This window comes from Triturus cristatus, chromosome 9 (genome assembly GCF_964204655.1).
Source record: "Triturus cristatus chromosome 9, aTriCri1.1, whole genome shotgun sequence".
In the NCBI taxonomy this organism is placed as follows: Eukaryota; Metazoa; Chordata; class Amphibia; order Caudata; family Salamandridae; genus Triturus; species Triturus cristatus.
Genome location: NC_140592.1, coordinates 1,269,331,089 through 1,269,402,168, shown reverse-complemented (window position 1 = coordinate 1,269,402,168; position 71,080 = coordinate 1,269,331,089).

Sequence of the window (71,080 nt, the reverse complement as noted above, 5' to 3'; positions counted from 1 at the left end):
GACCTCTCTGTGACACAGGCTGAGGTATGACTCTGAGGAAAGAAATGGGGCTGGCTTTAGTGCTGCGGCCGCCTCGTGCCACAATCTTTTTTGGTGCCCCCATTATCCTCTTTCTCTACAAATTCCCTAACTACCACTCTCCAACAGTGCCCCTCATCTCTCCATGACCCCTCTCTCAAATGCATTTCATTTCTTTTATAGCGCTACTCATACTAGTGTAGGGTGTCAGAGCACTTTACATCACACACACACATTATATAGAGACAGTGAATCATACATGTATAAATCAGTCTTAGAAAATGTTACATAAGACAGTGAGGGTTACAAGGTGCAGGAGTCACACGTCATCCATCCTAGGAGGCGGTATAGTTTAAGAGCTTTTGGCTAGAGAAGCGCAGACTCAGGATTTAAAACAGTGGTTGGGGTTGGCTTTACTAATAAGAATGTATTTCTCCTCAAACAAACCCTTGTTAGCAATGTTAGGAATAAATAATGAAAGACTGGCGGAAAACATAACTTTCTTACCTATACCATGCAGTTTGAAAGCACCTCTTTGATGACAGTTCATAGCTCACCGTGCTATATTAGGATTGTAACTTATGAACTGCAAGTAACTAAAGGATCTCTGTGACAAAAGCAGTAACCCACTGAGCTATCCACACAAAATACAGCTCTGTGAGCTGCATGGTACAACTTCTTTGCAGCAGGCATATTAACCCTCCGCGCTACTTTATGATGATTTGAAACTGCCACTAGACAAACTCTGATCTCTCTCCAGCAGGAACATTAATCACCAGAGTTATTTTTACATTGTTACTGTTGTCTGAATACTTGTGGACACAGAAGAAACTCTGCAGCAGGTGCTTTTAAAACCATGTTATTTGTAAACACAGCAGCCCACTCCCCTTCCCCCCCCCCCTTCCCCCCGCCCCATTGCTAGCAGGCAGAACAGTTCTCCAACTGCTGAGTCGACTTTTCCATTAATAATTATGACAAGCTGTAGGCCTTCCTTTTCAAAATATACAAGTCACTCCTAAGGCAGGCCTACCGAGCCCTAAGGGAGGGTGCTATATAGTAAAATGTGGAACGTGTTTTACGTGTTCTTACAGTAAAAGCCCCAAATTATCGTTTTTGCTGAAGAAAAGTTAGAAGCCCTATTGGTGAATACAGGGTTAGATGCTGACCACTCTGCTATGCTAACTTCTGAACGGGACTACTAAAGTTAGTACTTCAAGGTATCAAAAGAATCATTGCATTAAACCCGACCAGATACTCAAGTCACCTTCAATGTAACATTTGAGTAAAGGGCTGCTTTAGAAAGTTGTCTCTTTGTTGCCCATCCTTCCCAGTGACTGTCTACGGTTGCTAGCCACAAGACAGGCTTCTGCCCTCCTGGTGGGAGGTGTGAACAGCTCTCAGGAAGGCACACAAAGGGCCTGCCATTGGAAGAGGTGTTACCCCTCCCTGGCAGGAAGGCAGGGCGGGTTTAGCGCAGGTGGCGCCCAGTGCGACAATGTTGGGTGGCGCCCCCTCATCCATTGTGGAGGTGGTGACCACCTCAACCACAGATTCTCTCACCACCACCTGTCAACAGTGCCCCTCAAGGCTCCATAACCACTTCAGAATCATTTAATTAGATATATAGCGCCACTCATACCAGTGTTGGGTGTCATAGCACTTTGCACCACACACACATTACACAAAGACAATCAATCGTACGTGTTTAAATCAGCATATAGGAAATGTTACATAAGCCAAAGGACTACAAGGTGTAGGAGTGACGTGCCGTCCATACTTGTAGGCAGGATAGTTTAAGAGTGCTTGGTCTGGAGAAACACAAACTCAGAATTGAAAATGTAACGCCATAATGGGGATTCTCTCTCATGATAAGAATCGATTTCTACTCAAATGAACCCTTTTTGCAACATTAATCTATGCTCTATTCTATACTTTGCAGTGTGTACGCAGTTCTTTGATGACAGTTAATAATTCACTGTTCTATATTAGGATTTTAACTTATAAACTGCAAATAAAAGTATTAAAAGGATCTTTCTGGCAAAAGCAGTAACCCACTGACCTATTTACATTACATGAACCTTGTGATCTGCATGGTACGCGGTCTTTGCAGCAGGCATATCAATCCTTTGTGCTATTTGATGATCAGTCAAAACCTCAACTAAACAAAACTCTACTATCTTTCCAGGAAGAACATTAATCACCGGAGTTATCTTGACATTTTTATTATTGCCTGGAAATTGCTGGCGGCAAGGAACCCAGCAGTAGGTGCTTTTAAAACCAAAATAAACTTGCAAACATGGGGCCACCTGAAGTCAGCACCCAATGCAGTGGCACCGGTCGAACCGCCCTAGAGCCCGCCCGGCAGAAAGGCCAAACGCGGTGTGAGTCCAAAAGGCGAGCTTCAAAGGGGTAGCCATCTTTGATGGGCAAATGGTGGACTCACATGAGAGGGGCTGCTCTTTTCTTCTGGTAGACAGGTTAGTGACAGGGACAGAGAGGGGAAACAGTTGCCAAACCAGTTTTCCCGAGAGAGTTGTCCTACCCTCTTGGAAGTGGGCAGAATATTGCATTCTGGGATAGCTAGATGCCACACTTTACAGGAAGTCATCATCAGGCGGGGGGGGGGGGACCTACTAGCTCATTGGCCAGGAGTCACGCATTCCTCAATCACATGTTCTGGGCATAAAAGTGGTACCCCTGGCACCCAGACCTCAGGACATGTCTGTACTGCAGAGGGGACCAAAGAAACACTGCCTGCTCTTCCCTGGACCCAGCAAAGAGAGGCTGCAGCAAGTCTGGACTGCACCTGCTGCTCCTTGGACTAGTGAAGAGAGGACTGTGCCCGTGGTGCTCTGCTTGAGGTCAAGTTGTCCCCAAGCCTAAGACAGGAAAAATGACTCCAAGAGATTTGCTCTTTTGTGCATTGAGCAAGGATCAGTAAAAAAGAGGGATTGAGGCCTGAACGGGGTTCTGATTTTGGAGTCTTTCCTACAATGTAAATTGTTTTCTGTCCAAAGGCCTCTTGGAGACCTTCAAAACATATTTTTTTTGTGTTGTATTAAGACTAGGAGGCATATTTACAAGGCGCTTGCGCCGCTGCTGCGCCACTTCTTTTGACGCAGTGGCGGTGCAGAGTGCAGACCCATATCTACGAGGCCATATAAAGCCACTTTGCCTGGCTTTTCATGTCCACGTAGATATGGAGCGAGGCAACGCAGTGCCAGTCTCTGCTGTGCCCTACTCTGTGTCAAGGAGGTGTTCCATGGGCGTTGTGGTGGGTATTCCCACACAACACCCATAGATTTTGATGCATTCTTAGATTTAAAAGAACTTGTAAACTTGGGAATGTTTCAAAAGCCTACACCTCCCTGTGGGAGGCGTAATGAGGAGAAATATCTTTATTTCTCCTCGTTTTTTCCTCTTTATTTTTGTGCTGCAGTTTGCAGCAGACATAGAAGGAGGAAAACACCTCCACTGATTTTTTTTGTGCAGGAATGGGTCCTTTCCTTCAAGAAAACAATCATTTCTACAACGCAGACACCCTTGCACCATGGAGCAAGGGTGCCTGCATAGCCACTAGCAGCCAATTGTGCGCCAGCGCAAAGGAAAGAGCAGGGATGTGTTGTATTGCCGTAAATACGGCACACCCCTGCATTTTCCTTATGGTGCATTGCGGCGCAGCAAGCTGGCTTGCGGTACCACATTGCGTCTGTTTCTTGTAAATAACAGAGTAGTTAGGGCTTGAGAGTTGGAAGTCATGGTTCACTGTTCGAGACATACCAGTCTGGATCAGAGAGAGCCCATGGGGCAGGAGGCTGCCTCCTGGCCTCTCCTCCGCGGGACCTCTCATGCAGCCTAAGAGCAGAGAACGTGAAACTGAAATCTAAGCTGAGCATCTCCGGGTCCTCTGGGATGACCTTGTACAAAGAAGGGGTTTTTGCTTTTCGAGATGATAGTTTGTCTTTTGCTGAATTTTAAGGGAAGTCAATCAAATGTTGAAACTGATATAAAACACGGGAATAAAAAACCCAGGCGCATATTCACAAGGAACTATCGCAGAGTCAATGGCACTTTATCGCAGCCAAAGTTGTGATAAACTTATTGCCCCAATCACAAGCTGGTGTTAACAGCCCACAACACCAGTTTACCCGCGATAGCAGCCGCAAAAAACATCGCCACGGATGACCCCCGCAACTATCGCTAATGAGATGTGTTCCCGTACCAAAAGCCACGACGACACCACTCCACAACATTCACAACGGGCAGCCAGAACTGCGATAAGAACACAAAACAGGCGATAAGGCGCGTTAGCAGCAGGAAAATAACACCTGCTCTGACCTGGTGCTAAGTCGGACCACAGCCTGCACCACAAAAGAGAGCCCAGCCCACAGCCATATCAGAAGTGTAGCAGATGCCATGGAGCCACTGGTCATGCGGCCCGGACACCCAAAAGGGCCACAACACCCACCGCCACCACCTCAGGACCCCATACAGCACCCGGAACACCCCCTCCCCGGACCACCACCCAGGCAGCGCTGACAAAGACAGTGGACACCCAGGAAACACACCATCCTCACAGACCCAACACCTGACAATGTCATTGCCCAATACAGGCCCAAACGGACAACCATTGCACGCATCATGACCAACAACGCCCAACAGGCCAACGGCACCAACACAGCGGACAACCAACATCCCACCCCACACAAATCTGCTGGCTGTGCTGCACCTGTTGGCCCCTGGTACCCCCAACCAACACCCACCAGAGTCAGAGGAGTCACACAGCCAGCCACATCCAAGTTCCTCACACCTGTCCTGGACATCACCACAGCCTGGTACCCCAGTCCCTATACATCCAACACAATGCGCAGGATCCGCTGGACACCAAGCAGGGACCATATGCCATAGCTGGATGCACACACGTGTTGGGGGCAATCCACAGCACACAAGTCATACCTGTGCCCCCTGCCAACACAGCACACAATCACCGCAACAGAAAGCACACGTCTCACATCAATGTGCAGGCAACAACCGAACACCGTGGAACCACCAATCCCGCCTCCAAATACCCAGCCACTGTGCACGATTCCTCCATCCTACGACAGTCCATCAGCAACCAGCGTCCCCAGGATGGCACCAAGGGAAATGCACAGCCCCTTGGCAAGTTCCAAATAAATACCCCACTCACCTCAACTACACAACCAAGCAACTCACAACTCTGGCAATGCACACGTCACAAAAACAAAACCAACATGCAAAACAACATGCCGACCCACCAGACACGACGGGATAACTCACAATGGTAACCTGGGCAAGCAGTGAACATGAGCTATCAACGGCATACCACCTCAGCCACACAATAGCCGAATGTGGGGAGAGGTGGGAACCAGGCATGTGTGAAGGATGCAGGAGAACCATGATTGGGAAACTACACAATGCCTAGAGTGGCAGAGATGTGCTGGACAGACCGCAGTATGCAGAACACACCCATATCCATGGCAACATACACCTCTGGTGTATGAAGTGTAGTGGACAGTGGACGCAACCATGTCACCCTGGCCAGTGGGGGATTTTGTGGAAATGTTGCCTGTTACGTCCCCACCCGTAATCGTGAGCGGAGTGGGATGGCCCGGTGTACGCCAGGCCAGCGTAGGGGTGTGAAAAAAAAGCACGTGGCCCTGGGCGTAGTCCTCTTCCGGAAAGCCCAACGTCTCTGCTAGGGTGGCTCCGCTCACCACGCCACGAGCCCGACACCGTCCTCGTGAGCGGAGTTGCCTGCGATCCTGTGTGCATGCCGTGCCCCGGCCCACTGGACCCCAAACCCGTCAGGCCCGCCCCTGCGCAGCCAGGCCACACTGATCACCTGCCGACACCGGCGTGTGTCACGGAGGGCCCACCACGTGCAGGCGCAAGCTCCAAGCCCGAGGACCGCGACCTTGGCAGCCTCCTCAGACCATCACCGGCTCCATGACTGAGGCCCGCTTTAGTCCTTTCTCGTTGAAGTACTCTACTGCCGCCTCCGGCCTACACCACGGTCAAGGAGGTCACACATTTGGAACTGAGTCTTGATTACACCATGGCAGTGAACATTATTTAAGGAAGAGTTCATGCCACTATACTCCCTTCGATGTGGTGCCACCAAATCTGTGCAAAGCATTACAACCACATGAGTCTGTGGGCCTACGCGGACTACTGCCCTCGGCTTACACTGCGCACGAGAAGGTCACAGAACTGGAACTGAACATCGATTGTTCAACAGCAGATTACATATCTACGCACGCAAGGAGAGGCGTGAGAGGATGACGCGTTGCAGCCCGGAGGGAATAGGATCATCGTCACGCAGGTGATCGAACACTACCGACAACAGCCCCGTTGCCACTAACTCTGTGCATCGCGAGCCAACGACAGCTGGCCGTGGGCCCTTGCTGACCGCTGCCCCCGGCCTACACTGCGTTCGAATAGGTAACACACACTTTCGAATTCAGCCTCGATTTGTTTATGGGAGACTTCCAGTCACTGTACAGGCCTCATCGCAGACTGCATCCACTTTCAGCCCAGGTGCCAAGATGTCTATTCCCCAAGACCCATGGTCACTTTCTGGTTGGACTTTGGGGGCAACTGAGTCCTTGGGATTTGGGGTTATTGTCACCATAATGGTGGTGATACTGACTTTGTTGCGAAAACGAGGCTGTGGCATTCCACCCCACCATTTGCTGCTTCCGGATAACATCAGACCTTTCACCTCATGCCCTGGAGGACACCTTCCATTGTCCTTCCCAACACTCCGCAACATACACCTCGGACATTGATGAGGACCCGCTCAAGTCGCATGGCCCATCTGACTGCACCGTAAGACACCGTCCCGTGGCAGGGTGCCTGTGCCAGCCGCTGTGCATCCGGGGCCACTGACTCTGTGCAGTTCACGTCAGGGACCCTGTCTGAATGAATATTGGATGACCTCTGTGACGGTGGTCCTGGGGTCATCAACGCCATTGGCATGTGGCACTGCGCTGTCCGCTGCCTCTGGCCTCAACTGCGGACCACCAGGGCTCACACATCAAATAGAGTCCTGACCGGCCCGGACGTCGCATCACCGCAGGAGGCACATACCACCTCCACCAGGACAACCTACAACCACCATCTGCCAGAGTCGAAACGGTGGTCCTGACAAACCTACGGAGTTTCAAAACACCTGTCGTGGATGCCATCATCAGACTGATACCATGCTCAGCACTCCAGGAGCCACTGACTCAGTGCCCCGCAATCCATCGTCTGTTACAGATTGTGTTTTGTGCTGTGGAGAGGCTGCGCAGCAATCTCATCTCAAGCAGTGTGAGAGACCTGGGACGTTGTTGAGGAAGCTGTTGCAGATCTCACACACCCCACTGCATCTGCATCCGGAATATCTCGAAGGGACACAATCCGAGACTTTTTCTTCACATGAGCGCGCTCATCTCTAGTGCCCCAACCACAGTGCACTGCAACTCACGGACACTTCTGTTTGCATGTTGTGTGTCCTCTGGACTTTCTCCGTCTCCCTCCATGTTGCTCAGCAGTTGACTCTGTTATGCAGGTGTTTTCAGTTCCCGTTGCACTGGTGTCCACTGTTCAAGTGGTTGCCAGCACCAAGCACTCGGTGCGGGCTGGCTTACACTCACCCCACACACATCCAGCACAGGCGTCACTGTACATTTGGCCCTGCCAATAAAGGGGCCGGGTGCACGTGCCCGTAGCCAGTTCAACATATCATCTGCGTGTGTCCCTGTGGTCTTGTTGTATGCATGAGGGCCCTGGCCCTACAACATTACATTGTGCTGTGTACAGCAGATGCAGTCATGTCACCGCAGGCAGCGGGTTGGAGCTTGGCCATGTAGTTTTGTCATCATCCACTCAAATCGTAAGGGGAGTCGGCTGGGTCGTCGTAGGCAGAACCGACATCGGTGTGTGACTGCTATTTGCGTGCCCCTGGGCGTGGTTCTGTACTGTGAATGTGCATCTGCATGTGTCTCTATGGCTGTGTGGGTCTCCTTTGTGGGGTGTGGGTGGTCCCTGAAGTGTAATGGACACCAAAGTATGTGATCTAGTTCGCCATCCATGGGTTCAGACCCCAACCACGCCTGTTTGGCAACCTACTTTTGGCGTGCTGACACATGGCAACGAGGTGCCATGCGTGGGTGGGTGAAGTGTTGTGAGCCAGCTGTGCTTGCGGGTGCTTCCTGCTGTGTGGTCTGCTGTAGGCTCTGTGTCCTCCTCTGAGTAGCTTGTCTGCCCGGGCCCTGGTGGTGGGTTGCGTGGGATGTCCATGGGCTGTTGTAGGGTGTCGGTGTCGAAGGTGTGGTGGTCCTCTCCTGCATCACAGATGTGTTGTCTTGTGTGCTCTGCTGGAGGTGTTGTGTGCCCCTCTGCAATGTGAAGGGGAGATGCATGTTGACATTGTGTTGACATGTATGTTTGCGCATTGTTCTGGTCTTCATGCAGACTGTATGACAATGTACATTGTGACTGTTCGTGAGGTGCTGAATCCTGCTGCGGGACAGTGTACATTTGGACTACATGACGGATGTGAGGTCGTACGCGTACATTTCCATTTCACAGTTTCCTTCTCTGTCAGATGTAGTAGGCATGTTTCTGTGCATGTGCGGACCAGTTGTGTCCTCTGTTCTGCAGTGTCGGCTATGCGCATTGTACCACGTTGTCGTCAATGTGGGTGTGCTGTTCTTGCTATGTGTGTGTACTGCAGTGTGCCAAGGGGATAAGGTACATGATCCTGGGTAATTGTGGGTGTGCAGTGTGCTACGCATCATTGTGCATGTGTGCCATTGTGCCCATCTCCCCCCGTCCCCCCAGTCCCTGTTTGTTACTCTCCCTGTTGATGTTGTCAGGTCCTCCCCAGCTGTGTCTGTACTCCCTACTCCTTGCATCGTCTCCGCACTGATGACTGTGGCCTCGGTTTCCTCCAGCTCCTCCTGTGGCGCAGGACTGCCACCTCCTGTCGCCATTGCTGCCTTCCTGGTGGCAGCGGGTTTGTGCCTGGTTTTGTATGTCACGTCATGCAGGCACCTCTTGGCCTCCTCGATTGGCCTCCTCTGCTTAACAGGTGGTCTGCTTGTGTGTCAGTTGCTGGTAGTGTTCTGTCACCTCCGTGATGCTGGTCTTGTTTTCCTGCGGTCTGCACCCCATCTTCCTCTCCCTCTTCTCCTTGGCCTTGCTGGTGGTCTGTGGGGGTTGTGGGGTTTGTGTTGGCCTCTGCACTGGGTCAGTTTGCATCCATGTTGCTACGTGCTTTGGCTTGTTTCTGGTGTGTTGTTTCTGTGGTTTTTGTGGTGCCTTTGCCCACCAGACACGTGGTATTTGCAGGCCTGTTGCTGGTTTTTGCGACTTTTTGTACTGCGATTGGCCTCGTTGCATGTTTTTTTGCGTTTTGCATTTTTGTGGCGTGGCGTTAGATTTTGCGTGGCCATTTGACGCGTTTTCTGGTGACTATCACATGCTACCGCAGCGTTGTGAATACTTGGTTGGCACGGCATAATTTTCCCGCATTGGGCTGCGATGTTGGAAGTTGCGTTAGGCTACTCTTGTGGTAACTATCACACGTTCTTGGGAATGTACCCCCCCAGTGTTGATGGTGTTGTTAAGGTGTTGCCAGATTTTCGTAACCCCTCCGGCCTGGGGATGAAGGGTGCGGGTGTGTTGGTGTTCCTTTAGCTCATGTGCGCTGGGATTAGGAGGGGCTGTCACAGAGGGGCACACCTTGCGTGGTGGCACCGGATGAGTCTGCCAGGGGTGTGAAGGAAGCTGGAGATGGTGAGGAACAAGCGTAAGGGGGTGAATGGATCCTGTGTGCCCCTATTAGTTCTTGTGTAATTTGTTTGCCAGTCGATTTCTATGATTTTGTTGTGAGGAATATGTTGTTTGATTCCTGTTGAGAAGGTGTGCTTTTTTTCTGTTGTGTATCTGTTTTTTGACTCGTGGTGTTGTTTTCAGGTGGTTTTCTGCATGAGTGGAAGATGCAGGTGTCCTCGATGTGCCTATGAAGTGCTTGTCCATATGGAATGAGTACATACCAGTGAGTAACTGCTTTCACTTGTGTTAGTGGGGTTGCAGTAGGGGATGGGGAGAATCTGTGACTTGCACTGGAATGACCTCTCGCCTTACATCCTGTGTGGGCCTGTGTCTTGTCCCTGTTGGTTGGGACTCTCTTCCTGATAGACTCATGTACCTGTGTGCCCACACCTGAAGCGGGAGGTGGGGTAGAGATGGAGCCACACACTCCTTGTGGGGAGGACATGGGCATCTGAGAAGACGTGGGCATCAGGGTTTGAAGAGGTCCGGTGCTACCTACTGTGACCTGCATGAGGCTTTCAGTGGTAAGGACCTTGCTCTAGGCTGCTACACTGGCAGCTCCGGCAGCTCCGGGAGGGCGCCTATGCTTATAGGGCGGCCAGGGCTCACCTTTGAGACATGCTTGGGATACAAGACACAGAACCCTGCCCGTTTCACACCAGGACTTCTGGGGCAGTGCTAAGAAGACAGGTTTGCAGGACCCAAGCCTTATGGCTGGCGGCTTCTGGCACAACAACGGCAGAGCCTGGCGTTTCAGTACAGGGCCGTCCAATGAAGAACTGTCAGCGGGAAGGATCCTCAGGTCAGGACCCCTCTGAGGCCCACCTTCTGGCAGCTCTGTCTCTGACAATAATATGAGCAGAGGAGAAGCGTGGTCCCATGGGGGGGAAGGGAATTAGGGTGGGTACCCCAGGGAAGGAGACCTGAAAAAGAAACACAGAATCTGATTCTAAGCAGAACCTTCTCTGTGGTCACGTACTGTCACCCAGTTATGCTGTATGCACAGTTTGATGAATTCCGCCTGCATATGGAACTCTGCGGAATTCCACTGAGTTTTTTTGCAACTCCACGGATACCGCGGAGTGAAACTCCGTGAGCTCTGCCCACCCCTAGACAGAGAGGGAGGAGTTAAAAGACTGTTATATGCTGTCTGTGAACATTTAAGAAATACAAACCGCCAGGAAAAGCAGCTAAATCACTTATGTAATTATCATACATTCTTGTACTCACCCTGGATATCGAGCCCTCACGTACTTCAGGTGATACGATCCGTAGGTTGATTCCACATCTAGCACTGATAAGAGCACCGCTGTTCACGTGTTCTACAATATCCGAGTCATGGGTTCCATAGTTTGATTCCCTTTTCTTGTTATTAATAGTCTCACTTTGTCAGACCTTTATTAAAACTGTGCGTGAATGAGTAAAAAATGTTTTTTACTGGTGTCTCCCTACCACAAGATTAAAAACAGGAGGCTCGAACAATGGACCCTGCTTCTCTTTTCTGTCAGCATGTTTCGGCACTCAAAAATTACCCCTATGGGATCAGGTGCCCTCCACAGTACATCACATTTTGTAAAACAGTCCCTGGTCCACAAGGCATGTTATTCAGTTATACGCAGTATCCCCTTTGTATTCTCATAAGATGGGTCGACAGTAGTAAAAACAACTGTTCTTCCTAAACAGGCACCCCTTCCTGCAGAAGAAGTGCAAGCTTCCCTTCTGTGCAAGCTTCCCTTCCTCAGAGGACAGGTACAGCTTGGGCAGTAGCAGCACAACCATTCCCCATCACACGACATATAGTGATCAGAAAAACCTCACTGCAATACTTGCTTCTTCGTAGAGCAGATGCAGCTCGGCAGTAGCGATGCTGAATGAAGCCAGCTTCCCACTGTCCGCGAAGGCAGCGCGTGCAGTCTTCCATTCCGCACAGAACGGATCCAGGAGGGAAGGCTGGTGCACGCTGTCATCGCTCGTGGAATGTGTGCAGCAGAGCAACAAGAGACATGCGGGTAATGACAGATCTCTGGCGCTGGTGCTTAACTCACTGAGAAGGATCCGTCGGTGGATGAATGAGTGAATGTGTGAGTTCTGACACCATTCTAACTTAGGTTATAATTAAGGCTCCCAGTTTTCCATTTTTACAGATTTTTATAGATAGCTACAGACAAAAACATGTATTTTCCTGTCTGTGTTTATCTGCAAATGTGAATAAAAACGGAAATGAGGTTGTTTTTTGAGTGCTTGTAAATGCTGTCAGTCATGACTGCCGAGCCAATAGCCGTGCGGAAAGACAGGCAAGCAGTTTAAAAACAAAGAAATGTTATTAATGAGGCTTGGAAAGCATTAGATAGGCACAAGGATGATATTAAAATGTGTATATTTGCATATAAGTGCATTGATGTGTCATCTGTGGGTGTTCAGATCATTAAAACCTTCAGGAATACAAACAAGTGTGCATTTATCGGTTCAATAAATGTGGAAACACTCTGTGTTAGCGTCATTATTTCATGAAACATAAAGTAAATAAATACACAAACAGAAATGTCAGAAAGTGGGAGCCCTTTTTATATTCCAATCCAGGGTCCTGAGAGCCAGTGCTTTAAATACCAGAAGGGCCTCTGGGCGGTCGATGACAGATGTTTACTGTTACTCATTTTATCGACCTCAAAAGGATTAAAGGCCAGGAGTGGACCTGCCTGGATTTGAACCTGTGACCATGAGGTCAAACACAGGTCCCTTCAATGGACGCGTTACTCCACTGAGCCACTAGGCCAGCGGTTTGAGCTGCTGCTTCGGTTTCCCACATGTTGAGCAGGACTCGTTATGTGGCAGGTGTGACACACTGTGACTCCCCCACTGGCAGGCACTAGGGCAGTGTTTGTGAGTCGCTGCACGTGCACCAGGCGCTGTGCAGTGCTGCGCTCGGTGCTGCACTTGTTCACATTGTGACTCCCCCACTGGCAGGCACTAGGGCCTGAAGGGCCGGGGTTGCTGCTTGACCTGCTCTCGCGCACCCGTGCAAAGTGTTTGTGAGGTGCTGCACGTGCACCAGGCGCTGTGCAGTGCTGCCTTCGCAGCTGCACCTATTCACACTGTGACTCCCACACTGGCAGACACGGTGGAATGAAGAGCTGTGTTTGCTGCTTGCCCTGCTCTCGTGCACCCGTGCACGCGTGCAAAGTGCTTGCGAGGCGCTGCACTTGCACCAGGCGCTGTGCAGTGCTGCCCTCGGAGCTGCACCCCTTCACACTGTGACTCGCACACTGGCAGGCACGGTGGAATGAAGAGCTGGGTTTGCTGCTTGCCCTGCTGTCGTGCACCCGTGCAAAGTGCTTGCGAGGCGCTGCATGTGCACCTGGGCTGCGCAGTGCTGCACTCGGTGCTGCACCCGTTCACACTGTGACTCGCACACTGGCAGGCACTAGGACCTGAAGGGCCAAGTTTACTTCTTGCCCTGCTCTCGTGCACCCGTGCAAAATGCTTGTGAGGCGCTGCACGTGCACCAGGCCCTGTGCAGCGCTGCCCTCGGTGCTGCACCTGTTCACACTGTAACTCCCACACTGGCAGGCACTAGGACCTGAAGGGCCAAGTTTACTACTTGCCCTGCTCTCGTGCACCCGTGCAAAATGCTTGTGAGGCGCTGCACGTGCACCAGGCCCTGTGCAGCGCTGCCCTCGGTGCTGCACCTGTTCACACTGTTGAGGCCCCCTCTGGCGGGCACTAGGGCCTGAAGGGCCGGGGGTGCTGCTTGCCCTGCTCTCGTGCACTCGTGCAAAGGCACTGTACAGTGCCGTCCCTGTTCTCTCTGTGACTCCCCTTCTGGCGGGCACTAGGGCCTGAAGGGCCGGGTTTTCTGCTTGCCCTGCTCTCGTGCACTCGTGCAAAGGCACTGTACAGTGCCGTCCTTGTTCACTCTGTGACTCCCCTTCTGGCAGACACTAGGGCCTGAAGGGCCGGGGCTGCCGCTTGCCCTGCTCTGCTTGTGAGGCGGCCCCAGGTGGCCCTTTGTTCCGCCCGGGCGGTGCTGTAATCCGGTCACACCCAGGCACGGAGGCCGCAGGTGCACACGTCTCCCAGGCTGTCAATGTGACAGGGCGCTCGGTGTACGTGCCGCCGAGGCACGCACGCACGCACACACGGCTGCGGCCTTGGCACGGCCTCTGGTACTGCGTCTGAGTCACCTTCAGGTAACTTCCGCACCTACTCTGTTTAAAGAGGCCATTCATAGGAGGGGCCTCTGTGCTCGCATTCCTGGAGAGCCACAAAAGAGGGGATGGGGGGACACTAGTCCATGGACTCCAGATCCGAGCCGGGCCCATGGAATCCTACAGGGGTGTGAGGGGTCAAGCCCCCCACGACCAGGCCAAGGCCCAGGTCTGGCCTCTCACTCCCAGCTAGAGGTGCTGTCAGGATGTTTACCTAGGTGCTGGTGGGGGAGGGGTGGGGGTACTGGGGAGGGCTCTCATGGCCCACTGGCAGGCATGTTCTCCTGCTGCTATCTCCATGCCACCAGGGCACACAGTCTAGTCCACAGTCTTTCCATTTACCAATGATTGTGTTCAGGAGGGTTAGTCCTATTTCTTCAGTGTAACTGAAGCAAGACTACAAATCCCATAATGCAGGTTTTGTTATTTGAATGGACAAGAAACAAGGGGGCAATTAGCAACAACCGGCGATAATTATCGCTAAGCGCACTTAGCGCTAGGATAATTATCGCCGGCTAGCGTGGATTTTTATAGCTAAGATAGCGTGCTATTAGCAACACTTATCTCAAAAGCGATAAAAATCCTAGCGCTAACTACCTAACGTGAGATTATCGCTGGAAAACCAACGATAATCCCACGAAATGTGGTGTTAGCTTGATGATAGGGACTCACAAACTGAGCCATGATATCCACCTTCCATAGGATATCATGGCTAAGTCAGTCCTGAAGCAGGCGTAAGGAAAGTAGCGATAACAGGGGTTATCGCTACTTTTCCTGACGCTATGCTTCATAGCGTGGGGCTTGATGATAGGAGAAATGTCGCTTAGCGACATTTCTCCTGTCATGTCAGGTCGGGAACGCCCACTTTGCAACTCATTAGAGATGCAAAGCTGGGCGGTAAGAATTCGTACGCTAAAGCAAGGTTTCACGCTTGCTAATTAGGCTATAAAATTATCTCAGCTTTTTGCCCGAAAATGGCCGCAAAAGCAGCGATAATTTTCTATCGCCGTGTTGTAGATATGCCCATTGGTGTTCTAGTAATATGACGTCAGCCCGGGTACCCAGGCCTGGCTCCAGGAATTTTTGTTTGGGTGTGCCAAGGGTACATTCGGGTGGGCCACTGCTGGCCCGATTTATCGCTTATATATCTAGCCTGGCCCTCCTTTAGCTCTTCTTAGTCTTACAAGGCTCAGTAAAACACACACTTTTCCAAGTCTCTTTCTAAATGTTATCACTCGCAAAAAGTGCTTTTCTTGCATGTAATGTCCCTTTGATGGGAAGAGGAGGTTTCTAAGGTGGGAGTAGCTAGCAAGTGACTCTACTCGGGCTCCCTATGTGCGAGCCTTCAGGGAGAATCCCTCTTCATTACTACCCTCACCTGACCCCGGACTCTGCAGCGCGCTCCCATACAGGCTCCCTCTGTGCGAGCCTTCAGGGAGAATCCCTCTTCATTACTACCCTCACCTGACCCCGGACTCTGCAGCGCACTCCCTTACAGGCTCCCTCTGTGCAAGCCTTCAGGGAGAATCCCTCTTCATTACTACCCTCACCTGACCCCGGACTCTGCAGTGCGCTCCCTTACAGGCTCCCTCTGTGCGAGCCTTCAGGGAGAATCCCTCTTCATTACTACCCTCACCTGACCCCAGACTCTGCAGCGCGCTCCCATACAGGCTCCCTCAGTGCGAGCCTTCAGGGAGAATCCCTCTTCATTACTACCCTCACCTGACCCCGGACTCTGCAGCGCGCTCCCTTACAGGCTTGATTATCCACTTTTCTACCAGCCCTCCCCATTGCACCTTATCTCACAGCTGACCTTGTGCCCCAGCCCCATATCAGCCGCCACCCGGCTCCACTTTCATTAGTCCCAGTAGAAAACAATAGTAAAATCACCTTCAAACTTGAACATTGAATATAGCAGTAAGTGTAATTAGCAGGCACTTTAAAGTATGCTCCACAGTTGTCTTAATCACCTGACTGTTAATTAAATAGACGAAAACAGAAAGGCCATGACAGGGCCGGCTCTAGTGCTGGTGTGAAAGTCTTTTTTGACTGCTTTCTCTGTAGATAACTTAACAACCACCCTCCAACAGTGCCCTTCATCTCACTGTAGTCAGTCCCCCTCATGGCCTCCTCCTCAGACTCCCTCACTGCCACCCTCCACCAGCGCCACTCATCTCTCCATAGCTCCCTTACACCCCATGACCTCCTCCTCGGATTCCCTCAGTGCCAACCTCCACCAGCGCCACTCATCTCTCCATAGTTTCCCCCCACCCATGACCTCCTCCTCGGATTCCCTCACTGCCACCCTCCACCAGTGCCCCTCATCTCTCTGTAGTTTCCCCCAACCTGTGACCCCCTCATCCGATTCCCTCAATTCCACCCTCTACTAGTGCCACTCATATCTATGTAGTTCCCCCCCACCCCATGACCTCCTCCTCAGCTTCCCTCACTGCCATCCTCCACTAGTGCCCCTCATTTTTCTGTTGCCCCCCCACCCCATGACCTCCTCCTCAGAATTCCTCACTGCCACCCTCCACCAGTGCCTCTCTCTCTGTAGTTCCCCCCCACCTCATGACCTCCTTCTCAGATTCCCTCAGTGCCAACCTCCACCAGCGCCCCTCATCTCTCCATAGTTTCCCCCCTCCCATGACCTCTTCCTCGGATTCCCTCACTGCCACCCTCCACCAGTGCCCCTCATCTCTCTGTAGTTTCCCCCACCCCGTGACCCCCTCATCTGATTCCCTCACTTCCACCCTCCACCAGTGCCCCTCATCTCTCTGTAGTTCCCCCCCACCCCATGACCTCCTCCTCGGATTCCCTCACTGTCACCCTCCACTAGTGCCCAACATTTCTAGATAGCCCCCACCCCATGACCTCCTCCTCAGCTTCTCTCACTGCCATCCTCCACTAGTGCCCCTCATCTCTCTTTAGTTTCCCCCACCCCGTGACCCCCTCATCCGATTCCCTCACTTCCACCCTCTACTAGTGCCACTCATATCTATGTAGTTCCCCCCTACCCCATGACCTCCTCCTCAGCTTCCCTCACTGCCATCCTCCACTAGTGCCCCTCATTTTTCTGTAGCCCCCCACCCCATGACCTCCTCCTCAGAATTCCTCACTGCCACCCTCCACCAGTGCCCCTCTCTCTGTAGTTCCCCCACCTCATGACCTCCTCCTCAGATTCCCTCAGTGCCAACCTCCACCAGCGCCCCTCATCTCTCCATAGTTTCCCCCAACCCATGACCTCCTCCTCGTATTCCCTCACTGCCACCCTCCACCAGTGCCCCTCATCTCTCTGTAGTTTCCCCCACCCCGTGACCCCCTCATCCGATTCCCTCACTTCCACCCTCTACTAATGCCACTCATATCTATGTAGTTCCCCCCCATCCCTGACCTCCTCCTCTGCTTCCCTCACTGCCATCCTCCACTAGTGCCCCTCATTTTTCTGTAGCCCCCCCACCCCATGATCTCCTCCTCAGAATTCTTCACTGCCACCCTCCACCAGTGCCCCTCTCTCTGTAGTTCCCCCCACCCCATGACCACCTCCTCAGATTCCCTCACTGCCAACCTCCACCAGCGCCCCTCATCTCTCTGTAGTTCCCCCCACCCATGACCTCCTCCTCGGATTCCCTCACTGCCACCCTCCACTAGTGCCCCTCATCTCTCTTTAGTTTCCCCCACCCCATGACCTCCTCCTCGGCTTCCCTCACTGCCACCCTCCACTAGTGCCCCACATTTCTAGATAGCCCCCACCCCATGACCTCCTCCTCAGCTTCTCTCACTGCCATCCTCCACTAGTGCCCCTCATTTTTCTGTAGCCCACCCACCCATGACCTCCTCCTCAGAATTCCTCACTGCCACCCTCCACCAGTGCCCCTCTCTCTGTAGTTCCCCCCACCCCATGACCTCCTCCTCAGATTCCCTCACAGCCAACCTCCACCAGCTCCCCTCATCTCTCCATAGTTCCCCCCACCCCATGACCTCCTCCTCGGCTTCCCTCACTGCCACCCTCCACTAGTGCCCCTCATTTCTCCATAGCCCCCCACCCCATGACCTCCTCCTCAGATTCCCTCACTGCCACCCTCCACCAGCGCCCCTCATCTCTCCGTAGTTCCCCTCACCCCGTGGCCTCCTCCTTGGACTCCCTCACTGCCACCTTCCACTAGTGCCCCTCATTTCTCTATAGTTCCCCCACACATGACCTCCTCCTCAGATTTCCTCACTGCCACCCTCCACCAGTGCCTCTCTCTCTGTAGTTCCCCCCACCCCATGACCTCCTCCTCAGATTCCCTCACTGCCAACCTCCACCAGCTCCCCTCATCTCTCCATAGTTACCCCCAACCCATGACCTCCTCCTCGAATTCCCTCACTGCCACCCTCCACTAGTGCTCCTCATCTCTCTGTAGTGTCCCCCACCCCATGACCTCCTCCTCGGCTTCCCTCACTGCCACCCTCCACTAGTGCCCCTCATTTCTCCATAGCCCCCCACCCCATGACCTCCTGCTCAGATTCCCTCACTGCCACCCTCCACCAGCGCCCCTCATCTCTCCGTAGTTCCCCTCACCCCGTGACCTCCTCCTTGGACTCCCTCACTCCCTCACTCCCTCACTGCCACCCTCCACTAGTGCCCCTCATTTCTCTGTAGTTCCCCCAGACATGACCTCCTCCTCAGATTTCCTCACTGCCACCTTCCACCAGTGGCCCTCATCTCTCTGTAGTTTCCCCCCACCCCGTGACCTCTTCCTCGGATTCCATCACTGCTACCCTCAACCAGCACCCCTCAACTCTCTGTAATTCCCCCCACCCCATGACCACCTCCTCAGAGTCCCTCACTGCCACCCTCCACTAGCGCCCCTCATCTCTCTGTAGTTTCCCCCACCCCATGACCTCCTCCTCGGCTTCCCTCACTGCCACCCTCCACTAGTGCCCCACATTTCTAGATAGCCCCCACCCCATGACCTCCTCCTCAGCGTCTCTCACTGCCATCCTCCACTAGTGCCCCTCATTTTTCTGTAGCCCACCCACCCCATGACCTCCTCCTCAGAATTCCTCACTGCCACCCTCCACCAGTGCCCCTCTCTCTGTAGTTCCCCCCACCCCATGACCTCCTCCTCAGATTCCCTCACTGCCAACCTCCACCAGCTCCCCTCATCTCTCCATAGTTCCCCCCAACCCATGACCTCCTCCTCGGATTCCCTCACTGCCACCCTCCACTAGTGCTCCTCATCTCTCTGTAGTTTCCCCCACCCCATGACCTCCTCCTCGGCTTCCCTCACTGCCACCCTCCACTAGTGCCCCTCATTTCTCCATAGCCCCCCACCCCATGACCTCCTCTTCAGATTCCCTCACTGCCACCCTCCACCAGCGCCCCTCATCTCTCCGTAGTTCCCCTCACCCCGTGGCCTCCTCCTTGGACTCCCTCACTGCCACCTTCCACTAGTGCCCCTCATTTCTCTATAGTTCCCCCACACATGACCTCCTCCTCAGATTTCCTCACTGCCACCTTCCACCAGTGCCCCTCATCTCTCTGTAGTTTCCCCCACCCCGTGACCCCCTCATCCGATTCCCTCACTTCCACCCTCTACTAGTGCCACTCATATCTATGTAGTCCCCCCCCCATCCCATGACCTCCTCCTCGGCTTCCCTCACTGCCATCCTCCACTAGTGCCCCTCATTTTTCTGTAGCCCCCCCACCCCATGATCTCCTCCTCAGAATTCTTCACTGCCACCCTCCACCAGTGCCCCTCTCTCTGTAGTTCCCCCCACCCCATGACCACCTCCTCAGATTCCCTCATTGCCAACCTCCACCAGCGCCCCTCATCTCTCTGTAGTTCCCCCCCACCCATGACCTCCTACTCGGATTCCCTCACTGCCACCCTCCACTAGTGCCCCTCCTCTCGCTGTAGTTTCCCCCACCCCATGACCTCCTCATCGGCTTCCCTCACTGCCACCCTCCACTAGTGCCCCACATTTCTAGATAGCCCCCACCCCATGACCTCCTCCTCAGCTTCTCTCGCTGCCATCCTCCACTAGTGCCCCTCATTTTTCTGTAGCCCACCCACCCCATGACCTCCTCCTCAGAATTCCTCACTGCCACCCTCCACCAGTGCCTCTCTCTCTGTAGTTCCCCCCACCCCATGACCTCCTCCTCAGATTCCCTCACTGCCAACCTCCACCAGCTCCCCTCATCTCTCCATAGTTCCCCCCAACCCATGACCTCCTCCTCGAATTCCCTCACTGCCACCCTCCACTAGTGCTCCTCATCTCTCTGTAGTGTCCCCCACACCATGACCTCCTCCTCGGCTTCCCTCACTGCCACCCTCCACTAGGGCCCCTCATTTCTCCATAGCCCCCCACCCCATGACCTCCTGCTCAGATTCCCTCACTGCCACCCTCCACCAGCGCCCCTCATCTCTCCATAGTTCCCCTCACCCCGTGACCTCCTCCTTGGACTCCCTCACTCCCTCACTGCCACCCTCCACTAGTGCCCCTCATTTCTCTATAGTTCCCCCAGACATGACCTCCTCCTCAGATTTCCTCACTGCCACCTTCCAGCAGTGCCCCGCATCTCTCTGTAGTTTCCCCCCACCCCGTGACCTCCTCCTCGGATTCCATCACTGCTACCCTCAACCAGCACCCCTCAACTCTCTGTAATTCCCCCCACCCCATGACCACCTCCTCAGAGTCCCTCACTGCCACCCTCCACCAGTGCCCCTCATCTCTCTGTAGTTCCCCCCACCCCGTGACCTTGTCTTCTGACTCCCTCACTGCCACCCGCACCCTTCATCTCTCCATAGCTCCCCCCACCCCATGACCTCTTCCTGGGATTCCCTCGCTGCCACCCTCCACTAGTGCCCCTCATCTCTCCGTTGCCCCTCTCTCATATCCATTCCATTCGTTGTATAGCGCTACTCATATGAGTGTAGTGTGTCACAGTACTTTACAGGACAGCACACATTATACAGAGACAATAAGTCAGTCTACCGGGTATGTCACATAAACCAATGAGGATTACAAGGTGTAGAAATCACGTCATCCATACTGGTGGGCAGTATAATTTACGGGGGTTTGGTCTGGAGAAGCACAAACTCAGAATTTAAAGAGTACTCTAGTGGGTGGGGTTTGGCTTTACTGATAAAAATGTATAACTGCTCAAACTCTTTTTAGTAACATTAGAATATTGAAAGACTGGGGAAGTTCTAACTATATCACAGCACAAACAAGCGAAGTTTGTCTGCAGCTCTTTGATGTCAGTGTGTAGGTCACTGTCCTATGTTAGGATAGTAACTTCTGAACTGCAAGTAACACAAGGTCTAACCCTGGCCGTAGTGGGCGTAGTGGGGCTATGTGGAGCAGCGCGTAGTGTGGCAAAATCTACGCACACTTGCGCGCTCCGCGTAGCCCCACTACGCGCCGACCCGCCTTCCGCTCGCCCTCATTTTAAACTACTTGAAAGAATATAAAAAGTAAATAAAATGACCTTACCTGTAGTGCGGCGTCCCGGGGCTCCCTCTTCCTGCTTGCCGGTAACTTCTTAGACGCCGCACTACAGGTAAGGACATTTTATTTACTTTTCATATTCTTTCAAGTAGTTTAAAATGAGGGCGGGTGGGGGCGGCGGGCGGTGGGTGGCGGGCAGCTCCGCTTCGCAGCGGCGTACGCGTAGCGCTGCCTGCTATGCCTACTTCGTAAACGGCGAAGCAGGCAGCGCTACGTGCACTCCGTGGGCGAAGCGGAGCACGACGCTCTGTGACCAAGGCAGTAACCCACTGAGCTATTCCCTTAAAATGCAATTTATCTGCATTTAAAAACTACCAGCAGACAAATGATTGCTCTGCAGCAGGATCGTAAATCACAAGTTTATCCGAACAGTTTTTATTGTTGTTGTACATCGGTGGCAGAGTCACTGCGAGGGCCAAGGCTCATGTTTGGGTGGGCCACACTCATCTTTGGGTGGGCCCGGCCCACCCGGCCCACCCTCTAGAACCGGGCCGTACCTACTACCAGGTCAGTTGGGGAATTCGGGGCCGGGTGGAAGTCGCCCTGCTTCTCTCCTTTGTACCCCACAGATATGCTCTCCGGGTCGTGGTGCAAAACACGAGGCACTGCCAGTGTTTGGTGCTCTCGTCTTTGCACTGTCAGTGTTTTTGCACTGCCAGTGTTTGGTGCTCTCGTCTTTGCACTGCCAGTGTTTGGTGCTCTCGTCTTTGCACTGCCAGTGTTTGGTGCTCTCGTCTTTGCACTGTCAGTGTTTGGTGCTCTTGTCTTTGCACTGCCAGTGTTTGGTGCTCTCGTCTTTGCACTGTCAGTGTTTTTGCACTGCCAGTGTTTGGTGCTCTCGTCTTTGCACTGTCAGTGTTTGGTGCTCTCGTCTTTGCACTGCCAGTGTTTGGTGCTCTCGTCTTTGCACTGTCAGTGTTTGGTGCTCTTGTCTTTGCACTGCCAGTGTTTGGTGCTCTCGTCTTTGCACTGTCAGTGTTTGGTGCTCTTGTCTTTGCACTGCCAGTGTTTGGTGCTCTCGTCTTTTCACTGTCAGTGTTTTTGCACTGCCAGTGTTTGGTGCTCTCGTCTTTGCACTGTCAGTGTTTTTGCACTGCCAGTGTTTGGTGCTCTCGTCTTTGCACTGCCAGTGTTTGGTGCTCTCGTCTTTGCACTGTCAGTGTTTGGTGCTCTTGTCTTTGCACTGCCAGTGTTTGGTGCTCTCGTCTTTGCACTGCCAGTGTTTGGTGCTCTCGTCTTTGCACTGTCAGTGTTTGGTGCTCTTGTCTTTGCACTGCCAGTGTTTGGTGCTCTCGTCTTTGCACTGCCAGTGTTTGGTGCTCTCGTCTTTGCACTGTCAGTGTTTGGTGCTCTCGTCTTTGCACTGCCAGTGTTTGGTGCTCTCGTCTTTGCACTGTCAGTGTTTTTGCACTGCCAGTGTTTGGTGCTCTCGTCTTTGCACTGCCAGTGTTTGGTGCTCTCGTCTTTGCACTGCCAGTGTTTGGTGCTCTCGTCTTTGCACTGTCAGTGTTTTTGCACTGCCAGTGTTTGGTGCTCTCGTCTTTGCACTGCCAGTGTTTGGTGCTCTCGTCTTTGCACTGTCAGTGTTTGGTGCTCTTGTCTTTGCACTGCCAGTGTTTGGTGCTCTCGTCTTTGCACTGTCAGTGTTTTTGCACTGCCAGTGTTTGGTGCTCTCGTCTTTGCACTGCCAGTGTTTGGTGCTCTCGTCTTTGCACTGCCCTCTTGTCAGCTTCTTTTCCTGGTCCTTGGGGAGTGCCTTATTTGGCTCTTTCAGTGTGGGACGGGTACCGCATTTTATCTTCACTGTACCAGGCTCACACCTTTTCTCCAGCGCTTGGCTCAGGTTGGGAGTACTGTTAATGTGACTACGGCCTTTACCTCTCACTTTCCCAGTCTAAGTATTCACCCTGCCCTTTCTTCTCACTGTCCTAATCATGTCTCTTGCCTCCGTGTATTTGGGCAGGCTGGACTGGGCAGGGCACCACCAGGGGCTCTCTTCCCTTCTCATAATCCCAGTGTTAGGCCTTTACCCCGGGTCTTGGGACTGGTGGGCAGTACTGGGCAGAATCACGTTTTCCTTCTCTCTGTCCAATTGGCAGTCCGTGTCTGTCGATTAGGAGTTGATGGGTGTAATGTCCCATTACCGTGTTAGCTCTGCCTTTTGTCTTCACAGCCCCACTGCCCCCACATTTCTGCCGAGGAGCAGGCGGGGCTCACAGGGCAGTGCCAAAGGCGGTACTCTTTTCTCCTCTCTGTCCCAAAGACAGGCCTTTCCAGCAGGCCCTGGAGCTGGTGAGGGGCAGTGGGCTGTGCCAGTGATGGCAGCTATTCTCCTCCACTGCCCCGGGCCCAGGATACTCCTTCTTACAAGACTCCCCCACTGCCTAGACCCCCCAGGGGAGTGCCCCTGTTTCAGAAAAGGTGGTGTGGAGGTGGCTTGAGATCCGATGCAATCCATAATAACCCACATTTGTAAAGCGCAAACAATCACCCGTAAGGGTCTCTAGGCGCTGGGGGCCGTCGGGAAGATTCAGCAAGCTGTTGCCCAGAGTCACATGGTGTTGGGCTAATCTGCCACCGGCGCCGGGGATCGAACCGTGATCCCCAGATTCCAGAGTCAGTCACCCTGGCCGCGGCGCCACACCTCTTCCAGAAATGATCCCACCTATGGATTTCCTTTAATATAAAGCTAGCACGTGTGAGTCACAGCAGGGAAACCCAGAAGTGCCCAGAAGTTACGGATGCTGCGCTATGACTCCACACAGGTTTCATAGGCCTGAGCATAGTTCGCAGAATTCTGTTCCACAATTTCATTTCATTTCATTTATTCCATTTGTAACGCGCTCGGCTACTCAAGAGTGTCCCGGCGCGAACCAAAGGGGGGGAAAGAGACAATCATACAAAAAGGAATGTTTTAAGCTTTTTCTTAAAAGATGCGAGCTCCTGAGTGAGGCGAAGATCAAGAGGAAGGGCATTCCAGGCCCTACTAGCTCTGACCACCAAAGAGCTACCTCCCATCCTCTGAAGCTTGAATCGCGGGACGACAGCCAGGCGGAGGGCCGACGAGCGCCATGAAGTGACGCAAAAAATCAGCACGAATAGCTGAGCTGTGAGCGGTAGCATCCTCAATGCGAGCAGCAGATTTCTCAACGCGAGCGATCACGACCTATCGGTCGCAACCTGCCATGCCACCACCGCCCACATTGAGAAATCTTGCCGGGAGGAGGTCTAGCGTATCATTTTTTTTAGGTCTCGCGCCTAGCGTTGCAGTGCGCAACACTGCTCGCGCAGCGCGAGACTTTATGTGAACAGAAAAAGGGCTTTGGAAAGCTGACCACATGTCCGTTCTCTCAGATCCTCTTCTCAGGGCAACTTTCTTATCCCCCATTTTAGGCTGTCCAGAATGGGCGGCCGCTCATTCTCGTGCATGGCACCTAAACTCTGGAATTCACTACCTCTGTCATTAAAACTGGAACCTTGCTTCCATAACTTCCGAAAGAACTTGAAGACCTGGCTCTTCCCTCGCCAATAAATCTTAACCACAGTGATCCCTTTTTCGCCATTGTGGGTAGCTGTGCGCCTTAGAAATTAATATAATAATAATAAATAATATGTGAACAGAAAAAGGGCTTTGGAAAGCTGACCACACGCTTGTGCGTGTGGTTTTGTTTTCCTTGCAGGCTATTGGGCGTTGCATGCATCTTTCTAACAAAGACAGCACGCAATTGGGCAAATGCGGGCGCATGTCCCGCATTTGCCCCGACCATGGCCTATTGGTGTCTGTTACCCGTACGGCCGAAATCTGTTTTGCATTATCGTGCCCGATAATGCAAAACAGATGTCTCGCTGTGGCGCGCACGCGTGCACCACTTGTTAGCCTTGCAGGCTCACAGAATTCACTCCCGGCACAAGGGACGTTCCCTCTTGCACAAGGTTACACCTTTTGCATGGAAGAAGTTGTGGGCACCGCTGAGAAGAGGTCAGGGGGGTCGGGCCTTTGGCATGGTTTACAGAGAGAGCCCGGGTGCAAGTAACTTAACTCATTGTACTCCGTGCTAAGAGCGCACATTCTGGCAGGGGAAAGACCTCGGAGCGCACTGACATACGGCAAGATCACCTTTCAAAGCAGAAAGGCCTTGTAGGGGACTTGGCAGGGGCCCTGCCCTCTGGAGAGGGTCGTAGGGTTCCCTCGAGGTCACAGGCAGGTCGTTTACTGGGCACATTCTCTCTACAGTACACAAAGTTATTTCAATCTTTGTGAAATGCAAATCCAAGCTGATTACCCAGCCTTCCCGGTGCAGTCTGGGTGTGGCTTCTCAATTAACAAATACTGCTATACATAGTAAGAAAATCGAAGAGCACATGGCGCTATCAATGATCGCGGAGAGCTGCGCCAAGAATCACGACTGCGTCACTCGCCCAGAGATGCCCCATTTCCTGAATTCTCCTTCAGAGTTCATCTCGCTGAGACACCAGGGCACTGTTCTGGACCTTAAGCATCAGTGGCTGCCCTCTAAAGTCGGAGGCTGACACACTGGCACCATCAGTATCTTATTCTGTCATTTGGTCGAGGAATCCTACAATAGGTCACCCTGGTCTCAACACCTTTACCGAGAGAACAGCACTTGGAAACGAAAGCAACTCTAGAGGGTGAGATGGGGGAGGAGGGAGGGAGAACACAGTTGAATAGTTAATAACGGACTACCAGTAATGCACTAAGGAGCTATGTAAGACACTTTAACAATGATGCATGTATTGACTTGTCTTGAAAATCAATAAAATGTGGTTTAAAAAACAAAAAAACCGAGGGCCTCATTTATGAAAAGTGACGCAGCGATGCGTCACTTTTCACTGCGCCCTCCCTGCGACACCAATTATGCGTCATATTTACAGTATGACGCATCATGTCGCAAGGAGTTATGGATACGTCAGTATTTCTGACGTATCTGTAGGCGCAAAAGTGACGCATTGCTGAAGTGTGTCACAAAAGTGACGCAACTCCAGCAATGCGTCCTTTCACATGGGCAAGTCCCATGTTGATAGTGCCTGCGTCACTTTTACGCCTGCCATGAGGCAGGCGTAAGATATTGACGCATTAGTGTCCAAAAAATGGCGCAGTGAAATCTTGTAGATTTCACTGCGTCACTTCTACGACCCTTTGTTGCGTCAAAACGCCCCCCTTGCATACATTATACCTGGCGCAGGTATAATGTGGCGCAGGGGTTTACAAAGTGACGCATCTACCTAGATGCGTCACTTTGTAAATATGGCGCAACATGGTGCATGTTTTATGCCACTGGTGCGTCACAAAAAGTGACGCACGGGCGGCGCAAAAGTGACGCAGGGGCTCATAAATGAGCCCCCCAGTATCTAATACTGTCCACTTGCGGTCGGTCGAGCAGTCAGTGCTTACTCCGTGACTTTAAAGGTTACGTTTTGCTTCGGTAAGATCACATTCACTGGAAAAGTCTTCAATAACGTTCTTCCAGGCAGGCCGCTCCCCCATTTGGAAGCCCAGAAGCTATAATAGTTTTGCAGTATTTTATGTTACCAATTTCTGCAAAAACTTCACTGTTTCGAAAAAGAAAACACACATTCATGTATTTTTTTTTTAAAGCACTCTGGGCAGCGAAAGACCCAACATCGTAAAAACATCTAGAGTCATAAAGCGCTTTGAGACCATACAAATGGTGTGAATGAGCTATTCAAAAGCAAATAAAATGGCCAATCATAAAAAAAAATGCACACAATGCATGTATTGTGATGGTTCAATAATGCCCTTTCCAGTGTCTGGTGATAGTTAAACCCACTTGGAGTGGGTTATTATCACGTCGGTCGAAACACAACATGACGTCATTGGGCCAAAATACGCATCTGCTTGCTACGAACCAATTACATACTGAATGGCTGGATATTTCAGTTCCACGAAGGTCCGTAGTTTAAACAAGCATTTGCAATGCAATAGGTCTCGCAGTTACGCGAGTTTAAGCTATTGACATTGCAAATAACAATGCCTTTTATTTTTGTTTTCTTTTTAAAAACCTAAATAAAAGGCATTGTTATTTGCAATGTCAATAGCTTAAACTCACATAACTGCAAGACCTATTGCATTGCAAATGCTTGTTTTTCTTGCAAGTGCTCCCCAACTTCGCCGGCAGAGCGGAACTCTTTGCCCACCCCTAAATATTATGACAATGACAGCTGCTGCCGCCTGTCCTTCGAAGGAGGCACTTTTCTTCTCAGGGCTAATTTCACCTGCACTTGGGAGTTCTTGGGCCTTCGGAGATTACTCATGCTCACTACTAGACGTGTCAAAGAAGGGTTATAGAGGATCGTTCAGTGCCAGAGAGACAGTCAACAGAGGGTTACAGAGTATCTTTCAGTGCCAGAGAGACAGTCAAGGTTACAGAGTATCGTTCAGTGCCAGAGAGACAGTCAACAGAGGGTTATAGAGGCTCTTTCAGTGCCAGAGAGACAGTCAACAGAGGGTTACAGAGTATCTTTCAGTGCCAGAGAGACAGTCAACAGAGGGTTACAGAGTATCTTTCAGTGTCAGAGAGACAGTCAACAGAGGGTTACAGAGTATCGTTCAGTGCCAGAGAGACAGTCAAGGTTACAGAGTATCTTCCAGTGGATGAGGGACAGTCAACAGAGGGTTACAGAGTATCTTTCAGTGCCAGAGAGACAGTCAACAGAGGGTTACAGAGTATCTTTCAGTGGATGAGGGACAGTCAACAGAGGGTTACAGAGTATCTTTCAGTGCCAGAGAGACAGTCAACAGAGGGTTACAGAGTATCTTTCAGTGGATGAGGGACAGTCAACAGAGGGTTACAGACTATCTTTCAATGGATGAGAGACAGTCAACAGAGGGTTACAGAGTATCTTTCAGTGGATGAGGGACAGTCAACAGAGGGTTACAGAGTATCTTTCAGTGCCAGAGAGACAGTCAACAGAGGGTTACAGAGTATCTTTCAGTGCCAGAGAGACTGTCAAGGTTACAGAGTATCTTCCAGTACCCGAGAGACAATCAACAGAGGGTCACAGGGTATTATTTTTCAGTGGGCGAGAGACAGTCAACAAGGGTTATAGAGGATCTTTGAGTGCCCGAGAGACAGTCAATAGAGGATTACAGAGTATCTTTCAGTGGATGAGAGACAGACAATGAACATTACAGAGTATCTTTCAGTGCTAGGTAGGCAGCTAATGAAAGGTCACAGAGTATTTGTCGGTGCCTGAGAGACAGTTGTAAAGATTAGGTTGTGTCTTACAGTGCCAGAGAGACAGGCAACAGAGGGTTACAGAGTATCTTTAAGTGCCAGAGAGACAGTCAACAGAAGGTTACAGAGTATCTTTCAGTGGATGAGAGACAGTCAACAGAGGGTTACAGAGTATCTTTCAGTGGATGAGAGACAGTCAACAGAGGGTTACAGAGTATCTTTCAGTGGATGAGAGACAGTCAACAATGGGTTACAGAGTATCTTTCAGTGGATGAGAGACAGTCAACAGAGGGTTACAGAGTATCTTTCAGTGGATGAGAGACAGTCAACAATGGGTTACAGAGTATCTTTCAGTGGATGAGAGACAGTCAACAGAGGGTTACAGAGTATCTTTCAGTGGATGAGAGACAGTCAACAATGGGTTACAGAGTATCCTTTAGTGCCTGATAGATATTCAACAGAAGGTTACAAAATATCTTTCAGTGCCAGAGAGAGAGAGAGTAAAACATAGGATCACAAAGGGTTGTATGACACAACTATATTGACACATCTATAATGGCGACAAACATTTAACCCACAAAATCTGATGATCTAAATATTGACTGTACATTCTTTAAATGTCAAGTCAAAATAGCTTGTGATAGACCTGGTTAGGGGGTGCGTCAGGAAGACAGTCAACTCCCTGCCTCAGTGACATTCTTGTGCTGAGGAAGCCGCCCCAGCACTCCTTTCTGGAAGGTTAGTGCTACCACCCTCGTTCCACCCTCCTTGCTGAACAGAGTACTGAAGATGATGCGCTTTGGATAGGGGGCGGTTGCTGCAACGCTGCAGGGTGCAGCCCCTCTGTCTTGTGAAGCAGAGTCCATCGAACTGTGCCAAGGGTGGGATAAATGCAGTGCCTTGGCAGTGGCTCCTCCGTCACCTTTTCATGACAAGCAGAAGCTCTGGGTAGCAACTGACTCCTGGATAGAGGGAGATGCCCAGTGGCAGTGTTGTTGCACGGACATCTAGGCAGTGGTTCTCAGCTGCTGTGAGCAATGAGTATGGATTTCTCTGATGCTGAGAGGACCGGACCTGGGACCCAGCTGATGTGAGCATGGACTGCCGTGCTGCTGAGAAAACCAGACCTGAAACCCAGCTGCTATGAGCATGGACTGTCCTGCTGCTGACAGAACCATACCTGTGACCCAGCTGCTGTGAGCATGGACGGCCGTGCTGCTGAGAAAACCAGACCTGAAACCCAGCTGCTATGAGCATGGACTGTCCTGCTGCTGACAGAACCATACCTGTGACCCAGCTGCTGTGAGCATGGACGGCCGTGCTGCTGAGAAAACCAGACCTGAAACCCAGCTGCTATGAGCATGGACTGTCCTGCTGCTGACAGACCCACACCTGTGACCCAGCTGCTGTGAGCATGGACTGCCGTGCTGCTGAGGGGACCAGACCTGGAACCCAGCTGCTGTGAGCATGGACTGTCCTGCTGCTGACAGAACCACACCTGTGACCCAGCTGCTGTGAGCATGGACTGCCGTGCTGCTGAGGGGACCAGACCTGGAACCCAGCTGCTGTGAGCATACACCATTCTGCTGCTGAGAGAACCAGACCTGAAGCACAACTGCTGTGTTTATTGACTACCCTGCTGCTGAGAGGAGCAGGACCTCGCTCCCTTGCCACATCTGAGGCCCAGTTGCGGAGAGGACAAGACCTGAGGTCCAGCTGCCGTGAGAGGAAGCCCAGGAGAAGAGAGGCCATCACTAGGCCAGAGAGTGGCCACAAGCCCCCGGACCGGTCATAAAGCCTAGCCTGAGGTACCAGGACAAAGAGAACTTTAATCACTAGTGATTCGCCCGCTGCCCTTTTCGTGGTGGGATACAGACGTGGAGAATTAGTCTCCTTGTCTCTCCCTCTTTACCCTGTTTGAAATACCGGAGCCCACTTGGGGATAGTCCAGAAGCCCCCCAGGGGAACCCCACTTTTGAGCTATCGAGGGAGCCTTCCCTTGTCAAGGCCCAATGGCAACAATTCCAGCCCATGTGCCCCATCGTTTTGCTGTCAGCATTCCTCAGATGCCCCAGAAAAGTCAGGAGTGACTGATCGCCCACTCTCCCGGAGGGCCCCATGTTCAGTTAGAGACTCCTGTGGTCACCCTGGAGGGGCCAGCATCCACAAACCGGAAGTGGCCAGTACTGAGGTCTGGGTCTTTGAAGATGGAAACCACCCGCCAGCCGTGCTGGTGAAGTGACCTGAACCTCTAACCAGATGCGCCCCATTGACAAAGATTGAGCTGGGACGCCAGTGTGTCCTACGGGTAGTCGGTTTGACTAGGGGAGAGTGTTTGCAAAAGCACGTAGTAAGCAATAGTACACCTAGGGTCAATTCAGGACAGAGGGGGAGGGGGCAAGCGGGCAGTCGCAATGTGTTGGCATTCTGTCCTTTGAACTGTTGACTGTATCCGGGAAAGCTGACATCTCTAATCAATATTTATGGCTCATATTGAAAGGGAGAGATGTACAAACGCCCTGTGTTATCATATCCCCTGATCGCGATAGCCTGACATTGACTTGTGGTGCACTTTAGTTTGGCTACCAGAGCTCCTTATCATGCCAACGTGGATTTGTTTCGCACTACGGGAGCTGCAACGCATAAGAGGCAGTTAGCATTTGTGATTGTATCTTTGGCTTCGAAGGGCTGCCACTCCAGATGTGCTGTGTACATGCCTGATTTTGTTTTTATATTGAATTAATTTACAAACCCATTGCTTTATTTACAGTTTGGTCGATGTGTAGCTTCCTCCAAAATAGGGCCGATGCACATCAACCAACTGGCTGTTCACCCGCCCCATTTAGAGGTGGGTGAGGCGCTAGGTTTACGCTGGTGAAGCCTCAACTGGCTCCGCCATAAGAAACCTTGGACCCGCAGCCCATCTACCACAGGGCGGGCAGTGGTTGTATGCCAGACGTCCATCCTATGTAGGGCGGTTTATCTGGCACTGCCAGGATAGTCTCAGACAGGAAGCAGAATGAATGACCCCCACATGCTGGAGAACACTCCCCCTGGTCAGCTGAAATGACCATCTTTGATTCTCCTGCCGTGCTGTCTGCTACTTTACATTAAAAGCTAGTTGGAGTTTAGGCTTCCTGACTTGTCGTGTTTTATTTTTCAGCTGGTACTTCTCTGGTCACATCAGTACTAGGGGTGGGTGGATATTTTAATTCCACCAGCAGAATTGGAGTAATTTATTAAGTCTGTGTTAGTCTTGTAATGCGGAATTGCTAATAAATTCTACCTCTCGGCTCCACCGGTGGAATGAATTAGCAGCAGTACACATCTCCTGCTGCCTTCCATCTCCCTGGAAAATAACCTACAGCGGCTGGCTGGCCTCAATCGCCAGCATGAGGGGACTACTTACTACATGACACGTCTGGTAAAATGGCAAGGATGCATGATTGGCCTCCTCAATCAACTCCGATTACTGTGCAGGGGCTGCTTACAGTGGAATATAAAATAATTGGCTAAATAAATAATAATACGGCAAGACCCCACATGGCTAAACCACGAAGGAGGCGTGGTTGAAAAGTGGGAGGGGTGAAGAACTCAACTGAAACGATTAAAAGGGATCTCCTGTAAAATAATATATGACGTCGCTCGCAAGAGGAGATGGGTCAGAGACATCTATTTTTAATAATTCTACTATGCAAGTCTGAGAACAATCCACGTTAAACATCCAAACTGAAGGACGCACTATCCAATTACCGAACAAATAGGGAACTGAATCATTTTCCTATGTAGAAAATGGATTGGTCTGTTAATAACCCTGCACTCGCAGGGGCAGCCCTCTGCACCTATATTCCCTCCCCTTTTCTTTGCCTGCCATTTCCCTCCCGCCTCCTACAACCCAGTTAGCTGCAATCGAAACAGATGGATAAAAACTATTGAAAAGGACAAGGAAGCTTTCTAGATGGATGAGGGGATTGAAGTTACAGACAACATCAGAATGTCCCTGGACAACGGACAAGCGGTGCTTCCGGTGTGGCTCGACTTATCGGCAGCCTTCGACACGATTTCCCATCAGACTCCGCTCAGGAGGCTTGGGGAAATTGGCCTCCAAGGGAGCGCTCTGACATGGATGACGAGTTTTCGGTCTGACAGAACACAAACTATAAATCTCGGCCCTTTCCGTTCAAAAACCACTAAACTGACTACAGGAGAACCGCAGGGTACCTGCTTGAGCCCCACCTTATTTAACATATATGTTGCCCGCCTAGCGGGATTACTAAGGAATCTAGGATTTGTTCCTATGTCTTATGCGGATGATGCTCCTACTTTCCTTTGATAAGAAGAATCCTAATGCTTGGTCTACCTTCTCGGAGGGAATGTGTACCATTGCAGGCTGGATGCGAAACAACTTTCTCCAGCTTAATGCAGGGAAAACTGAGATTATGCAGTTTGGCGAGGCACTGTTAAGGTGGTCCCCTGGGTGGTGGCCTGAGGAAATGGGCACTGCACCGACTCCCAAATTAGTGGTAAAGAGTCTGGGTGTCCGTCTGGACCAGAAGTTGACAATGAAAGAGCACGCTACGTCTACCTTTGGGTCATGCTTTCATGTGCTTGGTATCCTAAGGATGGTGTTCCTCTTTTTGCCTCTAAACACGCCGAAAACACTTATCCAGGCACTGGTGATGATGAGCCGCCGGGACTATTGCAATTCCCTGCTGATCTCAGCAAACGAAGCGTCTTTAAACAGGCTGCAAGTGGTCCAGAACACTGCAGCCCGCCTGGCAGCTAATCTTCCCCCTCGAACAGCCTCCCTCCCTCGTCTGCGACAGCTGCATTGGCTCCCGGTGCGGATGCGGATTAGGTTTACGGTCTGTTGCACCGTGCTCAAATCTCTGAATGGCAAAGGCCCCAGTTATTTAGCGGAGAAACGTGCCAACCAGGTCTCTCCGATCAGGGTCCAGATCTCTTCTGGTTGCTCCTCGCTATAAAAGAGAGCGCTTGGGGGTAAGGCTTTTTCCCACGGGCTCCAGCTTTCTGGAACGCAGTTTCTTTTTGCGGCTGGCAGTAGCATTCCGACAGCGTGGAGATACTCCTTGAGGGGTGATTCAGGCGCTTTACAAATAAATAAATCTAATCAAATCAAGGTGCAGCGCCGACTTTGCATGTAAGTAAAAGTGTAATAACGCTCCAGATGCTCTGCTTACAGTAGACCCAGGTCCAATGGGCCACATATAAAACAAACAAAAACTTTGGGGGCATATCAGCAACCACCGTCGATAATTATCGCTAAGCGCACTTAGCGCTAGGATAATTATCGCCAGCTAGCGTGGATTTTTATCGCTGAGATAGCGTGCTATTAGCAACGCTTATCTCAAAAGCGATAAAAATCCTCACGCTAACTGCCTAACATGAGATTATCGCTGGAAACACAGCGATAATCTCTCAAAATGTGGCGTTAGCTTGTTGATAGGGACACACAAACTTAGCCATGATAGCCACACTCCATAGGATATCATGGCTAAGTAAGACCAGAAGCAGGCGTAAGGAAAGTAGCGATAACAGGGGTTATCGCTACTTTTCCTGCCGCTATGCTTCATAGCGTGGGGCTTGATGATCGGAGAAATGTCGCTGCGACATTTCTCCTGTCATGTCAGGTCAGGAACGCCCACTTTGCATCTCATTAGAGATGCAAAGCTGGGCGTTAGGAATTCCTACGCGAACGCAAGTTTTCACGCGATAGCGTGACCTTGCTAATTAGGCGATAAAATTATCGCCGCTTTTCAGCCGAAAACGGCCGCAAAAGCGGCGATAATTCTCTCGCCTCGCCTTGCTGATATGCCCCTAAATTCTTTACCTAACTGAGCACAGGCCACCTGTACTCCTCTTCAGAAACCAATGCTGGGTGTTGTGCTGATACAACAAACAAATGATGGACGGAATGCTGACAATGCAGACATTCTCCCCCAGTCAAGAGATCTGGGTTAAATCCATCGTTCTTTTGCCCACTACGCCACCCCAGTTTAGACATGGCCATATGCAAATCAGTCTTGACCCTGTGCCTCATGGGAACAGTCCAGCCCGAACTGCCAAGCCATGTCTTCCCTGGACCAGAATCAAGCATCCTAGGACCGGTTTCTGGCTATCAGCCGTCATCAGCCAGGATAGCTTGACTCCAGTGGCGTAGTGAGCACGGGTCCCACGTCTGGGAATACCCATCCCACTTAGGGCGAAAAGCGTTACAACAAACAAATGATGGACGGAATGCTGACAATGCAGACATTCTCCCCCAGTCAAGAGATCTGGGTTAAATCCATCGTTCTTTTGCCCACTACGCCACCCCAGTTTAGACATGGCCATATGCAAATCAGTCTTGACCCTGTGCCTCATGGGAACAGTCCAGCCCGAACTGCCAAGCCAGTGTTGTGCTGAGCCACTAAATGCCATGTTAGCTGTTTTGAGTTTTGAGTATGTTGTTTCCTCTACAATAAGATGTGATCACAAATGTGTGGGAAGATATTTACTTCGAAGTAAACACAAGGAAATGATGGACGGAGCGCTGAAAATTTTCAAACACTCAGCCCCAGTCAAATAATCCGGGTTTAATCCAACATCATTCTTTCGCTCACTCCACCACCCCAGTTCAGACATGGTCATATGCAAATTAGTCTGACCCTGTGCCTCATGGGAACAGTCCAGCCCGACCTGCCAAGCCATGTCTTCCCTGGACCGGAATCAAGCATCCTGGGACTGGTTTCGGGTTCATAACCCTCATCAGCCAGGCTATCTTGAATCCAGTGGCAAAGTGAGCAAGGGACCCACGTCTGGGCATACCCTGCCAACTTAGGGCGAACAAAGCGATGCCAAAGGGGATGATGGACGGAGCGTTTCAGCAAATCAAACACTCACCCCAGTCACAGATTTGGGTTGAATCCATCATCGTTCTTTAGCTCACTTTGCCACCCCAGTTCAGATCATACCCTGCCAACTTAGGGCGTTTGCTTTGCCAAGATATTTTGTCCACCTGTTTTTGTCCCATCATTTTAAGGCTGTGGAATATTCGCCGCTTGTTGTATTTGATGCACTGATCTTTGTGAGCTCGTTTACCCAGGGAGCTCCACACGGAGGACGCCATTGGCTCTCCTGTACATGCGCTGCTGATCCCGCCTCTTAAAAAAAAGGAAGGGACCATCTGAGGCACACTCTGCTATAATTAGGGTAACTGGGCGGAATTCCACAGAGTGCAACTCTGCAAGCTCCGCCCACCCCTATCCAGTGCACGGTTATCGCCATGCACTGACTGATTCTTTACAGCCGGAAGTTCAGCCTTCTGAGACCGTACATTATCAAGTCCCTTCAGTACATGGCTATGGCAGTATAGCTGGCCGTGGAATATAGATTGTTCCTGCAAGCCGCCAGCGCAACCTTCTGTACATTCCTTTATTGTAAATTTGTGGCACTCTTTGGCTCTGGTCATGATAGTAAAAGACCCAATTTTGCCATTCACTTTGTGCCCGCCTGAAGACAAAAGCCAGAGAACCAGCCCTTGCTCTGCAAGAACCCTAAATGACCTCCAGATACCCTTCCCCTGCAGCCTCCACCGCCTGCTGAGAGGGTGTAGGGGCCCAGCAGAGAAAGCATGGATCGAATACGGCCTGTGGTTGCTGGAATTTCGAAGTTTTCCCTCTATTCTCAATCATAACAAGCGTGGACCCCGGGCCCAGTCCTCCTGGGCATGGGACATTTTCAAGCACAAATGATCATGTCGTAGATTTGAGCTATAAAGTCTGATCCTGAGCACCCCTGCTGATCGGCAAGGGCAACTTTGGGCTGCTGCCTGCCAGCAACTGCTGAACTTGGCTAACCATGCAATCGGCAAACAAAGCCTTTCTTTCTTTCAATTTGTCTTTTATTTATTTCAATTTGTCTCTTAAATTTGGTGCACCACTTACATTGGCATCCTCGTCTGTCACCTGGTTCTCCTATATGAACATGTCGCCCCTGCCAACAAGGCCCAACTACTCAGCCGACACCCACAATTGTCAACGTCAGCAGTCTTGTTTGGTGTTACTAGCCATCTCTGGCACTCTGATAGTCATTGTGTGACCAGTAATTGCGGCATCCCCCAAAACTCCTATGTGCTAAGCCAACTTTGTTGTCGTCCGGTCAGTGGACTATGCTGGGTTATTATTGCAAGGGTCCGCGGAGGTGCATAAGCCCCAGGCAGCATCCCAATTCTCCAGCAAACTTCGAGAGACTGTTGGAATCAAACATACGTTGTACTCCTTCATTGACTGTCTCTCGGGCACTGAAGGTATTCTATAACCCTTCATTGACTGTCTCTCGGACAATGAAAGATACTTTGGAACCTTTTGCTAAATGTGTGTGACTGAAATACAATCTGCATTCGTCTTTGACTGTCTCTCTGGCACTGAATGATACTCAGTAGCACTTCACTGACTGTCTCTCGGTTACTGGAAGATACTCTGTAACCCTCTGATAACTGTCTCACTGACACTAAAAGGTACTCTGTAGCCATTCATCGACTGCCTCTAGAGCAGTGAGTGATAATCTGTAACACTTCAGTGACTGTCTCTTTGTTACTGGAAGATTCTCTGTATCCCTGCATAAACCTCCTCGCTGGCTCTAAAAGGTACTCTGCAACCCTTCATTTACTGTCTCTCTTGCACTGAAGGTATTCTATAACCCTTCATTTACTGTCTCTCTTGCACTGAAGGTATTCTATAACCCTTCATTTACTGTCTGTCTTGCACTGAAGGTATTCTATAACCCTTCATTTACTGTCTCTCTTGCACTTAAGGTATTCTATAACCCTTCATTTACTGTCTCTCTTGCTCTGAAGGTATTATATAACCCTTCATTTACTGTCTCTCTTGCTCTGAAGGTATTCTATAACCCTTCATTGACTGTCTCTCTGGCACTGAATGATAATCTGTAACACTTCCCTGACTGTCTCTCAGTTACTGGAAAATATTCTGTAACCCTTTGATAGCTGTCTCTCGGGTACTGGAGTATATTCTGTAACCCTCTGATAACCGTCTCACTGGCATTGAAAGGTACTCTGTAGCCGTTCGTTGCCTGTCTCTCAAGCACTGAAAGATGCTCTGTAACACTTCACTGACTATTTCTCGGGTACTAGAAGATACTCTGTAACCCTCTGATAACCGTCTCACTGGCACTAATCGGTACTCTGTAGCCATTCAGTGACTGCCTCTCCGGCACTGAATGATTCTCTGTAACACTTCCCGGACCGTCTCTCAGTTTCTGGAAAGGACTTGGTAACTCTTTGATAAATGTCTTACTGGCACTTAAAGGTACTCTGTAGCCATTCTTTGACTGTCTCTCGAGCACTGATTGATACTCTGTGACACTTCACTGACTGTCTCTCAGGTACTGGAGCATACTCTGTAACACTTTGATTACTGTCTCACTGGCACTAAACGGTACTCCGTGGCCATTCATTGACTGTCTCTCGAGCACTGAAAAATGCTCTGTAATCCTTCATTAACAGCCTCTTGGTGTCAGGTTTTGGATTACATTGAAGCCTCTCTTGACACAACATCTTGGTCCAGGACTGCCAGAGGTATAGTTGACCCTTACTAGTAGCTGTAATGCTGCTGGCGTTGGGAACATCCGGCAGCAAGTGCCTACAGGAATGAGCACCAGGGTGAAAAACCAAGCTGGTAAAAAAAACTCCCAGTTGAATATATACATCAGGAACGTGTAGGGTAAATGTTTTAGCTGTGTTGCCCATGTATTGTTCTATGGTAAATTAGCAGTCGTTGCACTATTTTATGTTTGGCCGCCATTTTGAGTCATGATCGAAACTAGTTTCTTTCACTGCATCTGCGAAAGCGGCTTTGGTAAGTGTCACGTCTCCAAGGTTGCGCCTTGCTGTACTAATGAATACACTGATCTTATTAGAGCATTCCTTTCCCTTGAGATAGAGGCCTGCTCCCACTGGTCTCGCGGTGGGTACGGCCCGAACGACCTTGGTTCAGCGATAGTGCGTGCCCGTCCTCAGAATCAAAACTTCTCCTTCTGTACTCCTTTGTGTAGCTGCCTCTGTCTGGAAATTTCCAGTCTGGGTGTGTCTTCATTGGTTCTGAAGTGTACATAATGTATCTCCATGTTTGCTGATGTCAGTCCCTCTGCAGCAATCCCATGAGGCTGGGCAGACTGGGCTCCGCTTGAGTGTATCTGAATAAATATACTTGGTTTGTATTCTCTACTGTCTGCCCGACTCTTCATTGTATGGAAGGCTGAGAGGTGGTCGCGAGTGACCTGGGTGGCGCTAATCGGGTCACTTCCTTCAGTTGGCGCCCAAACAGGGACTCCATCGGGCGAGTGGCCCTACCCCTCCTGAGGACGGGGGGGAGGTTGAGGCTATCATCCGGTCAGATGGGCGGACCTGGGATCCCTGCATGAGAGAGTTCCTGAACTCGCAGCTGTCCCATCTGTCTGACCGGTTGGTGCCTTGCCCAGCGGTCATCCTGACTGGAGTCCTGAACGGCGAAACATTCGGATCTGACCGTTTGGTCCGAAGAGTCGGCAGTGGAGAATACATTTGTTTGACCTGCGTGCATCAGGTGAGTTTATTTTGATTCTTTGTGGATATGGCACCATTTTGCTTTGTATTTGGTACGGTCTGAGGACCGATTTTGGTTTGCATTTGAACATGTCTTCTTTTGAGAATGCCTGGTATAAGTAAACCGGTTTCTTTGTGCTGTCGTTGTTGTTCTACTGATGCTCAACTAGAGGTAAGACAGCCAGCACCTCCAGTAGGCACTCTGAACTTTGATATGTATGTGAAGCATGGCCTTAGCCCTATCATGTTTAGTACGTTATGGCACAAATATACGAGGGACAATGCCGAGTTGCTGTGGCCTTTGACGGACACTTTTGATAAACAAAAAATTGGGTTTTTACAGGAAAAATTGTTTACAAAGCAGAGTAGGCAGTCTATGTTTGATTCCCTTAGAACGTGGCAAAAAAAAGTAGCTAAACAGAGGTGAATGAAAGTAGAGGAAAAGGCCCAGAAAGGGAGAATGCAGACTTTGACTCAGAAGGCCGTAGCATGTGACAAGGAAAAGCTAGAGAAGGGTATTGACTGTGAAGATAGAAGGTTTCGATTAAAGATTGATTAATGGCTTGTGGCCGTATAAGAAAATTATACTTTTGTTAGACACCCCACCCCTACATCCATATGCCCCACAGAAGATATATCCCTTTCTCTTCCCTCCCAGTCCCAACAATTCCTTTCCTTCTGTCTCTGCTGTTTCTGCTTCTATTACTGTCGATCGGCCTGCTTTGGCCACAGCACCTCCTGTCCTTTCTTTGTCCACGCTGTCTGTGGCGACTATGACTGTTGGTACTCCTGCCACACGCAGTGCTTCAGCTTCTCTTTCGCCAGCTCTTACACATGCGATGCAGCCAATGGTGACATTAGTGTCTGTTTCTTCCGTTGCTACACCCGCTGTGTTTTTCATCCCCGGACAGTATTGAGTAGTGGGACGCCAGCACGTGGATTTGAGGATAGAGACTGGATGAAGTTAGGGAACGTATGGGGCCGTTCCCTCAAAATAAAATAAGGCAGGCAGGAGAGCGAGCCTTATTGCAAATCGTGCTTGATGGCTATGAAGATGTTTATCGTTTTGTGATTGACTTGCATGATAATGAGGGAGATATTACCCAGTTTACAGCGGTGACTGACATTACAGCTCTTTTCACTATGATTCCCTCTTCTGCTACATTCTGTTTTGTCCCTGACTAGAAGAGTACGTTCTTCAGTATTCCTATTCATCCTGATAGCAGATATCTGTTTGGGTTCACCTGGATTTTTGGGTTCATCTGGGTTCACCCCAGCTGTTAGAAGTTTTCGGTTCCGTCGTGCTCCTTACTGCTATCCTGATATCTATAGATCTACAGTGAAAAGTCAGTTGGATTTCTTGTCGCTCCCCACAGGTAACATATTGTTTAAGTATGTCGACATTTAGCTCAGCAAGGCCATATTAACCGTGGGCAGAGAACTCCGCTCTGCCCGCGGAGTGTGCGGAGTTTTGCCTACTCCATGTTCCGCGGAGAGCGCAAAGTAGGCAAAACTCTGCACACTCTGTGGCGGAGCGGAGTTGGCCCACTGCCCGCCTCCACCCCCCTATTAAAAATTAATTAAAAGCACATTAAGGAGTAAATAAAAAAGACTTACCTTCACTGCGGTGTCCCCGGGCTGCCGTTCTCCTCTTCCTTGTGTCTGAGGGTGATCTGCCCATGCGTGCGCGCCCGTGCATGTGCATTCCTTGTGAGAAATGTGTATGCGCGGGAGCGCATGCATGCACAGATCATCCTGAAACGTGAGGAAGAGGAGGACGGCAGCCCGGGGACGCCACAGTGAAGGTAAGTCTTTTTTATTTACTCCTTATTTTAATACATTTTTTATGTGTGGGGTGGAGGAGGCGGGTGGCGGAGTGGAGTGGAGCGGGCCTCCACGTAGTGCCGCTCCGCCAGCTCCGCCCAGCCTTAGGCCATATAGTATCCCTTTCCAAATGTCAGTATTGTTGACAGGAGGTTACATACTCAGGTCACCTACTGTCGAAGGAGGGTAGGAGACTGACTCTGCTGTGCACGAACCCATGCTGTGCATGAATGCCTGCTTTGGACGCCTGAAGGTCAGCAGTCTTTTGAGCAATTACAAATTGCGCTTTGCTCGGCTCCAGTGCTTGGTACCGCTAACTATGCTAAATGCTTTGTATTGTAAGTCCATGAGATGGGTGGTTGCATGCTTTCTGTTTTAACACAAAAATATGGAGATAAGCAACGACTGTGTGCTTATTTCTCCGCTTTGCTTAACACTGTCACACAAGCCCTCCCGAGCTGTCTAAGAGCGGTCACGACAGTGGCTGTCTCGATAAGGCCATTGGCTGTACTCAAACTTGATACTGACCTCACCGTCGTTGTACCTCACACTGTGGATACACTTTTGAATAAGAAAAAGACACAGCACCTCACCAGTGCACGTCTGACATGTTATGACAATGGTTTAAGTATGTAATGTTTAGCGTGAAGTGTGTTTTCTCCCACCAACCCCTTTCATCTGGGTTGAGTGAGCGCCATGATACTCTTTCGAGTGATAATGGCGCTATAGAAATACATTTTACATTACATTACATTACATTACATGAGCTAATGCTCTTTGCCAAACATATTACGATTAAACGATGTGCCACCCTGAATTTAGCCACATTACTACCCCTCCCTTCTGAGAAGAGATGATAGGACGGGTAGACTTGACTGATGTTCCCTTATCTGACCCTCAAGGGGAACAATATGTTCTAGTTTGAATTACCAGAGAGGGCATTACAACTGCTGCGCATGCTAGTACTTCGCTGCGTACGGTAGTTGGGACATCACAAGTTTCCTATCAATAGGCCTAAGGTGCAGAGCTCGTTCCCTTAACACGAGCTCAGTACGCCTTTGGGGTCGCAGGCACCTTAGATGGAGGCTTTTGTCTGCTTTAACATGCCCACAGAAATTGGAACTAGTACAGTGTAGCACCTATTGGAAAGTTTCTGATGATGTAGGTAAAGGGAATGTTTTTGCAGATCAGACAGCTAAGGAAAAACCCGGATGAAAATGAAAAGAATGTTTGTGGGTCCCTGAAGTCACCATGTTTGAAGAAATGTTAAAAAATGTGGAGGAGATACAAAGTGAGGCCACAGTAGAGGAATTGGGAATGTGGTAAGAAAGTACAGCACAATTGAACAATGAGGGATGTTGGATTGATAAGTCAGGGAAGCAGAAAATATCACCAGATGCATATGTTCTCCCTGTAGTCACAATGGCTCATGGCCCCGCCCATATTAGCACTAAGGGTATTTGTTTATTGATTACCTGTGCAGTTAACTGAAAATGTGTGTTCTATTCACCAACAGGTCCTGCGAGTCCCTGCGGCTACACCAGAGGAAGGCAGACACAACATTCGGCCTGGAGAATATGGATGCACACGGATGCGGAGAATGATGGAGTGCTAAATGCAGCCAAATTAGCTGAATGCAGCCGTCCCACCGGAGATACGAGATACTCAGGAGCCCCCTCCTCTGTTGACCCCTCTATGCCTGGAGTCACCAGGTACAATTTGCCCCCTAGGTTGAGGAATAGTGCACCAAGGGAGAAGCTAGATTAGTCAGGGATGGACTGTGTAAGTTGGGGTGTACTTTGCTATAGTACCAACGGTGTTAGTTTAGGGTGAGGTATGACTGGTGCATTGTTCTGACATTGGACAGGATAGATCAAACGTGCTCCCTCGGAGGGGGGTAAATTATCCTGATCAGTGTGGGATACATCAGGAGCTTAGGCCAGAGCAAGCTCCGCCGCCGGTGCTCAAGAGCGCCAACGTATTGATGAACAATAGGAGCCTGTACCAGAGAGGCTCAGATGGACACTGAGAACAATTGCCCTTACTAGCAGTCTTATTGCATTCTTTTCCTTGCAGCATAATGCATCCGTTTGGTTGGCCTTTTGATGAGGAGGAACAGCCGTTTGCATCACCATGTTTGCCACAGGGTTGGTCAACAAACAGTAAAATAGTTTTCATATTAATTGTTGTGATTGCATTGATAACAATACTTGGAATATCCTGGTTTTTAGAGGAGAAATTTCTTGTACGTTCCTTGGTTGGTAAAACTCCTGCTTCCTCTGAGCACATCTTTGTTACCTTAGCTCCACTCAAAGAGGAGCATAGGTTGTCACATACAGATAATGTATTTATACAAATGTTGTGTCAAGCTCATAATGTCTCCAATACCACTAATTGTTGGGTTTGTGGGTCACTCCCTTCAGTTACTCATAGGAGGAACAATTTGTTGTCCTTGCCATGGTCATATATCGGCAGCTGCGAGGGTTGGTTTCAATTGTTTCAACTGGTGTATCTTCAATCCCAGCTTTCTGCTTTAGATTTGACGTCTACTGATTTCATGACAGGACCGGAGGCTAGCATTATACATCAACTTTTATTGCCAAGCTCCTTGCAGCACTTCAAAGTATTACATCACAAACAATAAAATTCCAGAACAAAGAATGTCCAATATATATAGAAACTCCATCACAGCAACCATCTTCCTTTTTTGATTACTGCTCCTTGGCAGATAAGTACTTCTTTATTTGTTTATATTTAATTTAATATTGTTTTGAAGTGTTGCATCAACATAATCTAATGTTTATATTATGAGATGTAGTTTATGAATAGTTTGTGTAGTATAGAAAACGATATGTTTGATGATTTAGTTATTTAGTTACAACACCCAAATTATGGGTGTTTTAGAGGTAGGGAATGGTGGGTGAAGATTTAGGATGTTATTATTTTCATGTCAGGATCGTGAAGTTGTAGGAAGAAATTTATGTTAAGTTTAAAATAAGGAAGGTTTTTACCGTTGCGGCGCGAGCGTTGTATAATTTTGAGTCGCTTGCTGCGGGGTGCGCATAAGTGCGAGGGTATGAAGGAGAAGAAGTTCCATACCGTGAGGTCATGATATGCTGCATCGCGTCTTGTGTTGTGCCGCGTCATTATGCACGTTGCGTGGTGACTCTTGGGGGCCATTTTAGGAATTGTTTGGTTGCGCAGATATAATTATCGTAGCGCTGCTGGCAATTTTTTGACAATCAGCTGTTCTTCGTTAGTCAACTGATTCGAAACTTTGGCGAGTAACAATAATAAATAATAAATATAAAAGGAAGGACATTTAGGTATTAGAAGGGTTAGTAGAAGGAAGATTATGTGGATTTTGACCTATAGTGTTTAGGAAGTTTGAAGTTTGTTTTAAAAAAATAAAAAAAAGGGAAAAGTACCATTTTATTTTTAGGAAGTTGAATTTATGAAAGATGATATAGTGGTTCGGATGGAGAACTCAGAGTTTGCACAGTCTTCTCAGACTGCAGATGCAAATTTGAGGAAGGTTGTTCAAGAGGAGATGAGATCCTCAATGAAAGAGGTTTTGGAAAGCGCGATCAAAAAGAAAAAAGAGCAGTGGATTGCTCAGAAGATGAATATTGGTCAATGGAGGAGATGAGAAAAGATATGGAGAAAGGGCTAGAAAAGAAAAGAATATTGAGGTAGGAATAAGATTTTTAAAAAGAAATAAAGGTGAGCCTAGCACCACAAATGAGGAGTGTAGGAGGGTAGGATCTGCTTCACATGGGTACTCCCACTTTTTGCTGGTGTTTCACTGTTTTTCGGCCTAAGTCTGGCTGTGGCCCTGCTAATCAGGACCCCAGCCTAGCTGCTTCCTCTCTAAAATGGTTTCCATGTATAATAGCTGCATTTCTAATTGGATTCTGGAGTGCCTTATAAGCCTCTAGTATATGGTATACTATGTGCCTAGGGCATAGGTACCTCAGAGGCCTACCAGGGGCTGAAGCATGTGTTATGCCACCCCTGGGAAGCACTCCAAAATGACACCACAGGTCTGCTACTGCAGCCTGGGTAAGGTGGTACTGGCACCCCTTACAGTGGTAAAGGCTACCTATATCACTACCATTGCACACACATATAAAACCTATAAGTCACTCCTATGGCAGGCCCTAACAATCCTGAAGGCAGAGTGCTTGGTTTTTATGTGAGAGGGTGCCCCTGCATGAGCAGAGCCCCTCTGCAGCATTCGGAGTACCTCCTCTGATGCTGTTTGTGGTGCAGCCTGACCATATACTCTTAAGTGCATTGTAACCTCGCGGTAAATGCTAACTTTGGACTGGCTGCACGGAAACATGTCATGTTTGGTGTCAAACGCTTTGGAATACTACCCCCCCCTGCCAGTTCTGGCAGCAGGGGTAGCATTCCACCCTTCTAGAGGGAGAGACATGTTCACACTGGTCTAACCCGGTAAAGACTTTCTACAGCCCCTGGCATCACAAAATGGATGCCACTGCCACAGACACGGGTCTGGCCTCCTGCTGCTGACCGAAACTCCGGCAGGGGAGGCCTGGACAGTAGGTTTCCTGTCCCAGGGAGGTGTAACCACCTCCCCAGACAGGCAGATGTGTATTGGGGCTGGGCGGGAGCTCTCTCTGGTGCTTTGAAGTCCTGCACTGGGGGCACACTTGAAGTAACTGACTGGTCTGCATCACTGAAGCTCCCGCCGGACGCCAAGGTCTTTGCATCACCAGAGGTGGATTTCCAGACTTCCCCTAGGCTATCCTGAGTCCACAGCAAATCTGAGGCCCGTGGCTATCGTGGGTGATGTGGAACCATGACCCCTGGACACCGTGATCTTTTGCAGCTCCATCATCTTCCTGGTCTTCCTCGAAGTTGTGCTTTGGGCTCCGAGTAGCCTCAGCCTTGAGCATTTCGTGCACTGAAGATTTCTTGCCTCCACTCCACGAGTGACCCGTGGGCCAGTTTCCAATGCGGCTGCTTGAGGCTCCTTCGCGATCGCTAGCCTGTTGGCTAGTAGGTCCCCACGAAGGCAACTCCTCTTGTGATTGGGCTTTCCTGGTTGCTCCAGATGTGCCCTGACTTTCCCTCACTGGGTGAGTTCCCCAGTCCTTGCTGGCCTGCACCGCCATCCTTTCTCTGATTCCAAGTGACTTGCCGTTGCCAAGGCTTTTTGGGTCCAATCTGGTCGCCGACACCGCAGCACTGGACAGACTTTGTGGGACAGCTCGAATCCAGCTCCTGGTCATCATCGGCACCTCCTGGATCTCGTGGCTGAAGAGTCAAGACACCCGTCAACTCACCTGAAGCACCCAACATCTGATGGCATTGGTCTATCACGCCCTTGGTCACTGGTAAGTGACCCAGACTCTGTCGCCTCTGCTTTCAGGTTCCTTTCATCCTAGATCCAGGCTTGGATCGCTTCGGACACTTCTCCTCTTCACGGCAGCAGCACTTCTTCGCCAGCTTCCATTGAAATCGCCGATGCGACTCGACACCAAAAGACACCTATGCACCGGCTTCCCTGGGTGAGGTAACTAGAGTACTCTGGTGCTCCCATGGGTGCTAGCCCTAGAACTTCCTAAGTCCAAAAGGGGTTGGTCCTGACTCATTTCTTAGTGTCCCTAATCTTTAAATTTCCAACCGCGACATTGCCCAATAAAGCTAACGGGAACCCGCGGCTGTGTTCACACACTGCACACGTCCCCCGTGGGTCCCCTGTGTCACTACCTTGGGTGGTTCCTTGGGGTCTCAGCGATTCTACAGGCTCTAGGCCTTGTGTCTAGTCCAGTCGTGGTTCTTATACCACTTTATTGGTATATGGTTTGGTACGCCCCTAGGGCCCAAACATGTATTTGTGCTATTACTGTTGATTGCTAACTTGTAACTTAAGTACTTCGAACTCCAGTCTCATAAAGAGACTAGAGGGGTGTGTTTTATCTTAAATACATATATTTTAAATATATACCTGGTGTGGTTGTCCTTTCATTTGATCATTCAAGAGATTATAGACTGGTAAAACAAGCGGCTTTACATTCCTTCAAGACTTAGCCTGAAGGCTGCTCTCCATAACTACCACTAGGATAGCTTTCAATAAAGGTTGTATTTAACCGATCACCATAAGGGGTTATTTGGACTTGTACAAGGTGCCCACTATAACTAGTGGACAGCATATATCAGGCCAACTTCTCACAAGGAGGGTTTCCATCGTGGCACAAAAGAGGGTGTCCAAAGCGGCACAAATGATGGACTTAGTCAAGAGGAAGAGCTCCTAAATCAGGCAGATGAGTTTGTGCTCGATGATTATATGGATGACGAATGGGATCTAGATTTTGACAAAGTGGAAAAATAAAGGAATAGTTAAGGATCCTCAGCGTGAGGATATGTTTAGCTCTGAATCGATACGTCATCCAGGAAGCTCAGAATGGTGGCCGCTGCCACATGTTGTGAGTTTTTTTAACCTCTGGATTTAAAGGCCTCTTGAGAAAAAAACAAGAGCAGTTATGAGGGCAGAGTGTTCGCGTCCGGTAGTGGACGGGAGAGCTTGCATGACCCCAGATCTAGATCCTGATCTGATAAGTTATCTCTTCAAAATGGGGAGAGACCCTAGGAAGGGTTTAGAAAGGGCGCTTAAGCAGTGCCAGGACAGGTTGTTGGATGTCTTAGAGCCTTTGGCTCGTATTTTAGACACGGCAGAAGAAGCGAAAATGAAGAGCGTAGAGATTGATAATGAGCTCTTAGGAGGTTGGGCTCAAAGAGCTATTCGTTTTTTGGGGAATGCGAATTCAGCATTATCTGCTGAAAGAAGGAAAGCAATTCTGATGAAAATAAGCCCCAAGTTGGGTGATTTTCCGAAAAAGGAACCCACAGAAGATACAAGGGGGTACCTATTTGGTGATGGGTTGGTGAAGGGAGTTAGTAAATATGTAACAACCTTCACCAGTTTGTTTTCAAGCGGAGTTTTTGACAGAGCTGGGGCAAGAGCCCGTTTCCCGGGCCGAACCTTCAGTAGGGCTCAGTAGCAGTCGCAGGGACGTGCAACATTCAGAGGGTTTCTACCCTCAGAGAGGAAGAGATGGCAGAGCGCGTCAAGGAAGAGGGCGTGCGCAGTTCAATCAAGGATCTCAAGGTAGGTGCGAGGATCATTACTGGTTCTATCCCCTGTGAGGTAGGGGGAAGGTTACAGTGGTTTTTAAAAAACTGGAAGTTAATTACAAGAGACAATTGGGTTATTCAGGCTGAAAAAGGTTATGTAATAGAGTTCGAGGAGGAGCCTTTTCAGCTGGAGGAACCAAAACAGTTTGTTTTTCAGAGGGATCTGCAAGGAATTGTTGCAGAGGAGGTGAAGGAGATGTTTAGAAAAGGGGCAATTCAAAAAGTTTTGGAAAAGGATCGTGGATTTGTAAGCACTGTTTTTTTGGTGAAAAAGAAAGAAAAGGGGCGGAGGCTGGTGATAAATTTAAGAGATTTAAATCAGTATGTAGTGTACAGACATTTCAAGATGGAGGGGATCCTACTGTTAAGTGACATTCTTCAAGAAAACGACTGGTTGCTGAAATTGGATCTGAATGATGCATATTTCACTATTCCGGTTCCGAGGGAGAGTCGGAAGTATCTGCAATTCAGATGGATGGGGGAGCTTCTCCAGTTTTCTGCTCTCCCATTTGGTCCAGCGTCGGCACCTTGGTGTTTTACGAAGGTATTGAGACCGGTAGCCAAATTTTTGAGAGAGAGAGGTGTGCGTTTATTTTTAATTCTGTCTCAGAGTCAGAAGAATTTTAGGGAACAATTGGATCGTACTATGGGAGTCTTGGAGGACTTGGGTTTCATTGTGAACAAGGAAAAATCTGTTTTAGAATCAAGTCAGTGTTTGGAGTTTTTAGGATTTCTGGTAGACACGGTAAAAAAGACTTTAAGTCTGCCAGAGAAGAAGGTGGCGACGATAAAGTCAGAAGTGAAGAGAGTGTTGAGGAAAGAGAGAGTGACTCTAAGGATTGATTGGATTGTTTTCATCTTCAATTCAAGTGGTTTTTCCAGGTCCGCTTCATTACAGGGCCTTGCAGAGATTGAAGGCGGATTCCCTGAGGAAAGGTTTGTGGTATGGGGATCTTGTAGTTTTATCGTCAGAGGCACGAAAGGAGTTGCTTTGGTGGTTAGAAAATCTGGAGGCCTGGAATGGAAGAGCGATTTTTGGGATTTGTCCATATTTTGTATCAGAGACAGACTCAAGTCTTTTTGGTTGGGGAGCATGTTTAGAGGATCAGGAGACAGGAGGAAAGTGGTCTTTGGAAGAGAAGTCAGATCATTTCAATGGATCGGAAATGAGAGCGGGTTTTTATGCTTTGCAAAGTTTTGGAAAGAAATTAAGGAATTTCAATGTTTTGTTAAAGATGGACAATGTTTCGGCAGTCCGCTATATAAACAAGTTGGGTGGAAGCAGATCGAAGAATCTGACTCAGTTGGCAGAAAGGATTTGGAATTATTGTTTAGAGCAGAAAATAGGTCTGAAGGAAGAGTATTTTCCAGGTATGGAAAATATAGTGGCGGATTGGAATTCGAGATATCTGATGGATTACAGCGATTGGAAGCTGAATGTTGACTATTTCAGGAGAATTTGTCAGATACAGGGTCCATTGGAAGTGGATTTGTTTGCGTCAAGGCTGACATATCAACAGTTGGAGACCGGATCCGTTGGCAGAGGAAGTGGATGCATTTCAACAGGATTGGAGCGAAGTAAAGGGGTATGCGTTTCCCCCTTTTGCGATGATTCAGAAAGTTTTGTTGATGGTGAGGAGACAGGGATGTCAGTTGATTTTTGTGACACCTTTTTGGGCGGGACAGGCGTGGATGCCAGGATTTTTGGAAATGGCTATAGAGGAGCCTCTTTTGATTCCGTAAAGGGAGGATGTTCTTTTAGGGGCAGAAGGAGGTTTTCATCCTTTGGTCCAGGAAGGGGCGTTGAGCTTTCTTGTTTGGAAGATTTCAGGAGCGGCACGCATTTCAGAGGTCTTTCGGAACAGGCTCAGGAGTTACTCAGTGAATATTGGGCTCCAGGAACCAGGAAAAGGTATATTGGAGCTTGGAAGAAGTGGGTTTGTTGGTGTATGGAACGGGGTTTGGATCCCATGGAGGCATCTTCCATAGATTTGGTAAATTTTTTGTCTTCATTGTAAGATAGTGGTTTAAGTTATAGGACAATTAATTGTTATAGGTCTGCAGTTGCTGCAGGTCATAGTTTAGTAGGTGGTTGTTCTATAGGTAGAGATCTGTTGGTTTGTAGAGTAGTGAAAGGAATAAGATTGCGGAGGCCTCCTAGGCCTAGATATATTTGTTTATGGGATGTAAATAAGCTTCTTCAAATGTTTGAAGGTTGGCCAACTAATAGATTTTTGGATGTAAAAAAGTTATCAGGTAAGTTGGCAACTTTGTTGTGTCTCATTTTTTTTAGGAGAGTATTGGATGTTCGAGCTTTAGAAATTTGTAATAGATGTTATAATCCAGACGGTGTGTTATTTAGGATCGATAAAAGAACCAGATGCATGTCTACTTCTATCTTTTATCCTAAGTTTGAAGCTCATCTTAATTTGTGCGTAGTTAAATGTTTAAAGGAGTATGGAAGCAGGATGAGTGAGTTCAGGAGGCATGGTGACGTTCAGCTTTTGATTTCATATGTGAAGCCATATAACCCGGTTACATCGGCAACCATTGCAAGATGGGCAAGAGGTTGTATGCTAGAAGCAGGTGTGAATATGAAATTTTTTGGGGCACATTTAGTAAGGGGAGCCATGGCAAGTAAGGCTTTCATGTCAGGAGGACGTTTGGAAGAGATTTTGCATGCTGCTGATTGGTCCAATGCTGATGTTTTTGCACGTTTTTATTTGAAACCATTAGGTCATGTTTCGTCTGTGGTTGTTGCACAGCTTTGAACATGCATAATTCTAGCCGCCGGTCCTGTCATGAAATGTAGATTCTCCAAGTTAGGTGTAGAGAGAATCTGGATTTCATTAAGATACGGAGGCGAGCATTATCCCTCCCACCCTCCCAGGTAAGTGTTTGGAGGGGGAGTGGCTAAAATTGAATTGCTTGAGGTGTTGTTTAAATTTGAAAGATGGAAGGAAAAGAAAACATTAATTGTTATTGTGGTTTCAGATAACCAGTAAAGTCGGGAGAGAGGTTTTTGTTGATTATTCGGAGAAGGAGAAGTTAAAGTGTTGTGGGTCCAGAGCAGCATAAAAGAGGGAGACTGTGATGGAGTTTATATATATATTTGAAAATTTTGTTCTGGAATTTTATTGTTTGTGATGTAATACTTTGAAGTGCTGCAAGGAGCTTGTCAATAAAAGTTGATGCATAATGCTCGCCTCCGTGTCCTTAATGAAATCCAGATTCTCTCTACACCTAACTTGGAGAATCTACATTCTCGCACTTCACATGAATATGTACGTTTCTAGCAAGGGTTTACCCCCATAGGACAAGCAGGACAAGGGACTCTAGGGATACTGGGCCATACGTATCAAAAAAGAGTTTTGCGTTTCTCAAATTGCGATTTTTAGCGAATCGCAATTAGAGAATCGCAAAATACAATGTATGTAGGATTTGCAAAACAGTTTGCGAATCCTACATATTCCTTATTTGCGAATCGCAAATTGAGATTCGCAGATAAGGAATACCTTCCCATTCATTCCTATGGGCTAGTAGGCCCATAGGAATGAATGGGAAGACATTCTCAATTTGCGATTACCATTTAGAGAATCGCAAATTGAAAATGCAATTTCAAGGTTGCAAGGGTGCCAAAAAGACACCCTGTTGCACCCCTGAAATATGCATGTGTGCACATTTTGCGCACATAAATGTCCTTAGGGCATATATGAGCGACATATGGCACTTTAAAAAAATCAAAAAAGTGCTTTTTTAAAGAAAATCGCAAATTACCACCAACTTGAAGTTGGTGGTAATTTGCAATTCTTTAAGGCCAAATAGCACATTTCTGGTGCTTCCAGAATTGCATTTAAGGAATCGCAAATTGCAATTCCTTAATTGCATTCGCAAAATAGAGCATCGCAAAGTTTGCGATTCTCTATTTTGCGATGTCCTTTTGGGGTGATACATCCCAAAAGGCTTTTTCCCATTAGCAAACGGGCAGATTCTGAGAATCTGCCTGCTTCCAAATGGGAAAAAGGCTTGATGCATATGGCCCACTATCCTCAAAGTCTTGCGTGAACACATACCGTAGAGTAAGGAACAACGTCTGGTTTCAGATGGAAGTGGCTGACTTCCAATGGTTTAACACCTCTGAATACTTTCAATCCTTCCGAAGTCAAAATATTACTGAAAATAAGCCGATGTCTGTAACAGTGGTTAATACGACAGCTCGTTTGTGTGTCCTGGGGACGGGGGAGATCAAGGTGGGGGAGAGTACATGTAATTGTACCTACAAGCTGAATATGACTAATAGTCCTGCCCCATAATGTTTACATTGTCACTAACTCACGTATGGCTTCCGAGGGGATGGTCAGGTATATGTTATCTCTCTTTCCGTCTTCTCCCTATATATGTTTCCGCATCTAATTATCATAAAAGTCATCAGCCACAACGTAGAAATATGTTCCTGACCCGAGCCAAAGGGGTTGTTGACACAAAGGATATGCCCCTGTATACACTGTCTCCCAGCTTGTTGCACTTATTGTGTCAATGTTCTCACCCCAAACAGACAATATCAGTTCATGATCCTAATGCTGCCAATATATTACTAACAGTATATTGACAATATGATGCAGATGAACAATTTCTCACAGTACTGTTGCTAAGCCCTTCAAAACGCTATACGTCTCTTGATAGTAACATAAAAATAGTTAGCTTCTGCTAAAAGGAGGGTCTGTTAGAATAAAAATGTTTACGCTGTGTTGCTCATGTATTGTTCTACGTTAAGTTAGCAGTCTCTGCACCATTTTATGTTTGGCCGCCATTTTGAGTCATGATCGAAACTAGTTTCTTTCCCTGCATTTGCAAAAAGCGGCTTTGATAAGTGTCTCGTCTCCAAGGTTGCGCCTTGCTGTACTAATGAATACACTGATCTTATTAGAGCATTCCTTTCCCTTGAGATAGAGGCCTGCTCCCACTGGTCTCGTGGTGGGCACGGCCAGAACGACCTTGGTTCAGCGATAGTGCGTGCCCGGCCTCAGAATCGAAACTTCTCCTTCTGTACTCCTTTGTGTAGCTGCCTCTGTCTGGAAATTTCCAGTCTGGGCGCATCTTCATTGGTTCTGAACTGTACAGAATGTATCTCCATGTTTGCTGATGTCACTCCCTCTGCAGCAATCCCATGAGGCTGGGCAGACTGGGCTCCGCTCGAGTGTATCTGAATAAATATACTTGTTTGTATTCTCTACTGTCTGCCCGACTCTTCATTTGTACGGAAGGCTGAGACGTGGTCGCGAGTGACCCGGGGGGCCCTAACTGGGTAACTTCCTTCATAAATGGGGCAGATGGACAGCGCTGAAGACTGGAGCATTATCCTAGAGCAGCGGATCGGGATTGGGACAGGGCTGGAAGAGGACTGATCGAAGGACTGGAAGGGGATTGGTGCAAGGACAGGAGCAGGAGAGTTGAGTGGACTGGAGCATCACTGGCGCAAGGACTCGAGCAGGACCTGAGCAAGGACTGGTGCGGGGCTCAGAGCAAGACTGGAGCACCGACTGGTGCAGAGCAGGAGAAACCAACGAGAACTGAAGACCACAGAGTGAAGCAGACGATGAAGAACATCTGAAGGAACCGGCAACTGTCCCAGACTACACTTCACTGCTGTCTTGGAATGGGAAGAAAACACTTTCCCTCCACCCAAACTCTGCCATCTTTCTTTCGGAAGAACACATTTCTACTTCCAGTTACACCCAGTGCCTTCTGGGAGAAGGAACCCACTATGCCTGCAGCCAAGGGAGCGATACCGGTTCTGTCCCCTCCAGGGGAAGTAGAGTCTGCATGACAGCCTGCACAAGAGGGCTGCTCATCATCGGGCAACTCCCTTGCTGCTGTGGTCACCGCTGTAATAGTAGCTGTGGTGCCTACTCTACTCCCACCCCCCACTCACATGCAAAACATTCATCTGCGATGGGCAGGAGATGGGTCAGGCAGCGCAGCATAACAGTCGGGCACTGAAAGATACTTTTCAACTCTTTGCTGACTGTCTCTCGGGCACTGACAGATACTTTGCAACTGTTTGCTGACTGTCTCTCGGGCACTGACAGATACTGTGCAACCCTTTGTTGACTGTCTCTCAGGCACTGAAAGATACTTTGCAACTCTTTGCTGACTGTCTCTCAGGCAATGAAAGATACTTTGCAACTCTTTGCTGACTGTCTCTCAGGCACTGAAAGATACTTTGCAACTGTTTGCTGACTGTCTCTCAGGCACTGAAAGATACTTTGCAACTCTTTGCTGACTGTCTCTCAGGCAGTGAAAGATACTTTGCAACTCTTTGCTGACTGTCTCTCAGGCACTGAAAGATACTTTGCAACTCTTTGCTGACTGTCTCTCAGGCACTGAAAGATACTTTGCAACTCTTTGCTGACTGTCTCTCAGGCACTGAAAGATACTTTGCAACTCTTTCCTGACTGTCTCTCAGGTACTGAAAGATACACTGTAACCCTTTGTTGACTGTCTCTCAGGCACTGAAAGATACTTTCCAACTCTTTGCTGACTGTCTCTCAGGCACTGAAAGATACTTTCCAACTCTTTGCTGACTGTCTCTCAGGCACTGAAAGATACTTTGCAACTGTTTGCTGACTGTCTCTCAGGCACTGAAAGATACTTTGCAACTCTTTGCTGACTGTCTCTCAGGCACTGAAATATACTTTGCAACTCTTTGCTGACTGTCTCTCAGGCACTGAAAGATACTTTGCAACTCTTTGCTGACTGTCTCTCAGGCACTGAAAGATACACTGTAACCCTTTGTTGACTGTCTCTCAGGCACTGAAAGATACTTTGCAACTATTTGCTGACTGTCTCTCAGGCACTGAAAGATACTTTGCAACTCTTTGCTGACTGTCTCTCAGGCACTGAAAGATACTTTGCAACTCTTTGCTGACTGTCTCTCAGGCACTGAAAGATACTTTACAACTCTTTGCTGACTGTCTCTCAGGCACTGAAAGATACTTTGCAACTCTTTGCTTACTGTCTCTCGGGCACTGAAAGATACTTTGCAACTCTTTGCTGACTGTCTCTCAGGCACTGAAAGATACTTTGCAACTGTTTTCTGACTGTCTCTCAGCACTGAAACATACTTTGCAACTCTTTTCTGACTGTCTCTCGGGCAATAAAAGATACTGTATGATCCTTCATTGACACACTCTCTCTCAGACAATGGAAAATAATCTGTAACTGACTCTATGACACTGAACGATACTTTGGAACCGTTCATTGACTCTCTCTCTCTCTCTCTCTCTCTCTCTCTCTCTCTCTCTCTCTCTCTGTCTCTCTCTGTCTCGCTCTCTCTCTCTCCCTTCCTTGCTCTCTCTTTCTCTCTCTCTCTCTCTCTCTCTCTCTCTCTCTCCCTTCCTTGCGCTCTCTCTCTCTCTTTTACTCTCTCTCTCCCTTCCTCTCTCTCTCTCTCTCTCCCTCTTTTTTCTCTCTCTCTTCCTTCCTCTCTCTCTTCCTTCCTCTCTCTCTCTCTCTCTCTCTCTCTCTATCTCTCTCTCTATCTCTCTCTCTCTGTAAACCTTTGTTGACTTTCTCGCTTCCATTGAAAGATATTCTCTAATCCTTCATTGAATGTTTCTCTGTCACTGAAAGATACTTTGTAATCTAATAATTCAATGACTGTCACTCTGGCACTGAACCTTACTCTGTGACCTGTCCGTGACTGTCTCTCGGGTACTGAGAGACACTCTGTAATGCTTGATTGACTGTCTCTCAGGCACTGTAAGATGCCCTGTAACCCTTGCTTGACTGTGTCTCTGGCCCTGAAGGCACTAACGTTGACTGTATCTCTGCCTCCACAAGATACTATGTAACCCTTTGCTGACTGACTTGAGCACTGAAAGATACTCAGGAACAATTAATTGACGGGCTCTCTTGCTCTGAAAGCTCCAAAACTGTTTTACCATAAAAATTCCAACAACCGCAAAACCAAGTGAAGTAAATAAGAGAAAAAATACCAATGTGTGTTAATTAAAAACAATATATAATAACATATAACATTATTACACAAGAAACTTTTCTTAATTAGTATACATTTTAATATATTTTTTTGTTTAAATTTATATGATAATTTCTCGATGTTTGATTTTATTTATTTAATAACTTAAAAATATTTGTAGTTATGTTTCAGCCAATATACTATATGTTTATTTCTTTTCTGTATATATGTAATTTATTTGTTTTATTAATTTAGGGTAGGAAAAATTACATCTGAACTTTCTACAGCCCAACAGTTTCCCTTCTGCAGCTCAGGGTAGAGTGGGAGCAGTGAATTTGACCCCCTGCAAAGTCCTACGCTTCCTCTTCCATTGCCCCGGATGGAGTTCTAACAGTAAATTGGACCATTAAAAGTTCAACACTGTTGCGATTGTTGGTCAAGTTGGGATGGGAAAAGTGTATTTGAACCCTCCAAGCCTACTTCTTTTAATCTGTTTTTATAATCTTTTAATACATATTTTGTGTCTTCATTTTAAAAGTTAGTTTAAGGGCTTGTATGCCGTTGATGTGATCTCCACTCCATGAGTGCTTCCAGCCCAGCGCTATTGAAGTGGAGGTCAGGTCAAAGAAACAAGGGCAGAGAATCCCTCTGAGAAAGGCACCCGAGGCAGTCCATTGTTTCCATTTTAGGTCAGGCTGCTGGGGAAGAGCTGATGTTGAGGCAGAGCTGCTTCTGAGAAGAGCTGCTGCTGGAGAAGAGCTGCTGAGGGGGAAGAGCTGCTGTTGGGGAAGAGCTGCTTCTGAGAAGAGCTACTGCTGGGGAAGAGCTGCTGCTGGGTAATAGCTGCTGCTGGGTAATAGCTGCTGCTGGGGAAGAGCTGCTGTTGAGGAAGAGCTGCTTCTGAGTAGAGCTGCTGCTGCAGAATAGCTGCTGCTGGGGGAGAGCTGTTTTTGAGAAAGAGCTGCTTCTGAGAAGAGCTGCTGCTGGGAAAGAGCTGCTTCTGAGAAGAGCTGCTGCTGGGGAAGAGCTGCTGCTGGGGAAGAGCTGCTCCTGAGAAGAGCTGCTGCTGGGGAAGAGCTGCTGCTTGGGAAGAGCTGCTGCTTGGGAAGAGCTGCTGCTGGGGAAGAGCTGCTGTTGAGGAAGAGCTGCTTCTGAGGTGAGCTGCTGCTGGAGAAGAGCTGCTGCTGGGGAAGAGCTGCTGTTGGGGACGAGCTGCTGCTGGGAAAGAGCTGCTGTTGGGTAAGAGCTGCTTCTGAGAAGAGCTGCTGCTGGGGAAAATCTGCTGCTGCAGAAGAGCTGCTGTTGGAGAAGAGCTGCTTCTGAGAAGAGCTGCTGCTGGGGAAGAGCTGCTGCTGGGGAAGAGCTGCTGTTGAGGAAGAGCTGCTTCTGAGGTGAGCTGCTGCTGGAGAAGAGCTGCTGCTGGGGAAGAGCTGCTGCTGGGGAAGAGCTGCTTCTGAGAAGAGCTGCTGCTGAGAAGAGCTTCTGTTGGGTAAGAGTTGCTTCTGAGAAGAGCTGATGCTGGGGAAGAGCTGCTTCTGAGAAGAGCTGCTGCTGGGGATGAGCTGCTGCTTGGGAAGAGCTGCTGCTGGGGAAGAGCTGCTATTGAGGAAGAGCTGCTTCTAAGGTGAGCTGCTGCTGGAGAAGAGCTGCTGCTGGGTAAGAGCTGCTGTTGGGGAAGAGCTGCTTCTGAGAAGAGCTGCTGCTGGGGAAGAGCTGCTGCTAGGGAAGAGCTGCTCCTGAGAAGAGCTGCTGCTGGGGATGAGCTGCTGCTTGGGAAGAGATGCTGCTGGGGAAGAGCTGCTGTTGAGGAAGAACTGCTTCTAAGGTGAGCTGCTGCTGGAGAAGAGCTGCTGCTGGGAAAGAGCTGCTGCTGGGGAAGAGCTGCTTCTGAGAAGAGCTGCTGCTGGGAAGAGCTGCTGTTGGGGAAGAGCTGTTTCTGAGAAGAGCTGCTGCTGGGGAAGAGCTGCTGCTGGGGAAGAACTGCTTCTGAGCAGAGCTGCTGTTGGGGAAGAGCTGCTTCTGAGAAGAGCTGCTGCTGGGGAAGAACTGCTGTTGAGGAAGAGCTGCTTCTAAGGTGAGCTGCTGCTGGAGAAGAGCTGCTGCTGGGGAAGAGCTGCTGTTGGGGAAGAGCTGCTTCTGAGAAGAGCTGCTGCTGGGGAAGAGCTGCTGCTGGGAAAGAGCTGCTGCTGGGGAAGAGGTGCTTCTGAGAAGAGCTGCTGCTGGGGAAGAGCTGCTGGTGGTGATGAGCTGCTGCTGGGAAAGAGCTGCTGCTGGGAAAGAGCTGCTGTTGAGGAAGAGCTGCTTCTGAGGTGAGCTGCTGCTGGAGAAGAGCTGCTGCTGGGGAAGAGCTGCTGTTGGGGAAGAGCTGCTTCTGAGAAGAGCTGCTGCTGGGCTGCTGCTTGGGAAGAGCTGCTGCTGGGGAAGAGCTGCTGTTGAGGAAGAGCTGCTTCTGAGGTGAGCTGCTGCTGGAGAAGAGCTGCTGCTGGGGAAGAGCTGCTGTTGGGGAAGAGCTGCTTCTGAGAAGAGCTGCTGCTGGGCTGCTGCTTGGGAAGAGCTGCTGCTGGGGAAGAGCTGCTGTTGAGGAAGAGCTGCTTCTAAGGTGAGCTGCTGCTGAAGAAGAGCTGCTGTTGGGGAAGAGCTGCTGCTGGGGAAGAGCTGCTGCTGGGGAAGAGCTGCTGTTGAGGAAGAGCTGCTTCTAAGGTGAGCTGCTGCTGAAGAAGAGCTGCTGTTGGGGAAGAGCTGCTGCTGGGGAAGAGCTGCTTCTGAGAAGAGCTGCTGCTGGGAAGAGCTGCTGTTGGGGAAGAGCTGCTTCTGAGAAGAGCTGCTGCTGCAGAAGAGCTGCTGCTGAAGAAGAGCTGCTGTTGGGGAAGAGCTGCTGCTGGGGAAGAGCTGCTGCTGGAGAAGAGCTGCTGCTGGGAAGAGCTGCTGTTGGGGAAGAGCTGCTTCTGAGAAGAGCTGCTGCTGGGGAAGAGCTGCTGCTGGGGAAGAGGTGCTTCTGAGAAGAGCTGCTGCTGGGGAAGAGCTGCTGCTGGGGAAGAGCTGCTGTTGGGAAAGAGCTGCTTCTGAGAAGAGCTGCTGCTGGGGAAGGGCTGCTGCTGGGGAAGAGCTGCTGCTGGGAAAGAGCTGCTGTTGGGGAAGAGCTGCTTCTGGGAAGAGCTGCTGCTGGGGAAAAGCTGCTGCTGGGGAAGAGCTACTACTGGGGAACAGCTGCTGCTGGGGAAGAGCTGCTGCTAGGAAGAGCTGCTGCTGGGGAAGAGCTGCTGTTGTGGAAGAGCTGCTTCTGAGGTGAGCTGCTGCTGGAGAAGAGCTGCTGCTGGGGAAGAGCTGCTGCTGGGAAAGAGCTGCTGTTGGGGAGGAGCTGCTTCTGAGAAGAGCTGCTGCTGGGGAAGAGCTGCTGTTGGAGAAGAGCTGCTTCTGAGAATAGCTGCTGCTGGGGAAGAGCTGCTGCTGGGGAAGAGCTGCTGCTGGGAAGAGCTGCTGCTGGGGAAGAGCTGCTGCTAGGAAGAGCTGCTGCTGGGGAAGAGCTGCTGTTGAGGAAGAGCTGCTTCTGAGGTGAGCTGCTGCTGGAGAAGAGCTGCTGCTGGGGAAGAGCTGCTGCTGGGGAAGAGCTGCTTCTGAGAAGAGCTGCTGCTGGGAAGAGCTTCTGTTGGGGAAGAGCTGCTTCTGAGAAGAGCTGCTGCTGGGGAAGAGCTGCTGCTGGGGAAGAGCTGCTTCTGAGAAGAGCTGCTGCTGGGGATGAGCTGCTGCTTGGGAAGAGCTGCTGCTGGGGAAGAGCTGCTGTTGAGGAAGAGCTGCTTCTAAGGTGAGCTGCTGCTGGAGAAGAGCTGCTGCTGGGGAAGAGCTGCTGTTGGGGAAGAGCTGCTTCTGAGAAGAGCTGCTGCTGGGGAAGAGCTGCTGCTGGGAAAGAGCTGCTGCTGGGGAAGAGGTGCTTCTGAGAAGAGCTGCTGCTGGGGAAGAGCTGCTGTTGGGGAAGAGCTGCTTCTGAGAAGAGCTGCTGCTGGGGAAGAGCTGCTGCTGGGGAAGAGCTGCTTCTGAGAAGAGCTGCTGCTGGGGAAGAGCTGCTGCTTGGGAAGAGCTGCTGCCGGGTAAGAGCTGCTGTTGAGGAAGAGCTGCTTCTGAGGTGAGCTGCTGCTGGAGAAGAGCTGCTGCTGTGGAAGAGCTGCTGTTGGGGAAGAGCTGCTGCTGGGGAACAGCTGCTGCTGGGAAAGAGCTGCTGCTTGGGAAGAGCTGCTGCTGGGGAAGAGCTGCTGCTGACGAAGAGCTGCTTCTGAAGTGAGCTGCTGCTGGAGAAGTGCTGCTGCTGTGGAAGAGCTGCTGTTGGGGAAGAGCTGCTTCTGAGAAGAGCTGCTGCTGGGGAAGAGCTGCTGCTGGGGAAGAGCTGCTGCTGGGAAAGAGCTGCTGTTGGGGAAGAGCTGCTTCTGAGAAGAGCTGCTGCTGGGGAAGAGCTGCTGCTGGGGAAGAGCTGCTGCTGGGGAAGAGCTGCTGCTGGGGAAGAGCTGCTGCTGGGGAAGAGCTGCTGCTGGGGAAGAGCTGCTGCTGGGAAAGAGCTGCTGTTGGGGAAGAGCTGCTTCTGAGAAGAGCTGCTGCTGGGGAAGAGCTGCTGCTGGGGAAGTGCTGCTGCTGGGAAGAGCTGCTGCTGGGGAAGAGCTGCTGCTAGGAAGAGCTGCTGCTGGGGAAGAGCTGCTGTTGAGGAAGAGCTGCTTCTGAGGTGAGCTGCTGCAGGAGAAGAGCTGCTGCTGGGGAAGAGCTGCTGCTGGGGAAAAGCTGCTTCTGAGAAGAGCTGCTGCTGGGAAGAGCTGCTGTTGGGGAAGAGCTGCTTCTTAGAAGAGCTGCTGCAGGGGAAGAGCTGCTGCTGGGGAAGAGCTGCTGTTGGGGAAGAGCTGCTTCTGAGAAGAGCTGCTGCTGGGGACGGGCTGCTGCTGCGGAAGAGCTGCTGCTGGGAAAGAGCTGCTGTTGGGTAAGAGCTGCTTCTGGAAAGAGCTGCTGCTGGGGTAGAGCTGCTGCTGGGGAAGAGCTGCTTCTGAGAAGAGCTGCTTCTGGGGAAGAGCTGCTGCTGGGAAAGAGCTGCTGCTGGGGAAGAGGTGCTTCTGAGAAGAGCTGCTGCTGGGGAATAGCTGCTGCTGGGGAAGAGCTGCTGTTGGGGAAGAGCTGCTTCTGAGAAGAGCTGCTGCTGGGGAAGAGCTGCTGCTGGGAAAGAGCTGCTGCTGGGGAAGAGGTGCTTCTGAGAAGAGCTGCTGCTGGGGAAGAGCTGCTGTTGGGGAAGAGCTGCTTCCGAGAAGAGCTGCTGCTGGGGAAGAGCTGCTGCTGGGGAAGAGCTGCTTCTGAGAAGAGCTGCTGCTGGGGAAGAGCTGCTGCTTGGGAAGAGCTGCTGCCGGGTAAGAGCTGCTGTTGAGGAAGAGCTGCTTCTGAAGTGAGCTGCTGCTGGAGAAGAGCTGCTGCTGTGGAAGAGCTGCTGTTGGGGAAGAGCTGCTGCTGGGGAACAGCTGCTGCTGGGAAAGAGCTGCTGCTTGGGAAGAGCTGCTGCTGGGGAAGAGCTGCTGCTGACGAAGAGCTGCTTCTGAAGTGAGCTGCTGCTGGAGAAGTGCTGCTGCTGTGGAAGAGCTGCTGTTGGGGAAGAGCTGCTTCTGAGAAGAGCTGCTGCTGGGGAAGAGCTGCTGCTGGGGAAGAGCTGCTGCTGGGAAAGAGCTGCTGTTGGGGAAGAGCTGCTTCTGAGAAGAGCTGCTGCTGGGGAAGAGCTGCTGCTGGGGAAGAGCTGCTGCTGGGGAAGAGCTGCTGCTGGGGAAGAGCTGCTGCTGGGGAAGAGCTGCTGCTGGGGAAGAGCTGCTGCTGGGGAAGAGCTGCTGCTGGGAAAGAGCTGCTGTTGGGGAAGAGCTGCTTCTGAGAAGAGCTGCTGCTGGGGAAGAGCTGCTGCTGGGGAAGTGCTGCTGCTGGGAAGAGCTGCTGCTGGGGAAGAGCTGCTGCTAGGAAGAGCTGCTGCTGGGGAAGAGCTGCTGTTGAGGAAGAGCTGCTTCTGGGGTGAGCTGCTGCAGGAGAAGAGCTGCTGCTGGGGAAGAGCTGCTGCTGGGGAAAAGCTGCTTCTGAGAAGAGCTGCTGCTGGGAAGAGCTGCTGTTGGGGAAGAGCTGCTTCTTAGAAGAGCTGCTGCTGGGGAAGAGCTGCTGCTGGGGAAGAGCTGCTGTTGGGGAAGAGCTGCTTCTGAGAAGAGCTGCTGCTGGGGAAGAGCTGCTGTTGGGGAAGAGCTGCTTCTGAGAAGAGCTGCTGCTGGGGAAGAGCTGCTGCTGGGGAAGAGCTGCTTCTGAGAAGAGCTGCTGCTGGGGAAGAGCTGCTGCTTGGGAAGAGCTGCTGCCGGGTAAGAGCTGCTGTTGAGGAAGAGCTGCTTCTGAGGTGAGCTGCTGCTGGAGAAGAGCTGCTGCTGTGGAAGAGCTGCTGTTGGGGAAGAGCTGCTGCTGGGGAACAGCTGCTGCTGGGAAAGAGCTGCTGCTTGGGAAGAGCTGCTGCTGGGGAAGAGCTGCTGCTGACGAAGAGCTGCTTCTGAAGTGAGCTGCTGCTGGAGAAGTGCTGCTGCTGTGGAAGAGCTGCTGTTGGGGAAGAGCTGCTTCTGAGAAGAGCTGCTGCTGGGGAAGAGCTGCTGCTGGGGAAGAGCTGCTGCTGGGAAAGAGCTGCTGTTGGGGAAGAGCTGCTTCTGAGAAGAGCTGCTGCTGGGGAAGAGCTGCTGCTGGGGAAGAGCTGCTGCTGGGGAAGAGCTGCTGCTGGGGAAGAGCTGCTGCTGGGGAAGAGCTGCTGCTGGGGAAGAGCTGCTGCTGGGGAAGAGCTGCTGCTGGGAAAGAGCTGCTGTTGGGGAAGAGCTGCTTCTGAGAAGAGCTGCTGCTGGGGAAGAGCTGCTGCTGGGGAAGTGCTGCTGCTGGGAAGAGCTGCTGCTGGGGAAGAGCTGCTGCTAGGAAGAGCTGCTGCTGGGGAAGAGCTGCTGTTGAGGAAGAGCTGCTTCTGAGGTGAGCTGCTGCAGGAGAAGAGCTGCTGCTGGGGAAGAGCTGCTGCTGGGGAAAAGCTGCTTCTGAGAAGAGCTGCTGCTGGGAAGAGCTGCTGTTGGGGAAGAGCTGCTTCTTAGAAGAGCTGCTGCTGGAGAAGAGCTGCTGCTGGGGAAGAGCTGCTGTTGGGGAAGAGCTGCTTCTGAGAAGAGCTGCTGCTGGGGACGGGCTGCTGCTGCGGAAGAGCTGCTGCTGGGAAAGAGCTGCTGTTGGGTAAGAGCTGCTTCTGGGAAGAGCTGCTGCTGGGGAAGAGCTGCTGCTGGGGAAGAGCTGCTTCTGAGAAGAGCTGCTGCTGGGGAAGAGCTGCTGCTGGGAAAGAGCTGCTGCTGGGGAAGAGGTGCTTCTGAGAAGAGCTGCTGCTGGGGAATAGCTGCTGCTGGGGAAGAGCTGCTGTTGGGGAAGAGCTGCTTCTGAGAAGAGCTTCTGCTAGGGAAGGGCTGCTGCTGGGGAAGAGCTGCTGCTGGGAAAGAGCTGCTGTTGGGGAAGACCTGCTTCTGGGAAGAGCTGCTGCTGGGGAAGAGCTGCTGCTGGGGAAGAGCTACTACTGGGGAACAGCTGCTGCTGGGAAGAGGTGCTTCTGAGAAGAGCTGCTGGTGGGAAAGAGCTGCTGGTGGGGAAGAGCTGCTGTTGGGGAAGAGCTGCTTCTGAGAAGAGCTGCTGCTGACGAAGGGCTGCTGCTGGGGAAAAACTGTTGCTGGGAAAGAGCTGCTGTTGGGGAAGAGCTGCTTCTGGGAAGAGCTGCTGCTGGGGAAGAGCTGCTGCTAGGGAAGAGCTACTACTGGGTTACAGCTGCTGCTGGGAAGAGCTGCTGCTGGGGAAGAGCTGCTGTTGAGGAAGAGCTGCTTCTGAGGTGAGCTGCTGCTGGAGAAGAGCTGCTGCTGGGGGAGAGCTGCTGTTGGGGAAGAGCTGCTTCTGAGAAGAGCTGCTGCTGGGGAAGAGCTGCTGCTGGGAAAGAGCTGCTGCTGGGAAGAGCTGCTGCTGGGGAAGAGCTGCTGCTAGGAAGAGCTGCTGCTGGGGAAGAGCTGCTGTTGAGGAAGAGCTGCTTCTGATGTGAGCTGCTGCTGGAGAAGAGCTGCTGCTGGGGAAGAGCTGCTGCTGGGGAAGAGCTGCTTCTGAGAAGAGCTGCTGCTGGGAAGAGCTTCTGTTGGGGAAGAGCTGCTTCTGAGAAGAGCTGCTGCTGGGGAAGAGCTGCTGCTGGGGAAGAGCTGCTTCTGAGAAGAGCTGCTGCTGGGGATGAGCTTCTGCTTGGGAAGAGCTGCTGCTGGGGAAGAGCTGCTATTGAGGAAGAGCTGCTTCTAAGGTGAGCTGCTGCTGGAGAAGAGCTGCTGTTGGGGAAGAGCTGCTGTTGGGGAAGAGCTGCTTCTGAGAAGAGCTGCTGCTGGGGAAGAGCTGCTGCTGGGAAAAAGCTGCTGCTGGGAAAGAGGTGCTTCTAAGAAGAGCTGCTGCTGGGGAAGAGCTGCTGCTGGGGAAGAGCTGCTGTTGGGAAGGAGCTGCTTCTGAGAAGAGCTGCTGCTGGGGAAGAGCTGCTGCTGGGGAAGGGCTGCTTCTGAGAAGAGCTGCTGCTGGGGAAGAGCTGCTGCTTGGGAAGAGCTGCTGCCGGGTAAGAGCTGCTGTTGAGGAAGAGCTGCTTCTGAGGTGAGCTGCTGCTGGAGAAGAGCTGCTGCTGTGGAAGAGCTGCTGTTGGGGAAGAGCTGCTCCTGGGGAACAGCTGCTGCTGGGAAAGAGCTGCTGCTTGGGAAGAGCTGCTGCTAGGGAAGAGCTGCTGTTGACGAAGAGCTGCTTCTGAAGTGAGCTGCTGGAGAAGTGCTGCTGTTGGGGAAGAGCTGCTTCTGAGAAGAGCTGCTGCTGGGGAAGAGCTGCTGCTGGGAAAGAGCTGCTGTTGGGGAAGAGCTGCTTCTGAGAAGAGCTGCTGCTGGGGAAGAGCTGCTGCCGGGGAAGAGCTGCTGTTGGAGAAGAGCTGCTGCTGGGGAAGAGCTGCTGCTGGGAAAGAGCTGCTGTTGGGGAAGAGCTGCTGCTGGGGAAGAGCTGCTGTTGGGGAAGAGCTGCTTCTGAGAAGAGCTGCTGCTGGGGAAGAGCTGCTGCTGGGAAAAAGCTGCTGCTGGGAAAGAGGTGCTTCTAAGAAGAGCTGCTGCTGGGGGAGAGCTGCTGCTGGGGAAGAGCTGCTGTTGGGGAAGAGCTGCTTCTGAGAAGAGCTGCTGCTGGGGAAGAGCTGCTGCTGGGGAAGGGCTGCTTCTGAGAAGAGCTGCTGCTGGGGAAGAGCTTCTGCTTGGGAAGAGCTGCTGCTGGGAAAGAGCTGCTGTTGTGGAAGAGCTGCTTCTGAGAAGAGCTGCTGCTGGGGAAGAGCTGCTGCTAGGGAAGAGCTGCTGTTGGAGAAGAGCTGCTTCTGAGAAGAGCTGCTGCTGGGGAAGAGCTGCTGCTGGGGAAGAGCTGCTGCTGGGAAAGAGCTGCTGTTGGGGAAGAGCTGCATCTGAGAAGAGCTGCTGCTGGGGAAGAGCTGCTGCTGGGGAAGAGCTGCTGCTGGGAAGAGCTGCTGCTGGGGAAGAGCTGCTGCTAGGAAGAGCTGCTGCTGGGGAAGAGCTGCTGTTGAGGAAGAGCTGCTGCTGGGGAAGAGCTGCTTCTGAGAAGAGCTGCTGCTGGGAAGAGCTGCTGTTGGGGAAGAGCTGCTTCTTAGAAGAGCTGCTGCTGGGGAAGAGCTGCTTCTGAGAAGAGCTGCTGCTGGGGAAGGGCTGCTGCTGGGGACGAGCTGCTGCTGGGAAAGAGCTGCTGTTGGGGAAGAGCTGCTTCTGGGAAGAGCTGCTGCTGGGGAAGAGCTGCTGCTGGGGAAGAGCTACTACTGGGGAATAGCTGCTGCTGAGAAGAGCTGCTGCTTGGGATGAGCTGCTGTTGAGGAAGAGCTGCTTCTGAGAAGAGCTGCTGCTGGGGAAGAGCTGCTGCTGGGAAAGAGCTGCTGTTGGGGAAGAGGTGCCTCCGAGAAGAGCTGCTGCTGGGGAAGAGCTGCTGCTGGGAAAGTGCTGCTGTTGGGGAAGAGCTGCTTCTGAGAAGAGCTGCTGCTGGGGAAGAGCTGCTGCTGGGGAAGAGCTGCTGCTGGAAAAAGCTGCTGCTGGGGAAGAACTGCTGCTAGGAAGAGCTGCTGCTGGGTAAGAGCTGCTGTTGAGGAAGAGCTGCTTCTGAGGTGAGCTGCTGCTGGAGAAGAGCTGCTGCTGGGGAAGAGCTGCTGCTGGGGAAGAGCTGCTGCTGGGAAGAGCTGCTGTTGGGGAAGAGCTGCTTCTTAGAAGAGCTGCTGCTGGGGAAGAGCTGCTGCTGGGGAAGAGCTGCTGTTGGGGAAGAGCTGCTTCTGAGACGAGCTGCTGCTGGGGAAGGGCTGCTGCTGGGGAAGAGCTGCTGCTGGGAAAGAGCTGCTGTTGGGAAGGAGCTGCTTCTGGGAAGAGCTGCTGCTGGGGCAGAGCTGCTGCTGGGGAAGAGCTACTACTGGGGAACAGCTTCTGCTGAGAAGAGCTGCTGCTGGGGAAGAGCTGCTGTTGAGGAAGAGCTGCTTCTGAGGTGAGCTGCTGCTGGAGAAGAGCTGCTGCTGGGGAAGAGCTGCTGTTGGGGAAGAGCTGCTTCTGAGAAGAGCTGCTGCTGGGGAAGAGCTGCTGCTGGGAAAGAGCTGCTGTTGGGGAAGAGCTGCTTCTGAGAAGAGCTGCTGCTGGGGAAGAGCTGCTGCTAGGGAAGAGCTGCTGTTGGAGAAGAGCTGCTTCTGAGAAGAGCTGCTGCTGGGGAAGAGCTGCTGCTGGGGAAGAGCTGCTGCTGGGAAAGAGCTGCTGTTGGGGAAGAGCTGCATCTGAGAAGAGCTGCTGCTGGGGAAGAGCTGCTGCTGGGAGGAGCTGCTGCTGGGGAAGAGCTGCTGCTGGGGAAGAGCTGCTGCTGGGAAAGAGCTGCTGTTGGGGAAGAGCTGCTTCTGAGAAGAGCTGCTGCTGGGGAAGAGCTGCTGCTGGGGAAGAGCTGCTGCTGGGGAAGAGCTGCTGCTGGGGAAGAGCTGCTGCTGGGGAAGAGCTGCTGCTGGGGAAGAGCTGCTGCTGGGAAAGAGCTGCTGTTGGGGAAGAGCTGCTTCTGAGAAGAGCTGCTGCTGGGGAAGAGCTGCTGCTGGGGAAGTGCTGCTGCTGGGAAGAGCTGCTGCTGGGGAAGAGCTGCTGCTAGGAAGAGCTGCTGCTGGGGAAGAGCTGCTGTTGAGGAAGAGCTGCTTCTGAGGTGAGCTGCTGCAGGAGAAGAGCTGCTGCTGGGGAAGAGCTGCTGCTGGGGAAAAGCTGCTTCTGAGAAGAGCTGCTGCTGGGAAGAGCTGCTGTTGGGGAAGAGCTGCTTCTTAGAAGAGCTGCTGCTGGGGAAGAGCTGCTGCTGGGGAAGAGCTGCTGTTGGGTAAGAGCTGCTTCTGGGAAGAGCTGCTGCTGGGGAAGAGCTGCTGCTGGGGAAGAGCTGCTTCTGAGAAGAGCTGCTGCTGGGGAAGAGCTGCTGCTGGGAAAGAGCTGCTGCTGGGGAATCGGTGCTTCTGAGAAGAGCTGCTGCTGGGGAATAGCTGCTGCTGGGGAAGAGCTGCTGTTGGGGAAGAGCTGCTTCTGAGAAGAGCTGCTGCTAGGGAAGGGCTGCTGCTGGGGAAGAGCTGCTGCTGGGAAAGAGCTGCTGTTGGGGAAGACCTGCTTCTGGGAAGAGCTGCTGCTGGGGAAGAGCTGCTGCTGGGTAAGAGCTACTACCGGGGAACAGCTGCTGCTGGGAAGAGGTGCTTCTGAGAAGAGCTGCTGGTGGGGAAGAGCTGCTGGTGGGGAAGAGCTGCTGTTGGGGAAGAGCTGCTTCTGAGAAGAGCTGCTGCTGATGAAGGGCTGCTGCTGGGGAAAAACTGTTGCTGGGAAAGAGCTGCTGTTGGGGAAGAGCTGCTTCTGGGAAGAGCTGCTGCTGGGGAAGAGCTGCTGCTAGGGAAGAGCTACTACTGGGTTACAGCTGCTGCTGGGAAGAGCTGCTGCTGGGGAAGAGCTGCTGTTCAGGAAGAGCTGCTTCTGAGGTGAGCTGCTGCTGGAGAAGAGCTGCTGCTGGGGGAGAGCTGCTGTTGGGGAAGAGCTGCTTCTGAGAAGAGCTGCTGCTGGGGAAGAGCTGCTGCTGGGAAAGAGCTGCTGCTGGGAAGAGCTGCTGCTGGGGAAGAGCTGCTGCTAGGAAGAGCTGCTGCTGGGGAAGAGCTGCTGTTGAGGAAGAGCTGCTTCTGATGTGAGCTGCTGCTGGAGAAGAGCTGCTGCTGGGGAAGAGCTGCTGCTGGGGAAGAGCTGCTTCTGAGAAGAACTGCTGCTGGGAAGAGCTTCTGTTGGGGAAGAGCTGCTTCTGAGAAGAGCTGCTGCTGGGGAAGAGCTGCTGCTGGGGAAGAGCTGCTTCTGAGAAGAGCTGCTGCTGGGGATGAGCTTCTGCTTGGGAAGAGCTGCTGCTGGGGAAGAGCTGCTATTGAGGAAGAGCTGCTTCTAAGGTGAGCTGCTGCTGGAGAAGAGCTGCTGTTGGGGAAGAGCTGCTGTTGGGGAAGAGCTGCTTCTGAGAAGAGCTGCTGCTGGGGAAGAGCTGCTGCTGGGAAAAAGCTGCTGCTGGGAAAGAGGTGCTTCTAAGAAGAGCTGCTGCTGGGGAAGAGCTGCTGCTGGGGAAGAGCTGCTGTTGGGGAAGAGCTGCTTCTGAGAAGAGCTGCTGCTGGGGAAGAGCTGCTGCTGGGGAAGGGCTGCTTCTGAGAAGAGCTGCTGCTGGGGAAGAGCTGCTGCTTGGGAAGAGCTGCTGCCGGGTAAGAGCTGCTGTTGAGGAAGAGCTGCTTCTGAGGTGAGCTGCTGCTGGAGAAGAGCTGCTGCTGTGGAAGAGCTGCTGTTGGGGAAGAGCTGCTCCTGGGGAACAGCTGCTGCTGGGAAAGAGCTGCTGCTTGGGAAGAGCTGCTGCTAGGGAAGAGCTGCTGTTGACGAAGAGCTGCTTCTGAAGTGAGCTGCTGGAGAAGTGCTGCTGTTGGGGAAGAGCTGCTTCTGAGAAGAGCTGCTGCTGGGGAAGAGCTGCTGCTGGGAAAGAGCTGCTGTTGGGGAAGAGCTGCTTCTGAGAAGAGCTGCTGCTGGGGAAGAGCTGCTGCCGGGGAAGAGCTGCTGTTGGAGAAGAGCTGCTGCTGGGGAAGAGCTGCTGCTGGGAAAGAGCTGCTGTTGGGGAAGAGCTGCTGCTGGGGAAGAGCTGCTGTTGGGGAAGAGCTGCTTCTGAGAAGAGCTGCTGCTGGGGAAGAGCTGCTGCTGGGAAAAAGCTGCTGCTGGGAAAGAGGTGCTTCTAAGAAGAGCTGCTGCTGGGGAAGAGCTGCTGCTGGGGAAGAGCTGCTGTTGGGGAAGAGCTGCTTCTGAGAAGAGCTGCTGCTGGGGAAGAGCTGCTGCTGGGGAAGGGCTGCTTCTGAGAAGAGCTGCTGCTGGGGAAGAGCTTCTGCTTGGGAAGAGCTGCTGCTGGGAAAGAGCTGCTGTTGTGGAAGAGCTGCTTCTGAGAAGAGCTGCTGCTGGGGAAGAGCTGCTGCTAGGGAAGAGCTGCTGTTGGAGAAGAGCTGCTTCTGAGAAGAGCTGCTGCTGGGGAAGAGCTGCTGCTGGGGAAGAGCTGCTGCTGGGAAAGAGCTGCTGTTGGGGAAGAGCTGCATCTGAGAAGAGCTGCTGCTGGGGAAGAGCTGCTGCTGGGGAAGAGCTGCTGTTGAGAAGGAGCTGCTTCTGAGAAGAGCTGCTGCTGGGGAAGAGCTGCTGCTGGGGAAGGGCTGCTGCTGGGGAAGAGCTGCTGCTGGGAAGAGCTGCTGTTGGGGAAGAGCTTCTTCTTAGAAGAGCTGCTGCTGGGGAAGAGCTGCTGCTGGGGAAGAGCTGCTGTTGGGGAAGAGCTGCTTCTGAGACGAGCTGCTGCTGGGGAAGGGCTGCTGCTGGGGAAGAGCTGCTGCTGGGAAAGAGCTGCTGTTGGGAAGGAGCTGCTTCTGGGAAGAGCTGCTGCTGGGGCAGAGCTGCTGCTGGGGAAGAGCTACTACTGGGGAACAGCTTCTGCTGAGAAGAGCTGCTGCTGGGGAAGAGCTGCTGTTGAGGAAGAGCTGTTTCTGAGGTGAGCTGCTGCTGGAGAAGAGCTGCTGCTGGGGAAGAGCTGCTGTTGGGGAAGAGCTGCTTCTGAGAAGAGCTGCTGCTGGGGAAGAGCTGCTGCTGGGAAAGAGCTGCTGTTGGGGAAGAGCTGCTTCTGAGAAGAGCTGCTGCTGGGGAAGAGCTGCTGCTAGGGAAGAGCTGCTGTTGGAGAAGAGCTGCTTCTGAGAAGAGCTGCTGCTGGGGAAGAGCTGCTGCTGGGGAAGAGCTGCTGCTGGGAAAGAGCTGCTGTTGGGGAAGAGCTGCATCTGAGAAGAGCTGCTGCTGGGGAAGAGCTGCTGCTGGGGAAGAGCTGCTGCTGGGAAGAGCTGCTGCTGGGGAAGAGCTGCTGCTGGGGAAGAGCTGCTGCTGGGAAAGAGCTGCTGTTGGGGAAGAGCTGCTTCTGAAAAGAGCTGCTGCTGGGGAAGAGCTGCTGCTGGGGAAGAGCTGCTGCTGGGGAAGAGCTGCTGCTGGGGAAGAGCTGCTGCTGGGGAAGAGCTGCTGCTGGGGAAGAGCTGCTGCTGGGAAAGAGCTGCTGTTGGGGAAGAGCTGCTTCTGAGAAGAGCTGCTGCTGGGGAAGAGCTGCTGCTGGGGAAGTGCTGCTGCTG